This window comes from Ammospiza caudacuta, chromosome 9 (assembly GCF_027887145.1).
Source record: "Ammospiza caudacuta isolate bAmmCau1 chromosome 9, bAmmCau1.pri, whole genome shotgun sequence".
NCBI lineage: Eukaryota > Metazoa > Chordata > Aves > Passeriformes > Passerellidae > Ammospiza > Ammospiza caudacuta.
In genome coordinates this window covers 33,171,129-33,242,837 of record NC_080601.1, presented here as the reverse complement: position 1 = coordinate 33,242,837, position 71,709 = coordinate 33,171,129, and the positions used below count along the sequence as shown (strand labels likewise).

The 71,709-nt window shown below is 41.5% G+C and overlaps 1 protein-coding gene across 1 annotated transcript; it reads left to right on the top strand.

The window, feature by feature from the left end:
* The first annotated feature begins 21,401 nt into the window (after window positions 1-21,401).
* On the top strand, window positions 21,402-65,083 carry CACUL1 (CDK2 associated cullin domain 1). Its single transcript, XM_058810144.1, has 9 exons — window positions 21,402-21,785; window positions 27,762-27,888; window positions 32,063-32,165; window positions 40,834-40,929; window positions 45,339-45,441; window positions 56,407-56,496; window positions 58,916-59,054; window positions 61,158-61,201; window positions 61,612-65,083. The coding sequence occupies exons 1-9, from the start codon at window positions 21,524-21,526 to the stop codon at window positions 61,650-61,652; spliced, it is 1,005 nt and encodes a 334-aa protein (XP_058666127.1). The 5' UTR covers window positions 21,402-21,523; the 3' UTR covers window positions 61,653-65,083.
* Window positions 65,084-71,709: the final 6,626 nt, after the last annotated feature.

Sequence of the window (71,709 nt, the reverse complement as noted above, 5' to 3'; positions counted from 1 at the left end):
CCCACCATGCTGACAGGTGCTGTGTAGAGGCTCAGAATTTTACATTGCAGAGACATTCTGGGAATTGGGTAGCTGCAGAGAGGAAAATGTTAGATCAGCAAGGAATCTGCTCACTCTGCTGCCTCCTCCTCTCTCTGCATGAATACAAGAGCCCCTTCTGTGAAAAGAGGATTTAAAGAAAATTGGACATCAAAAGCAGAGCCATTCACCTGCTATCATTTGTTTATTAAACAACCTCATAATGGTGATGATTAGGAAAATATTTCATTGAAATTCATCCAATACCTTTCTCTGCAAAGAAATTGCTATAGTAAAATGCTACTTATGCTGAACAAATAATAAAAACCATCACAGGACCTATTGAACAATTTACCCCACACATCCACAAGCTCCTAGAAAACAATTCCCGTTCAATATCTGCCATTTATAGGGAGAAAGAAATGCTGGACACTGGTTTAATTTCAGTTTGTATATCTCCAGATCTATAGAAAAGGCATTTGCCCACTGAGTTTTGTGCCTTTTATTAGGAATTACTTACTGAAAAAGAATGTGTCTCACTTTGAGTGATCCTGAGCACTAGGAATGGATGAAGAATTGATTTTTTGGTTTGCTGAGTGAACCAGGAATTTGTGAGGAAAATGCTTGTGGGTTGATCGCCCCCAACTTTTTTCATCTTCCCACAGAAGTGTAAAATAAAAAAAGCTAAAAAGGATTGCGTTGGCCCAAGCACTTCTTTGACACAGAACACAATATGTTGTTCAGAAAATGTGAAAGGCCTGGAATGCTTTTAGCAGAAAAAAAAACCCCAAAAACCATGCCAGCTTCTAGTGCTGGGAATGAGTAAGGTCAGATCCCCTGTTCTCTTCATTCTGAACCTCTTGTGTTGGAGCAAACCAGCAGCACCTTCAAACAAAACAAGAAACTACTTTATAGTGCAATAAAGAGAGTTGCTTGTGCCTGTCTGTAGTGATCCACCTGAATTTTACAAAGGAGCAGTAGTGTCAGCAACAACAAAACCCCTTTGCCAGAATTTTCAGTGGCAAAAGCTTTGACAAAAATGGAAATTGCACCAATAATACCTTTTATTTTCAGATTGCTTCAGTTTTTATTTGAGAAAAAATATGGAAAAAGTGTCTTGCAGCTACTAAACCCTAGGCTTTTGTGCTTTAAATTAAGGGAAAAAAGAGCAATCTTTGAGTTTTTCAGTGCAACTTCAAAAATGCTCAAACATTTTTAAACAGAGAAGGGAAAAACCTTTGACTTGTTCTCAAGATCTTCTCTAAACCAAGTCACATCTCTGCAGCTTCTTAAATGCACTGTGGTCACAGACCCCAGCTTCTTGTGGGCTTGTACTCACAGAATTAATCACCAGGCTTTTATTTGCTTTCAGCTTAGAAAGGGTGATATAACTGCACATGAAGCTTTTGTACCCACTCTCAGATGAGCTGGAACGTTTTATAACACTTTCTGGTCTATTTTCCAGCCCTGCAACAAATAAATAAACTCTTTGATGTTACCAGCTGAAAGCCTAATTGTTCCTGTAATGATTCTTTGTTAAGTTACCTCTTTGCTCCTTGCCTGTGAAGATGTTTTCCACTGCCTGGGTTCAGGATGTTCTCTGAAAGGCCATTACGTGATGCAATTATGTGACACATTACAGGAGATTTTTCATGAAAGACTTTGGAAACTTTGAATCTTGGTTATTAAAAGATGAGGTGTTGCAAAGGAGTATCTTGAAAGCCAAGCAAGATGGATTTGGGAGTTTCAGTGGAATTAAGCTGCTCTATTTTAAGAGCTGTCCATTCTGGTAATTTTGGGGAGGGGGATGCTGTTAATTGGAGAGGCATGAATAGAGAATGGCTTTCTTTAAAGAGCAAACCACCCAAAAGGGGAAGTTTTCTGCAGGGAAATGATCTTTTACATAGTCCAAGACGTTTCTGGATGGGTCCAACCTGGGCCCCACTCAGCTCCTGAACCTTGGAGAATCAGACAGCCCTAAAAGCTCTGGCTTGCTTAGCATCAAGACATGACCTCTCCATGTCCATTTTCCCTCTGCAGAGCACAGGAGGTGTAATTTCCCCCCTCTAATTCACAGGGACTGCTCACTGAGTTCTGCCATGTTATTCCAACAACAGCAGATTTGCCACCTCGGCTCTTTCCAACAATTTAATTTCTTTTTCTCAGGTCTTCCTTCTTCCCCAAAGCTGGTTCCTCAAAGCTGTGTTTGTTTAGCCCAATTAATACACCTCTGACACAGAAGTGGCCATTTTATGATCTTATTAATGCTGTTCCATTTGCAGAGAGAATCTTGTTTCATTTCAAACTCATAGGTCAAATTTTCTAGTTCCTCTTTATTTATTTGTTTATTATGTGGAAAACTGCAATATTCAGCTCTGGGCTATTCTCTACCTTTTGTCCCACCCTTTCATAATTGATTAAAGCTATGTGATTCTTCCTATTGCTCCTTGATGTGTTCTCCTGTGTTTGCACTTCCTTTGTTAGTGTTGGAACATGAAGGAACACAATGAAACACTAAATAATATGAGGTCAATGGAATTGTTAGAAGGTAAGCAGAGAAAATGAGTGTAAAGGATCAGAGCCTGGGAACTGACAGAGCTTTTAGGCATTGGGGGAGTGTGGCCTTGTGACAGACTTAATTAGTTTAAGGAAAGAGTTTGATCAATTTATGTGCCATTTTTCGCAGAAGAGCTGCATGTGATGGCAGGAGTGAGCCTTAGCAAGCTGGAAGGTCTCTTCCAGCCCTAACAGTTCTTCCTTAGGGAGGAAACATCCAGTTCCCTGTCTGACCCACTCCTGCTTGCTTTCCTTGCCTCAAAAAGCTCTGTTTCCATGCTGGGGGAGCAGGGGGTCAGCAGCATAGGTGGACATGTCCCTCTTTGAGGAGGCATTTTTGGGCCAGGGAGAGGTGGAAGCTTGGCAGGATGGTCTGTGGAGCTGCTTGAAGTACCAAGAGGTTCCTGTTCTGGGGGGAAGTGCCAGAAAATGCTGGCTGTTCTGGAGAAAAGTCTCTAAATAGGAATCAGAGTGGGCAGGTTGAGTTACAACCTTTTCAGGTTTAGGATCTGTGCTGAACAATAGACCAGGCTGCTAATGAAAATGAGCCGTTCCCTCCAGGTTAGGCTTTGCAAGCAAACATTCAGCTTGGTTTGTTAACAGCTCACAGTGCCTCAGGGAGTGCAGAGCAGCTCAGTTCTCTGAAGGCAAGGAAGAGCAGGACGGAGTACAGGACATTTATCTTACAGCTTAGAACAGAGCATCATGAGTGAGAAGGGAATAAAAGCCAAGGGGTTAGTAAATTCTGGGGAGGCAATCTCCAGGCTGTTCAGCTGCCTGAGGTATATCAAATAAAGGTCTGATAGCACTTGCTCCTCCTGAACACAGCAGCTTCTCTGGCTGTTGGGAGAGCTGAGCTGATTCCAGAGTGTCACCAGAGTTGTTGTGCCTCTTGGCCCCTTCTGGCATCCCCACTCATGTTCTCATGCCTTGGCTTTGTGCTGGCTGTGCCATTGAAACCTTCTCTTGGTTTTGCCCCCAGATTTGATATCTGCCTGCTTAGAGCATGGAATCAGCTGGAGGGAGATTGGGGGTCAATCTAAGGGCCAGCCCCAAGAAAAAGGGGCAGAGTATATAGCTCTAAACTGGGGAGGAGAGGTGGAAGGAGGAGCAGGGCAGCCTGGATTTGCAGGCAGCCAATTGCTGGATCAGCTCAGCTGGCTGTGCCCTCAGCCCATGCACAGCAATTGCACCTCAGGTTTGTGGGGGTCATGCTGGAAAGGGAGCTGAGCTGGCACTGGGTGCCAGATACCCCTGGCGCTGCCCAGCTGTGCCTGTTGTTAGGATGCTAAAAGCATTTCAGCTGAAGAAGGAGGTGGTGAGGCAAGACAAAGATGTAATCCGTCGCGAAGGAGAGACCCTGCCATCTCATAGAGCATCCCTGGCATCACATGCTCTGCCAGAGACTTCAGGCTGGCCTAATTTAATCAAATATTCATGTTGTGGTTCTCCCAGCTCCGACTGTGAGAGCAGCTGACATCGATCACCAAAAGCCTTTGACAGACATAATTGCCCTTGTTGAGCTTTGCTTCTATTTCAACACCCCCTTGGCAGCATCTTTTCACACCTTCATGGATGTGCACTTTTACTGCCTTTATTTGGCTCCAGGAGCTGCTGGATTCAGGCGTCTCTCAAGAAGCCTGTGCAGGCACATGTGGATCTGGACACAGAGCACATCCCCACGGAGCCAGCATCCTTTGACAATTTGGATATGACATGCATTAACATATCATGGCATCCTTAGCACAGCTGACAAGTCTGTGGCACTTTTTAAGAGCTAAAAAAGGCATTCATGAAATCCTGCATCATATTGCTGGCTCTCTGCTATCCTGTCAGTATTGTCCTCCCTTGTTATGCAGAATCAAATTGTGTGCCTGCAGAATTTGATAAAGTCTAGCACTTCACACATCTGCAACAGGCTAACCTGATTACAATAGTTTAATTCTTCTTGATATCAATGAACTCCATACAGAGTAAGATTAATTATTGCTGTCACTTTGTCAGCTCTGTAATAAGAAAACACAGATTCTAAATGACAGATGCAAATCTGTTGGGAAGAGTCAGTTTGCCTCACCTGCTCCCCAGGGAGGGAAAAATCTGCAAGAGGTGAGCTGACCTGGCAAGGGCTGTGCAGGCTGGAGCTGGGATTATCACCTGCTCTTGGATGTGCCATGGATGTGCTTGTCAGTACCTAAACCATCCCCTGTCAGCCCACCAGAGCATCTCACAATTACATTTGCCCAGACAGCCTAATTTTATGTTCAAGTGTGTGATGGTGAGGATGGAAACTAGGTGCTGCCAAATGTTTGTCTTCAGGAGACTGTGCTATCTATTTGCCTCTCCTTATAGTGATCTTGTCTGGTCAGAGTGGGTATAAAATGCCTCCAGACAGAGCAGCAATGATTCCCACCTGCTCTGTGCTGCTATAAATGAGTGCCCAGGAAAGCTGGACTGAAAAGCTGCCTGCTGCTGCAGAGGTGACAGACATAGCTATTATTTTTGCTTTGTTATTGTGCACTGGCAGTCTCTTGCAGAAGTTATGTTGAGTTATAGATTGGTATTTAATACACCACACTCACACTGGTATGAGGGACTTCAGTTCTCTTACTGGAAGGGTAATGCTGGATGTTGGAGCATCCAAAAGCTGCTCCAACCACTCCAGGGTGTGGAAGGCTCTGAATCAGGGGGCAGTGGCCATCTCTTTACTCTCCCAGCTTCATCCTTGGGATAGGGAATGGAGCAGAGCTGGGAACAGGGAGGAAATGTGCTTGTTTTGGGGGGTGAGTTTGGTAAAGGGAAACTTCGGGGAGCACAGCTGGGAAAGGCACAGGCTAGCATTTCACAACATGAAGTGTGGCTTTCTGAATGGATCTGGTCTCTAGGCTGGTGTCTCCTCATTTGCTGGGTCTGCTGCACCTGCACAGATTTGGAGCAGATGATCCTTGCAGGTCCCTTCCAACTGAAATGTTCTATTCCATATCAATGAAGCACTAAGGATCCTTTTTTATCTTGAAGCAACAGGATGCTGCAGTCTTCCTGCCCAATGACAGCAGCAGGAGAGATGATGCATTGTGCATAATTCCTGTTTCATTTCCTCAATACACAGTGCATACATCACTGTGCTGGCAGCTGGGCCATTAAGAACTACCCAAGAGCTGCCTCCAATATATCACATACATGAAAGGATGATATTAGGAGGACTTTAATGTCATATGATGATGCCCTGGATTTGTTTGTCAGACTCCTGTTTTGGATTGGTCTGAGGTTAAAGTCTGGCTGCCACACAATGTAATTCACACTTTCTCTTCAGAGTTTACTACCTGAAGTCATGCATTTAGGGAAAGTGAATGATGATAAAGTACAGGAATATATTTAACCTTAACTGTTATTAAATGATAGCTCTTCTCACTGCTTCAGCTGTCAGTGATCAAATAGATACTTGCTAATGACTTCTGCTTTTAAATTATGTGTTGAAACTTCTGAAATTCATCAGAGGCAGTCATGCTAACATTTTTATAGCAGTAAAAAAGGACAGCCTAGGGTTGGAGAAGGGGAATAGGCACTTGCAAATCATTTAGCAGAACAAGTCACTAAAACCCCCACATTCCTGCTCAAGAGCTGTGCTTTGGGCCATGGGCCCCAGAGCTCAAGGAGGGGGTTTTAGTGAGGTGTGCCATTAGAACGAGCAGGAAGGACTGTCCTGTCACAGGATCAGTGCCAGCCAGGGTAACCTGAGCTGTTCCTTGGGTTTACAAGGGTTTTTTCTCCTCCTGTACCCATGCAGCCTTTGAGCAGCGCACTCAGGGCACGGGGATTGGGTCAGCAATGTCTCTCTGCTGCCTCCACTTCAAAGACAAATTATCTTGTGTGGGGGACAGGCAGGACTTGAACTGGCAGCACTGCTCTGCTCAAGACACCAAGGCATTAGGTGTGCTGAAGGACAGGGGTTAAATCTTTCTTGGTATTCCTCAATTGTTTCATTTTATTCTGGCATTGATGACTCTCCTGTAATCCTGTTTGTCTGCGAGCCCCAAAGCAAGTTGTCTGTCCCTGGAGCTGGCACAGGAGAGCAGGAGATGTCACTTCTGCTGGTGGCTGACAATCCTGTGCAGCTGAGACCCTCACCATGGGGTTTTTTGGAAGCTCACAGCTCTCAGACATTGCCTGAGCTTTGGCTTTACTCCTATTCATTCATAAACCAGGAGCTAACAAAACACCATTTGCACATTTTTGTTTCCTGTGTTTTTATGGTGAGGTGGAGAAAAAAAGTTCTTCTGGTGGTGGTGTTTATTCAAAAAATAGCATAATATTTTTGTTTTAAATAATTGGAATTACCCAAACCTACAAGCTTGCTCTGTCCTTTGCTAAAACTGACAGCAGCTGATTTTGTAATGAGGCTGTCTTTCAAATGTAAACCCAGTAGAGAGACCACTCATCTCATTTCTCCAAAGCTACAGAAGACTCATTTTCACTTTTGATTCAGGCTGGACTTGAATAGGTGACCTGTCTGAATGGGAAGGACTTTTCCAGTTGCTTCAATTGCTCACTTTACAGTAATTTTGATCTTGCTTCCTTTGATGTATTTCTACTGCTAACCTTTTTTTTAATGACACACAATTCAGTGTTTTTCTCAAATGCCTTGCCTTTACTGAGCAGCTCCTTGACACAAATCAGCCATTGTTGTATTAGGGAGAGGTTCAAAGCTATGCTTGATACTGCAGGGCAAGCTAATGGCTCAAAACCAGAATCACTACAAAGTGTAGGTGTCTTTATCTTTTTTCATCCTTTTATTTTTTTCCTCTCTGCTCAAAAAAAAAAAAAAAAAAAGGCACAAAATGTATGCTCAGTAGTCAAGCATGCAGGAGGGGGAGAAGGTATTTATCACAGCAGCCTGAGTGCTGGAAAGGGACCATTTCAAAAGGACAGAGGATAAAAAGCCATGAATCAATATTGCTATGTGCCTTCTGCTGCTGTTTATTTGAATCCATTTGTTTTGCTGACATATTTCCCATGTGGCTGGCAATGCTATTTCCTTTGATAGCATCAGCAATTGATGTGTTGCGTTCGCTGTACAGCGAGGTGCATCACAGGCAAAGGGATGTCACTTTGCTAAAAGGGCACGTTTCAATTCACCTTTATCTCCCAGCCCTGCCTGGTGGGCACTGGGTCCTTGCAGGGAATGAGCTGACAGACAGAGAACAAATTGCTGCTGACCAAGGGCACACTGTTATCTTTGTCACACGAGAGTGCTGGGTTTCCACGAGATACAAGTTCTCCTGGGATGAACCCACTGAGGTCTGGCAGGTCTGCTGGTGACACTGGGCGCCAGGCAGTGGTGGGGAGGTGATCCCTGGAGAGAACTCCTGTGAGGTTTTAAAGCTGGGAAGGACACCTGCGTAGGCAGCCAGGCTGCTTCACTGGGTGGTGATGCTCCCTTCACTGGCCACATCTCCTTCCTATTGAAACAAATCCCTTAAATCTAATACAGCTTTCCATTTGCTGATGGAAGTGCTGTAACAAATGGTGTATGTTAATTCAAAAGTTGTCTAAACCCACAAACTTAGAATGCAAAGTATCGCAGGCATGTTTTATGAAAAATCCTTTTGCTAGGATTTTTTTCTCCTGAGTAGCTGAGAAGCCTCAGAGGAAAAGAAAAACAAAAATTATCTGCTGCTGTGGAATGCAACAGGTGCATCTTTGATTGGTCTTATGTGGTTGTTTCTAATTAATGGACAATCACAGTCAGCTGGCTTGGACTATCTGAGAGTCACGAGCTTTTGTTATCATTCCATTCCTTTCCTTTCAAGCATTCTGATGGAATCCTTTCTTCTATTCTTTTAGTGTAGTTTTAATATAATACATATCATAAAATAATAAATCAGCCTTCTGAAACATGGAGTCAAGATTCCCATCTCCTCTCTCATCCTGGGCCCCCTGTGAATTCCACCACATCAAAGAACTATAAAAGATGAAAATTTCACTAGGAACAGATTTGGTCACACTTTGAATAACAGAGAATTAATTTTTTAACATCAGCTTTGGGCTGGTGTTTTAACAAACCCACAGCTCCTATGAGAACATGCAGACAAGGTTTTTTTAAGCTGCAAACTAGGCTGGTGTGTTGTGCAAAAGTAAGAGGAGAGAACTTCTGTTTGTCTGATTTCCTTTCAATGCATGTTCTGAGAAGATGACACTTCTGCTGAAAACTTCCCACTCAGGCATTAGTAATTTTAATGAATGACATACCATTTCATGTCAAAAAGGCATCTTGGTCCCTGTCATCATTACTGGTGTATGGAAAAAGCAATTACAGTCTCTTTCAAATTCAGCAAGGGAAGAACAGCTTTGCAATGAATCACAGAACTATTTATGTTTGTGGGGAGCACAGGGGAGAGTGGAGTGGCAATAGAAAACACTTTCTGTGTTCTGCCTGCTTTCAGTGACCTAGAAAAACGTTGGGGTTTTTTTTTGGCTCTCCATAGTTACCAGAATATCCATTTTTCTCTTTTTGTTTTGTTTTGTTCTCAAAGCCTGGCACCTGCAGGAGGTGTTTTCTGAGCTCTTTGAGCATTGGATCAGTAAATGGGGAAGAGCACATCCTCTCTCTGTAAAAATGTGCAGTCTCCTATAGTTTTTTCCTATTCAGGAGCTGCTCAAAGGGACATACCTTTCAAACATAATTCTTGCTATTCAGTGAACAAAGCTGAGGTTGAATATTGACCTCTTAAAGGGAATTATTCCCTTTTCAACACAAAGCTGGTTGCATTCCAGCTCAGAATGGCTGCTGCTTCTGCTTTTTAAAGATGAAGAAGCAGACACCAACACAAAGGGACTTGAACTGCCACATGCTATTTGCCCTTTACTTGAGTCTTGCTGTGCACACTCATAGAGGAATTGTGAATCTCTGTTTTCAGAGCAGTGAGGGTGTGCAATCACACAAATAAACTGGCACGGTGAGGTTCAGCTTCAGGAGACTCCTCTTGTGGTCTGGATTGTTCTTTCCATTCTGTCCAACATCTGCTCAGTAAATTGTGCAGAGCAGAGATTTGTGCAGAGCAGAGCTGCCAGATTGCTGTCTTCTCTGGTGCTTGGTACAGCAGGGCCCTGGGACTGGGCATGTGTTTCCAACAGACTCCTGCAGCAGATGATAAATGGCCTGAGTGTTGTGGTCCCTTCCACCAGTGTTGTTCCTGCTGGATCAGGCTGAATTCCATCAGGGCAATGTGGAGAGCCAGGGAGACTTTCTGGCAAGTTGCAGAGAAGGAAGAGCTTGTGCACAGCAGCCTGGGCACACTGGGACCTCGTAGCCAGCTTTCCTGAAAGGAAGGATGTGCTGAATGGCAAACACAAGCTGTGGCACATCCCTCTCCTGACTGCCCAGAGCTGCCCAAAGTGCCTTTGCTTTTATCTGTGCAGCCAGGTTTTACTTCTGGTCAAAGCAGAGCACCAAGGGCAAGGTGGAGAGGGAAAAGGGCTTGTCATGGCTGAGCCTGATCTCCACAGAGCCAGCACGTGGAGGGGTTCCACAGCCTGACCTGTGAACCAAGAAAAGCTCCAGGAGCTCCTGACTTATCTGGGGCGAGTGTCCCAGTCTGCTCACAATGCAAAGTGTTTGGGAAAAGAATACAGAAGCTTTCAGCATTTATTTAGGTGGAAATTTTGACTGAGTCCAAGGCAGCTTCCAGTTTTATAAATTTAAAAATCACCAGCCAATTTGTCTCTGGCATCCAGCCCACAAGTTAGCAGCTTTAGTTCATTGCAATGAGTTGAAGTTCCTAAGCTTTTCAAGAGTTCACAAACACTGAATTCTGAGCTCTGAGGCTTGTGGATGTAGCATTTCTTAGCAGGATCTGAAGCCTGTTCTCCTAAACCACATTTGACAGGTGAATGCAAGAGAGAAAATGTGGTTCCAGTGTGTATATTGAAAGCAGATGCAGCAAACTGAGTTCAGTGGCTCAGAAGGGGGTAGCTGCTGCAAAGCTTGACACAGAAGATAAATTATGAGGTGCTATTTCTGGCCTCTGGCAAAAAGAAAGGTGGGTGATAGAAGATTGACTTGAAAACAATCACTCTAAATGATTTTGGAATTGTATGAGCTGGAGATGTGCTGCATTTCACTGATGGATGAGTTCAGAAGCTGACCTAATTCCCCTTATTTTTGTCATATGGGCTTTTCTTTACCTGTTTCACTTACAGAAGAAACATTTAAAGAGAACTTAAAGTAATTTCTGTCTTTGAAAATAACACATATGACAGGCTATTTGCAACCTCTTTTATTTAAGCTAGTTATTTAAGATTTCTAAGCATTTAATTTGCTTTGTCTGATTCTGTTAGCTCCTCTACAGTGATTTATTTATTTAGGTTTTGTGGGTTTTATTTTCTTTGTTTTATTTTTTTCACATAGATGTTAACTTCTTCCATAAAGTAGTAGATAAATGTCCACCTATAATGTGTTAATTCTCATTGTACCTCATCAGAGAATGCATGAAGGAAAAGTCTATGAAAGGTGCTTAGATTCAGCTGAGACTTTTTCTGTAACAGTGGAGCAGCCCCTTTTCTACTTTCATTAATTATGCACTGCAGCAGTGAGTTTTGCAGTGAAATTTCCACATGCCTTAAGCCACACTAATGAACACAGATAAAAAGAAGTGATATTGTTTTCCCCCCTCCCTTTTATTTACTGTAAACAAAGCTGATTTTGTTTCTATTTCCCTCTGCATTGCTTTCCATTCACTGTGTTGCTTTGCAGCACCTCCACGATGGTTTTGATCCTGCATGACATTTTCAGCTGATATTTATTAAAGAAATTGCAGCAATGAATTAAGCTATTTAAAAGCTTAGCCCCTCTGTTCTAGACTTAAGCATATGTCAAACTGGTGGTGTTTGGAATTAGGAATGCTATGCTGGCTCTGCTGCCACTATAATTCTGCCAGCAAAAGTTCTCCTGGTAAAGATTTATGGCTTAGAAATTGTGGTCTAACAGCAAAACAGAACGGTTCTGACCACATGAATATAAAAGAGTATTTTCTTTGAATTCTGCTTTCACTTCTAGGAGACATGGATGAAGCCAAGTGGATAGGTCTTTGATTTAGGGATAAAATCTGTCCTGGTGAATCAGGCTTGAAGCAGAAAAGGAGCAGCTTGCAAGAGGGCGTGGCAAGAGCAGAGAAACTGATTGACCTGAGGCAGAATCTGTTAATGCTATTTATTACCATAAAAAAAACAAAAAAAAACCAGGATTGGAGTAGATATTTATTTGTAACATCAGAAGATGGCAATTAAAAGGTGCTTTAGTCCCAGATTCCTTTAAAAGCCCTCTCATTGTATTCTTATTTCCTGATAAGTTCTACTAGTTCTACAAATAGTTGATAGAAGAAAAGGTGTGAATTTAAAGCATGGCACAAAGAAAAAAGCTCCTAGGAATGCTTCTGCCTTTTCTTATCTTTTCTGCTGATATGCTGCCAGGAACTCCACATTTATTTTTTTCTTTCATTCTGGCATGAAGTCAGAATTAGTCTTCAATAATGCTCATCTATGATCTTGCTAGTTCATTGCTTTCTGTTATTACGTAGTGTTATATGTGTAATTTGCATCTAAATTTCTCCAGTCTGTGGTGAATTTGGGACAAATCTGCTACTAGAAATAAAAAATAAAAATAAATTGAAGCATAATTTTGATGGGAAAAGGCTGTGAATTGATTAATTCCATTACTGCTGTAATCCAGCAGCTGGTCAGGGATCAGGACCTCACGGTGGAAGAGAAAGGAGATGAGTGTCCTTCCCAGACCTCACTATCAGACAATTAATGAATGGATACAGACAGGGAGAGAGGCAGAAGGACACATGAGCCGCTCTGAGTCAGAGGGCTGCAGCAAACCCACAGCCGAACACTTAGGGATGTTATTGACGTAATGCCACGGGAGAATTAGGAGGATAATGAGGATAGTTTCACAGATACTTAGGGCTGCCTGGGAAAAAGCACAAAGGTGCCTAAGTGAGTGTTTTAACAAGTGGGAGATAAGGGCTTTTATCCTGAATGGATTAGAGGACGGAGTTGGTTTCCTGACACTTAATGAAAGACAAGAACTGCATCATAAAGAACCTTGAAAGTGAAGCTTCTGTGTGATGCAATGGAGAAGAGGGTCCAGAAACCCAAGAGGGGTCTGAGATGGTTTAGGTTTGATGGATAAGGGGGGAACATAACCATGTCTTTTAGGGGAAGTGAAAAAAAAAAAAAATAGGGCACTGTAAGAGAGGAAAGAACCTGCACCTTTGGGGGATGAAGAGAGGGTGGATGCCAAAATGTCTCCTAAAGCACTTCCCAAGAAGGGCCAGGCCAGGGCAGCAGCCAGCTGGGGTGATGGGACTGTGCCTGAGGAAGAGGAGGGATGGAGATAAGGCTGTGAGTCCAGAGGGAGAGTTAAAGATGTCTTTGAGGTTTTTGATGTGCTGAGGTTGTACTGCTGCCAGGAAGGAAGGGAGGAGAGAAAGTTGAGGCAGGGACACAAACACGACATGGGCGGCGGAGGAGAGGCTGAAGGGAAGAAATAACTGAAGAAGTAGGAAGAAAATTAGAGAGTACTGAGCAAGGAAGCCAGACAAGACAAGATTGTGGGTGGTGGATGATGCCAGAGCTCTGGGCAGACTGAAGAGGATGAGGCTGAAGCGCTGATAGAGAAGTTTGATTAAGATAAGGCCACTTGCTGTGCTAGGAAGAGCAGTAATCATGAGGGCTAGAGGCTGGCATTTGTCTGCCTTTGATCCTTGAATAACAACACATGAAAACCCCTTGCATTTTTTATTTCTGTGTTTAACCTTGTCTCTAAAACCTCTTGCATTTGTGTAATTCCTTTCACCCTGAAGTATTTTACAGAGGGGACATTAGTTTGGCCAGCAGAGATTTTGGATTGAACCAGAGCAGGTGTAAATCTGGACAATGCAGAATGGAAAGTGGGAAGCAGCAGCAGGTACCACAGAATACATGGGTGAACCTTCCTTTGAGAGTATTAAATTGAAAGCAGACAAAAAAACTGCTTTAAAAAAATTTTTAAAAAAATTCTCTTTAAAGCCTTCTCCACCGTGACAACTTACATGGAAAAAAGTTTTAATGGACCAGTATCTCCTCTCTTACAGCCCTGGAAATAAAACAGTCAGGTTTAAAACTGAAGGCATGATGAATTCATGCATTATCTTCCAGCAGGAGGAACTATGGATGCTCTTTTTCCATTTCCTGAGAAAATACAAATAATGAGGAAGTCGATACCCAGTATCTGATAAAAAACAAAGACTGGGCACCCACTCTTTTGTTGCTGCACAATGGTAGCTTATGCCAGCCCAGATAAGTGCTGTGCAAATTATTTTCCAGAGTGCCTTAGATGTGAAAGCCAGTGAAAGATGTAATGAAGAAAGCTTCCCTACTATCTGATTAAACAGTCCTAGAAAGGCCTGTTCTTGAAATAGCAAGAGAATTGCTGCTTGACACCTAAAGATTGTGCAAGACAGTAATCAGCAGCAGGGCTCTGCATGGCAGGGCAGCAAAACATTGCTCTGTGAGGAAGGTGCTGCTTGTTCTCTTCTCCTTTATGTGTGGTTTTCATTTGTGCAGAGATTCTTTTTTCCCCCAGGCTCCCTTCCCACATTTTCCCCTGAGAAATTCCATTGTGGCTATCACAGCTATATCCTAAACCTTCCAGTAATCTGCTGCTCACTATTGGTGAGGATGTATCACACCCACAGAGCCATTACTGAAGCAAATCCCTGACTTACATTATTACTATTTCTGTTTTCCTGTGTTATTGCTCAGAAAACGTCTGCTGCTCAGACGTTGAGCCCTGCAGATGACTGGCTCCACCTCTAGGCCAGTTACAGCTGGCTCTGCAGGGTGAGAGCTGTTCATGCTCAGGTTTTTATTTTCATTTAGGAGAAATCAGACCAGAATGTTTTGTTGCATAGATGGCTCTCAGTTACAGGCATATTTCTACTTTTATACTTACCTGCCTGAAGTCTAGGAGGAAGGAAAGTTTTCACTCTATTCACTCTCATAATGAAAAACTCACAAATACTTCCTAAACTTCATACATAAATATGTTGATAACATCCCTTTAATAAAAGGTTCCTGACTACTAAGAGAATCCTATTGATATCAGATAATATCAAAATATTTTTCTTTTTTTCAAATGACCACAGTTCTCGTGCTTTTTTACCCAACACATCCTTATATTTGCATTCTCAGCGAAAAAAACTGGAAAGGAAAAAAAGAGTTTAAGATTAAAGCTCAAAAACTTTGTGAGATTGTCTGAAAATGTCACTTAATGACTTAATGCATGCACTAATGCACCTTATTTTACTGAAACCAAAGTTTTCACAGACTCTCACATACTCTCTGAATACATTCTGAGAAAGAAATTAAATGCTTAATGACAAAATAAACAAAATCTACACTGGGAAGTCTAGAGTTTGCTTTTTGCTTTTGATAAATGGGTCGCTTTTAGAGATCTTGCAAGAGATTGCACACCCGAGTAGAGGCAGAGGCTCAGTAGAAGATTATTGGGAGATAATGGAGCAAGTCAGATGAGAAAACATGATGAAACAGCAGAAAATTTACATGCTGTTTTGCTTCTTCCCTTTGCATTAATAAAGCTGAAGCTTTTGTGTTTATTTCCAAATGCTGCCTGTTGCTGGATGTACCCGTATGCTGGATGACCTTCCCATTCCTGTGGTGCCAGCTGTGGGGAGCTAATGCCAGGCTGGGAAACAGCACTGAGCACATTTTCAGAGTCCTTTCTGTTGCTTGCACTGACTCAGTGTCATCCAGATTCACAGAATTCACAGAATCACAGAATTTCTGGGTTGGAAGGGACCTTCAAGATCATCGAGTCCAACCCAGCCCCAACCCCTCAACTCAACCCTGGCCCCCAGTGCCACATCCAGGCTTTGTTAAACACACCCAGGGATGGGGACTCCATTCCAGAACTTTATCCCCTTGCTGTGAAATCTTTTCCCTGCTATCCAGCCTGTGTTTCCCTTGAGGCTGTGTGCTCTGGTTGTGTCAGTGCTGCTGCAGACAGAGCCCAGCCCCAGCTGAGCACAGGCACCTTTCAGGAGCTGTGAGAGTGATGGGGGCAGCCCTGAGTCTCCTTTTCTCCAGGCTGAGCAGCCCCAGCTCCCTCAGGGGCTCCTCTCAGGGTTTGTGTTCCCAGCCCCTCACCAGCCTTGCTGCCCTTGTTGATAAATGAGACTGGCTGACCAAAGGCCCAGAAAATAGCCAAAATGAGGTCATTAATGAATAGCAGGCAATATATTTTATTATTTAACACAAGACTCTTTGATATTGGCTTATGGGACAGAATAGTCTGGTCATGCCTGTAGTTAGAAGGATTAACACAAATGTGCTTGTAGTGCAATTACACTAAAAGAATTGTGCTTTGTCTTGGTGCAAGAGCAAAATATAGTCCTGTTTTACAGGGTACACACACCTCCCACTCTGCAGCCCTCGGGGCTGGGCTCAGGACACTGATTTATGTGCCTGACTGATGTGACAGAGCATCCAGAGGTGCTGAGGGTGGCTGTGCCCTGGGGACACGGCTGGGCAGGGCTCTCCTGTCCTCTGCTCCCATGGGCCAAACACTGAGCTCTTCTCATATGCAGGAACAGGTGACAGAGACCTTGAGATAATCCTGTTAAATAATTTATGAGGGAGGAACATGTCTGGACTTGGCAGAGAAAGGTGACGGGGCATACACAGCATAGGGCAGGTATGGAGTGAACCTTAAGCTCGGAGCTTAAACAGGACACTGGTTTTATGGGAATCTAAGAGAGGCTGGTCTTGTAAATTAGGGTAAATTAGTGTACTCAGGGCCCTCACACCAGGCACAGATGGTGCAGGGAATGGGACCACTAGTGGGGAAACTGGAAAAATTTCAGTGCACATTCTCCTGTAGTCATTGTGCTCTTAATATCTTGCTGGTGAGAGAACTCAGACAGAGAGAGGAGAGCTGGTTTGAATATACATTTTCATTTTAAACATTTTCACACAGCTCTGAGTCCTATCCTCTTTGTAAGGCTGAGAAGCAGGAATACAGCTGAAGGACAGAAGCAGGGACGTACTTGAGCCTTATTTAAAACTATCCCATATAGCCCAAGTGCAAATTATCAAGCTGAGTTTTTGCACCCAGGGTACCAGGAGCAGACCATGGAGTGACCCTTTAGCTCATCTCAGGAGAATATGATCTGATTTGACTCTGTATTTATGTTCTGCCCTGCAAAGCAGCTGTGCGGGACAGCACAGGGAAAGGACAGACATCCCTGGAGTACCTGTGTTCGGCCTTGATCAGAGCTCACATCTACCCTGCTGTTCCCTGCTGTTCCCTGGCTGCTCCCTGGCTGTGTGCTTCTCTTCTCCACCAAAGGCACTCTGCTGGCACCTGGCATGAGCACACTCCTGCTGTCTTGGCGGGAATTAGCTGGAATTTCCTTTGTTCACAATACATTTTTTGCCTGTGGAAGATGGCAAGGATTATTTCTCTTCAGGCAGGTGATTTCTGCTTGTGCTCTGACACTTTCCATCGAGCTCAGAAATTGATAGTGCTGGTCAAACATGTTAACAACCTTTACTTCCCAAAGACTTATCATATAAACTGTGTTTTTCCATTTTTTCCCCCTGCTTAGGCAGAGACCAACTGAGACATCATGAAAATAGAGACTGTATGTAGCCAGTGTTCACAAATTACATGTAGGCAAGAAACACTAAGGATGGTCTCTCCATCCCATAACTGGCACATTTTCAGGAAAACTTTACACTGATCAGCTTGCCCAAAGTGGGAGTTGCTGTTGAAAGAGGTATGTCACAAATTGCCAGTCTGCCATGGGACTTGCAGTCCCCTGTGCCTGAGAAAATCATCAGTTGTCAAAATATGTCTCAAAAATAACGAGCACCTAAACTTCCTTGTAGGTTTATCTGCTCTCTGCCAGCACTCAGCAAGGGGCTGTCTTATTAAGCATTGAAAGAGCTGTGTTGTATGCTCTTCCTGACACATTGCTATTTAGGGCTCTGCCTAGTGATAATTTTTCTTTCTGGTTGGAATTATTTTCTTTTTTTTTAATTTGGTTTTTAGAACCAGAGCTATAAATCTGAAAAGCATTTTGCACGCTGTGTTAGGGCTTGATTGAAAACCCATTGAAATCAATGAAAGCTTTCCTACTGACTGCAGTGGGATTGGTGCTTGGGAAATCAGGAAGAAATGTCTTTTGAAATAGGAATTGTATCCATGTCATAATGTTTATTACCAGTAGCAGGAAATAAACCAAAACACACACATCTTTTCCCAACATGCCTCATATATCATTTAACTGCTACCTATATATCATTTAACTGCTACCTATATATACCCAGCTGGGACACAGAGTGCAGAAACAGCTCTTCTGGGCTACCTAATAATTCTGCTTTATAAACACAAATCGATGAGAAAAACAAAATTCCCTTCTCTGATTGATACAAATGTTCATAAAATTACACAAGAGGAAACATCCAGCAAGTGTCCCAGTCTGCTTCTGAGAACCTGGAAGGAAAAGCTTCCTTGTAGTCTCATTTCTGTGAAGTTCTGTGTAGAAAATATTTCTTTAATGCCTCACACTTTCCATGGACAGGTACAGGTTAGGAAATTTAAATTTGTAGCAAAGCTTGTGGCTGTGACCTGGTTATCAGAAGTTGTGAGCCAGAAAAAAAAAAAAAATTAAAAAAAAAAGAGAAAAAAGATATGATGAAGATGTAAGAACCACTTGTGATACTTGTCTGGGTAATTACATGCAGATCCTGGAGACTGAAATGAAAGTGTGACATCTGCATGTTACTTTGTCATCAAAATTGCTGCAGTCTACTGACGAGCTCGTTACAATAGAGACAAGCCTCAAGTCTCTGGGGATGTTACAGAGACGTGAGGATCCTCAGGTCTTGTCAGAACTGAATTTTTATGTGGTATTCTCAGCTAACAGCGAAAATAATTATAGTTATGGTATTTCAAAACCCTAACTTTGCCAAGGCAGTATTTAAAGCCTGAGTAGAATTTTCACATGCTGACGAGGAAAAAAGGAAGCGGTGCAGAGAAGTCTCTGTGCAAAAACAAGTGCTGCTGCAGTGATGAGCCCTTTGATAGTGCCTTTATCAGCGTGCAGGCGTGTTTGGAATAGTGTGAGAGCCATGGATGGCTGTTGCAGCTTGTTCTTTGCCTTATGGGAGGCAAGAAAGGGCTTCTTGTTTGGTTGGTAAGATGAGCTGCCTGCTTGCACAAGGCAGTGAAGTATTTCCTAAGCTTTCCTGGATTCCTGCCACAAGGAAGTGCAGTGAGTGTAGTCACAGTGAATGGAACGTTGTGAGAGGGAATTAGAAGGGCAAAGTACCTTTAAAGATTGTGGCAAAAACCCTCAGCCAGCAAACCAAACCAAACTAAAACAAACCAAACTAAAACAAACCAAACCAACCCAAACTGAACCAAACCAAACCAAACCAAACCAAACCAACCCAAACCAACCCAAACCAAACCAAACCAAACCAACCCGACCCAAACCAACCCAACCCAAACCAAACCAACCTGACCCAAACCAAACCAAACCAAAACAACCCAACCCAACCCAACTCAAACCAAACCAATCCAACCCAACCCAAACCAATTCAACCCAAACCCACCCAAATCAACCCAAACCAACCCAACCCAAACCAAAACAAACCAAACCTCAGCTGTTCAGTAAATTACAGAGATGGCTGCAGAAATAGGTGCAGGCAGTGAGAGAGTATGAAAGAGAAAAGAAGACATTTTAGAACCGAACATGAAAAGCAGTAATTCTAGAACTGAAAAATGCTGTGTTTGTCCACTGCTCTTAGATGTTAGCATAAGCACTTTTGAAATGAGTAAAACAAAGATAAAACTCTACTGATAAGAGTAAGTTTCTGATTCCTCCTCAGCTCGTGATGTTTTTAAACACTGGCAAGCAATCAGAGCCCCACTCCTGAGATCAGCAAGAGCAGATGAGTGGGAGGCTACAGTGAAGTTGCTCTGAGGGCTGAGAACACAAACATGCCTTCCTCGAAGCAGTGAAGATATGCAAACTCCATTTACTTTTCTGTGTGGTTATCAGAGTTGTGGTTATCCTCACTTAGCTGAGCTGGAAATGGTTTGCTGCTTTAGCTTTCCAAGTTTAACATCCATTATAAATGACTCTACTGATACCTGCATCACCCTGCACATCCAAGTCACTAAACACAGGTTGCAGCAGAGTGAACAAAAATGTCCTGTCTGTTCTCTTTCCAGGTGTGGGAAAGGTGTGGATAGAAACAAACCAGCAGCCAGAGCAGGCCTGTGCATTTGCTGAAGCTGTAATCTGAGATCTATGTATGATGTGCCAAATCAGCTTGTGGACTCTGAGACCAAATTGTGACTGGTTGGGATTTACCAAGATGGAAAATGGAGAGAAATATCTGCTGGTTTGAACAGAGCATTGATGTTCAAGGTGTGATGTTACATCTAAGGAAAACACTCTTAGCTCAAAAATGTTCTAAGAACTATGTTCTTAGTTCAAAAATGTACACCCCATGCAGTAGGGACAAACTGTTTTCATCACCTGCCTTTATCAAAGCAACTTGAGTTGGTTCCACACTGCTGTGAAATCAGCAGCATCTTCTGCTTTTATAAAACAAAACAACTTTGTTTCATGCTAAAATAGAACCTGGTGTTTCTACTCGGAAGAAATATGATGTGCTTTTCACTTTTTATGAGACATTTTGGAAAGAAGGCCCACCTTTGATTTTATCTACATTTTTCACTTAGTTTTTGTTTTGTTTGCCAAGCAAGATCAAAACCCCACACAGTGGGAATCTATTTTCAGTAAAAGCCCACTGCTCATTTCCATTCTTCCATCACGGTGCCCAGGTGAAAATGAAAATAAAACTTAAAGTAAGTGTATTTGAAGGCAAGTAGGCAATATTATCACAGGATCATGGAATGTGAAGGGGTTGGGAGGGACCTTAAGGACCATCTAGTCCCAACCATAGTGCCAGGGACAGGGACATCTGCTAGACCAGGCTGCTCAAGGATCTTCCAAAGTGTCCCTGGACACTGCCAGGGATGGGGAAATCCATGACTTCACTGGGCAACCTGTTCCAGTGTCTCACCACACTCACAGTAATGAATTTCTTCCTAATATCTGACCTAAATTTTCCCTCTTTCAATTTTTATCCTTACTCCTTGTCCTATAACTACAGTTTTGGCGAAGAGCATAATAAAAAATACTTTTTAATTGTTATATTGTTTATTGCAAGACGAACGGGTTTATACGTTATTTGTGCAGGTATTCCCCTTACTAACAGGAGAATGGAAGGGAGCAGTGCTGTGCAGGAACTTCACAGGAACAGGCTGGGCTGGAAGGGACTTTAAGGATGGTTTGTTTCCAAGCCCCTCATGGGCAGGGACACCTCGCAGGGTGGCGGTGGTGCCGAGGAGCGGGGACAGGGTGACAAGCGACATCCCGACTGCGCTCCGTCCCTTTTCCTGAGCGGGCCCCTCACGGCCGCCGCGCTCCCGCCAGGAGGCGCTGTGGGCACGGGGCCCGATCTCAGCGCGGGCCCTGCCGGAGCCTCCCCGCTGCAGACGAACCCTCCCTGCCCTCGGGGAACCGCGAAGAGCGAACTGCGGGCGCGGCCGGGGACGGACTCCGAGCCGGCCGCGCCTCTTTCCGCGCCCCGGCAGTCGCTCCGCCCCGCAGGACTACATCCCCCAGCATGCCCCGCGGCGGTGCCGCCCGGCGCGGCTGCCGCCTTCCGCCCGGCGCGAAGTGTCGCGCGGCGCGGCCGGAGCTGGGCTGGGGCCCGGGCCGAGCCCGCCGAGCCCCGCCGGGCCTGAGGCGGCGGCGATGGGCGGCGGGCGCTGATCCCGCCCCGCTCCCGCAGCCAGGCGCCCGCCATGGAGGAGGAGAGCATGGAAGAGGAAGGCGGCGGCGAGGCCATGATGGACGACCAGAACCACAACAACTGGGGCGCGGGCGGTTACGGGCGGCACCTGCTCGGCGAGCGGCTGCTGCCGCCGGCCGGGCCGCCGCGCCCCGCGGGGCCCGAGCACAACGGAGCGGGGCTGCGGGGCTGCGAGCCGGGGGCTGCCGCCGGCAGGGTGGGGGCGGCCGGGGCCATCGCCGCCATCAACATCAGCGCCTCGACCTCCAAGTTCCGTGAGTGAGCCGGGCCTGGGCACGGGGGGGCCCCGCCTGCTGCTGTGCTGAACCCGCTGTGCTGAACCCGCTGGCCCCGCTCCCCTCTGCGGCTCCGCTCGTTCCCACCCAGACCCGGAGCTCGCCTCGAGAGGCTCTCGAAGCGAGGTCAGACGGGTTAAGGCGCCTTGGAAGGCGAAAACAGCCTTTGCTCGCACAGCGCCCCAACTTCTGCTTTGCTGTCACGGTGGCTGTGGCTGTAGTGCTGGGAGAGTGAGCGTGGGCAGGGCTCTGGGCCGCTGCTGGTTCTGAAGCCCTTTAGCTCAGACCTTTCCTATACACTTTGCCTCTCAGCCTAGAAAAAGCTAGAGATGAATTGGAAGCCTGTTTGGGATTGCTGCTGGCAGCTGTGGGTAGAGCCCCTGCAAGGATTGTGCTGTCCCGGAAGGGATGAGTGTCTGCAAAGGGTTAATTTACCCAAGTTAGCCCCAAAAATAGAGTGATAACATCAGAGAATGGTTTGGGTTGGAAGGGACCTTAAAGACCATATTGTTCAAAGCCCCCTGCTTGAGTAGAACACCTTCCTCTAGACCAGGTTGTTCAGAGCTCCATCCATCCTGGCCTTGGCATTTCCAAAATGACCTTTGTGTGTAGCTTCTAACAAAAATGGCATTTTCTCCCTATTTTTTCTATGTTAAGATCTAGGCAATGGAAGATTTTTTGCTGTACATTTCAGTTCTACTTTTTTTCCAAAAGTCACCTTTCTGGGCAAAATAGGCCTTTTTTTTTTCTCATGGACTGTTGGAAAACTTGGGTTTGGGTAGTTAAAAGCATTCCTGGAAGTGCAACTGTGTGATTGCCGCGACAAAATTGAGATGGGAAATGCACTTTGTGTGTCCTCCCTGCTTTCCCCCGTGCTCTCTCACCTGTCCATGTCCAGGGGTGATCAAAAGCTCAAAGTTCAGGCTCCTGGATTCCTGCTTCTTGGGTAAGCCTGGCTTTTGTGGCACATGGCCAGGGCTGGCTGCTTTGAAGTTAAGACTCCCAGGCTCTGTGAGCTCCCTGGCACTTTTCCTGCCTTGCTTGTCAGGTCTCCAGGTACCTTGGGGTGGCTTCTAAGCCCTGGAGACAGCTGAAATGAGATGTCGTTCGACCTTGCTAAACTAGGCTCTTGGAGTCCTGCTCCAGACATTCAGAATCTCAGTTTTTCTCTGTGTTTCAGAATTAAAATGGTTTTCAAGCTGTTTCCAGCAAGTGGGAAGGTGATTTTCCAGCTAATCCACAATTTATGACTGAGGGGGAGAAGCAGCAGCAGAGCATGATTTTGCTTAGGGTGTGGTTTTGGAGTTCTTGTTTTCACTTCTCCAGCACTGGTATCCCAACGCAGTGTTTTACTGATCTTTTTTTAAATAATTATTTTCCTGGAAAACAGAAAATTGTCTGAGTGAAGTTCATTAGCACTTTTCCACATCCTTGTGTAGTGGACAGCTGTGGTGGTACATGGAAGTGAACAGAACAAGTCCAGTGAAGTGGGATTGACTGAGAACCTCAAGGAGCTGAGGTGGGCTCCTGCCTGTTCTTCTCCTGGTTCTGACAGAGGATCCCTTGATCACCTTGGTTTAATTTTCACCCATAGAAAAAGGGAGAGGGGTCTCTTTGGATATAAGTGTTTCCTAGGAGGGAATCTGTGTGTGCTGGATCCCTCCTGCCTGCTCTGTCCCACTAATGGCAGAGCATGTGTGGAGAAGTTTGCCAGTCCCAAGCTGGATGGAAAAGTTGTCTGTTCTCTGCTGCATGAGGCAGCTGGATGAACAACAGCTCCTGCCTTGCTTCCTGATGCAGAGGCTGTCCTGGACAGAGTATCCTTCCTGTCCTTCAAAGAGGCTAAATCCAGTTCTCCTACCTTGAGATTTTGGTGAGAGTGAGAGCTAAAAGTGGATTAGTGCATAGTTAATTTAATAGTTTTTTTTTTTTTTTTTTGGTAGCCTTTCTTGTACTTTAAAGCAACTTAAGAAAAACTTCTGTGTTATAGTAAAATTAAAACTAAATATTTACAGTTGATCAGCTTTAAATTACAGCATAACCTGATTGAGGTGAGCAATGAAGAGTTTCCATTTTGTTTCTTTTCTCCTTTTCAAGGAGGGGTGGTTATAAATGTTGCTGGGACAGGCACATGTGGCTGTGTGCACTGGCACATCCACTGGGTCTGCTGCCTTCCCTGTTGCATAACCTTGCTCAGTGCAGTGTGTGTGCATGGCTGTGTGGGCACATGGTCTGATGGAGGAAAAGTTACTGTTACTAACCAGCCTTCATGCGGCCTGAGAAACAGGTTATAAAAATAGAATAGAATTGGAAGCCAACCACGGGGCAAACTCATAAACTTGCTAATGTGTGCTGGGATGTGTCAGGCAGGGGGGCAGAGCAAAATCTCTTGTGAAAACATGCACGTGGGGGCTGAGAAACAGGAAAGCACAGGGCCACAGTCTGTACATGACTCTTGGACAGCTGCCTGAAGAGTTTGTGCACTTCAGCAAAATACTGAGCATTGTAGGGTGCACTGCTAATTGAGCAGTAAAGTTTCATGTATCTCACTTGCTGAGATGAAATGCAGCTTCTGGAAGATGCTTAGTTGCTTTCTTTTTATTGCCAGAATAAATGACAGATAATTGTCAGAGTGCTGTCTGCATTCTTGGCAGTAGGTTGGATCAGCCATCCTGCTCTGTCTCTTGCTTTTTAGCTACAGATTTGAGAAAGTGAGTGTGTGTAAGGTTTTATTACCAGTTTCATGGGGGATGTGTACCTACTCTTGATGGGCTATATTTTGTGGTTTTTTTTAGTCTTAGTGGGTTTTGCCATTCTTTTCATTGAAGTTGATATCAAAGAATTTTGTAGTTGAAGCAGTTCCATTATGACTATAATACTGATATATCTAGGTTATGATAGCTCATGCATATTGTTTTTTAATGAAATAGTTTCACTGCTGCATTTCACCTAAAGCTTTCCTTTTGAACTTTTTTTTTGTATGGAAAAGCAGCAGTTGTTGCTCAAGATTTACTTGTGAAGTCTTTAATAATTTTCTAGAAAATGCTGAATTCTCTGGAAAATACTGACTTCTTTCGATTCTGTTGGACTGATTTGTCTCCCAGCCCCACCCCCAGCCTTGCTGGGGTTGGATAAAATCCAGCATTCTAGCATGCTTTCTTACAAAATATCACTGTCACTTCCCAGAAACCAACTAAATTGCAGTTTGGGGATGGAAGCTCTTGGGCAAATTCTTTTAAATCTTGGACACATAATGTAAGGATAAGCATTTAAGCATGACATCCTAAAAAGAGAGAAAAATAAAAAATTAAAGGGCAATCTGTCTTTCCTTGCTAAGGGTCTGATTCCTTCCTTGCTGGTCTCAGCCCTGTTCTTGCAGAGTTTGTAGTTGGGGGGTCTTCAGGCCACCCTTCACTTGTGTGTGTGTAAGAGCTGCCAGGAGAAAAAGGACCTTACTAACTTGTGATAGTTATTAAAATTTTAAAGTACTTTGTTTACTGGATTAGAAGAATAAAAATAGTGATTGTTCTGTTTGTAGTCTTGGACTTTTAGCTATGTAAATATTGTGGTTGGCTTAGTTTCAGAACTGAAGTGTGGAAATCAAATTACATAGTACTTGTAAGAGACTTTTGAATGAGAATGAAGCTTTTCTGGAATGTTACTGTGAAATTATCAGTACATTTTCTATGCAGACTTTTCTGTGCAAGTCTCACGGGGCTTTTTGTGAAAGTGTTTTGTCCTTTACCTGTGCAGCATGTCTAATGGGCAGACCTTCCTGTCTGCTGCTGCTTTCTTTTTCCATATTGTAAAAAATTAATATCTCAACAGACTGTTAAAATTATTTTAACAGCCTGTTAAAATTATCTTACTTGACTATTTTCTTTCAAATTAATAGGGCTCATTTAATATGTTAAACCAGATGTGGGTGTGATTATACATTGAAATCTTAAAAGCAAGACTTGGTCTAATGTTTATGCTGACTTCAGCTTAATATTTTCTGTGGAGCAGAGTGGTTCTGTGGAGGCCCATCTTTTTTGGGGTAGCAAAGTAAAACAAGCTCAGGTTTTGCTGCAGAGTATAAACAGGAATAGTAAAGGTGCTGCTGCTGAGAACACCTGCCTGGAGTGTGGCTCTGTAAGGGATGAGAGCTCCAACACGGCGCTGCAGGGCAGGGAACAGGGGCTGAGTTCACTGCCAGGGAGGTGCTCTGCTGTTGCTGACTGCATGGCTGCTCCTTCCTGGGGCAGCTGACTTGCTGGACTTGCTAACTGAACTCCTGGTGGCTGTGTAGCTGCCCTGTGACCTCGGCTCTCTCGTTGGCAAGCAGTGATGGCCTTTCAGATTGCAGCCTGGGCTCCTGGTGCAGTGTCCTGCAGCCCAGGTAGAGGGGACCTGGTCACTGCTCAGACACTTTTGGGATAACTAGAACTGATTCTGGGATAACTAGAAGTGATTCTGGGATAACTAGATCTGATTCTGTAACAGCTGTGAAACAAGAGGGCACCAATGGCTGCAGCTGGATGAAGAGGAGCAGGAGTGCTGCACTAACATCCTCCTCTAAGCAGAGTTTCTGGCTGAAATACCCTAACATGGCACACAAATCTGTAATACTTGCTCCTACAGTTAGAGTTCCAACACCTCCTTGTCTCACACCTCTCTCTATTCCATGTTCACTTTACAATCTTTTATTTTCCTCATGATACTCATAACTGTTTTGCCAATTTCCTTACAGTTGTTCCTTATAATGCTGCCAGAAGTGACTCACTCACTCAGCTCCTTTCAATCCCTTTGAAAATACCTTTCAAAAATATTGCTTCTCAAACTCATCAGTGAATCTACATTTAAATGCATATTTAAAATTCATTGCTAACCAAAATATTTCTTTCCAGCGTTGTGTCTAAAATGGTCTGTGTGGGGTGAGAAGTATCTTTATTCTCTGTTCCATTTAGTGGAGTTCAAATGAAGAAGTTATTCTAGATTTCCTAGGCTGGATAGTTTTGATCCATTTTTGTTTCGATAGATTTGCTTTGATTTCATTGCTTGGATTCAAATCAGATTTGACTGAGGTGCTGGTGGTTGCTGAGGGCTTTTTGAGTGGGTGCTGTGAAGCTGTGGTGGTGTGACAAGGCAGTGAGCAAGTGCTGCAAGTAAGGCCCTGAAGGGAGGGTGTGAACCTGTGGGAACTGAGCCACGAGTGGATGGTTCAGAAATCCTCCCTGAAAAGAGAGAAATCCAAACCCTCCCGTGGCTGGGAGGGTGCCCTGAGTCACTGGTGCAGGAGGGGCAGTTGGGAAGCTCAGGAGGAAGGTCAGGGAGCAGTGGGAACCCTAATTTAAACACCTCCTGTTCTTCCCTCCCGTGATCTTTATCTGCAGTAATTGTCCCTGCTAGGGGGGAACTGTAATGCAGATTCAGAAAAGTTGCCTGGAAGCCTAACTGCACTTGAAGGCAGAAGGAATTGCATCATCTTTTAGACCAAGGAAGCTGCTGGTCCCACCTGGGACTTGTGAAATTAATACATCTCCTGGGAAGGAATATTCAAAACCTACCAGTCTTGGCCAGAGCTTGTCCTCATGAATGTGAAGATGCCAGGTTAATGATTGGTTCTGAACTGCCACAAAGTTTCATAATTTATTAGTCTGAACTAATCTTTTTATGATTTTTTATTATTATATTTTCATGTTACATCTCCCAGGAGTTTGCTTTTCCATGTTACTTAGGCCCCAAGGAAATAGCAAAGCACTGATTTGGCAGGTTTTCTGATTTTATTTTTGTAAATACAGAGGTACAAATTCAAGTCTGGGCTTTAGTTTTAGATGAGGTTGTTTTGGTGGAAGTGAGGTGTTCCCAGGTTTTTTGGCCATGATCTTGGTGTGATCTGAAATCACAGAGTGTTCATTTGTTTCTGGGCTTTTAGGTGAAGTTACTACATCTATTCTTGTCTTTTTCTTGCAGTAATGAATGTTATAACAATTGAAGACTATAAGAGCACATATTGGCCAAAGTTGGACAGTGCCATAGATCAGCTTTTAACTCAGAGTCCTGGTGACTACATCCCTATCTCCTATGAACAAATATACAGGTAAGGAAATACTTTAAATGCTGCATAACTTATTTTGTCTTTAAAAGGAAATGTTTATTTGATTTTGTTGTTTATGCATATGTCATATTTTGGGGAGACAAATTGGAAAGTTATATGAAATACAGTACTGTTTAAATGGTTAGAGTGAATAATAGATATCTATCTCCATGTTAATAGGAATAAATGCTAAAGAATTAAAATGCTGAAAACACTAACATTAAACTAAACCCCATCACAGTTGCTTAGTATAATGTCCTAGGAAATGTAGTAAAGACTCAACATCCTTTTCTCCAAAAAAATTGGCATGGTGAGCAGTTGATTTAATGTATCAAAAAGCTTCTTTATGGTAGCTAATAGGAACCAATTTGGTGTGGTTGATGTGCAGAAGGAAATAGAAGCACCTGGTGCCAAGGTCCTTTGATGTAAATTGACATTTGTGTGTTTTGCCTCAGGTGTTTTGGTGTGTTCTCCCCTTGCCAGGTGCCAGGCAGTTTGAAGGACACTCCTTTGGATCTCCATTCTTGTCTGGAGAAGCTTGGGCTGTCTTGGAGCTGCAGTTTGGTTTGAAAGGGATCTAATCACACAGCAGAACTGCCTTCAGGCTAAAGCAGTGCTCAGTGCTGGGGATGGTGGAGGGTTTGCTTCCCCATCACACTGCTGCTCCAAACCAAAGTGCTAAATGCTCTGGAGACCTGGCAGTTCCTTAAGAGATGAACTGAAATGGAGATGCTTGTCTGTAGGTGGCAGATATTCAGGGTGTTGGTGAACAGGATGGCAAGGGGTGACTGCTCTGGATTTACTGCCCAGGAGTAAATCAGTAAAACCCCTGGCCCTTGCACAGCTGTGCCACTGCTGTCTTGCTTTTCTTCACCAGAGTGTTGCCCTGTGTGGAATAATGCTGCCAGTCACTGATGGCTGGTTTTAGAGACTTTCAGCTCTGTTATCTCATGGCCACTTCCTTTTAGCCACTCTGCAGTTTAAAACTTTGGATTAAGGCAACTGTTCAGTTTTGCCCCTTAGTTCACATTGAAAACTCAAGAAACTTCTTCTTTCCCCTGTAAACTTTTGGAACTGCTTTGATCAGGACTCAGAGATCAATCATCATGTGTATAAATAATTGAGATGGCTGTTTGAATTAAGAGAGCCAGCTTTAGTGTAAGTAATCAGAATCCTTTCCCAGCTTGAAATCCCCAATGTGCAAACAGTCTGCAGTAAGAGATCTCTCAAAAGTGATCTCTGATCATGAGTAGGTGTGCAAAGTTAATTGTTTAATTATACCTAGTTATGGTTTGCAGATAACTGGACTTCATCCTTGTCATCTTTCTACTCCTCAAAAGTTTTATTTACTGAAGGAATACTGGGTTTTGAGTTTCTCCTGGATAACCCCCCTTTACATCTGAGGCACTTGGTGCAGGACTGTAATGATGCATGGATATCTGTTGGATATATTTTATTATTACCAAAGCTAAAGATTTTCCATAGTTTAGTGTTAATGGTAAAGCTGGTGTGTCAGTTTTCCTTTAAAAATTATGTCTGGAGTTGTAATTACTCTGCCACAGCCTCTTCCAACCAGGAGATTGATTTTGGTGTTTTTTTAAATATTTTTAGACTGTTTCTTTGATTGAGAATCTAGACAAGATAGATTGACAAGGGAAGGATAATTGATATTTAAAAATAATTGAATTTAATAAGGATGCTTGCTTGGAGTATTTTTGAGAATCTGTAGCAGACTTGGAGTATAGATCTTCTCTGTTTCTAAGCCAGTTCTTTTGTCTGAAAAGTGGAATGTTTCTTGAAGTGGTTCAAACAGCTACATGTATATATTTTTTCTTTACAACAAAACTGACATAAAATCCAGTAGTATTCTTGGTCATCTTTGTGCTGACTAAAGGAATCAAGCTTTCCATAATGCAAACTCAAATACATTATTAGATCCCCAAATATTTGGGTATTTCCTGTATTTGACATGGTCAGTGATTGCTGTAGGTGTTTACTCCCCAGCAGTGAGAGCTGGGAGATAAATTCCAAGGTGTGTATGCAGATACTTACCATGGAGCACTTTGTCTCTAAGGCATTAGTGTCTGTTTTCAACTGAGTCCAAAGCCTGCCTGTGCATTGTCACTTCCACTCATAAAAGGGTTGGATAAATTGGCAGAGAGGTGTGAAGGAAGGTTTGAGATGAGGAAAACATGAGCAGCTAAGTTGTATTTCTGGAAGCCTCCACTGCCTCCCAGGTGCAGTGCAGTTTTCTGTTCCTCAGGAGAGCTTGGATATTCATCCACTGCTTGCCCTCTTAAAGTTCATTTGGGATTTCCTTTTCCTAAGGTGTTTGGTTATGTTAAAGAACTAACAAGCTTGAGACTTCTTTTGGGTAACATCAGGGCAAGGATGATTCACAGAATTAGCCCACAATCAGGAACTGAAAACAGGATCTCAGAAGGAAAAGGAACCTCTAAGTAGAAGTGTTCAAATCAAATGTAAACACACCCTGTGTGTACATGGGAAGACTGGTGTTTGACTACTGAACAAGTTGCAGAAATAGAGGCAGCAATAGTGTGTGTAACACTAAGGAGAAGTGTTCTTTAAATATCATTTTAGTTGCATACAAATAAAGCAGTCAGCTTGTGGAAGTGGCTGTGTACTGGTTAGCTGTGCAGCAAACAAATGTGTGGCCATCTGCTGGAGTTACCCAGCTGGCTGATTTTGTAAGAGATCACAAAAATCAATCTCACTTTTCTTATCAGTGTTTCTCTCTTTGATCCAAACCAAACTGATATTTGTGCTCTTAGCTAAAAACATTATACCAAAATATCTTTTGCATTGGCATGTTTCAATAAAGGATCTGCTATTGGTAGACTTGATATGAAAGAAAAGGAATGACCTTGACTGATAACATATAAATAATTGCAAACTAGAGATGCTCAGTATTTTTAAAATATAATAATATAAGAAGTGTAGGTTGTCTTTTGGTTTTTAACAAATAACATAGTTCACCAAATAAGCAGACTTTTGCCATCTTTGTAGTTTGCCTGTTTTTGTGCCACCTTGTCAGTAGAGAATTGGAGAGCCATAGTTCCCCTACAGAGATACAGTGTAACTGTCCCATAGCCCTATTTTGGCTTTTGGGGCCCTTTAAAATCTGCAGAATTCAAGGCTGGGGTCAGGACCTTCCTGGAAATCATTTGTTTGCACATGTCCTAAGAGCAGTCTCTGCCTAAATTGCTTGTTCTTGGTGCAGAGGAGCGGAGAGGGGAGCAGAACAGAACAGAAATGTGACTTGCCCAGGGTAGCAGGTGAAGTCTCCTTGGGTCTCTTGCATTTGGCAGACACATTTTGAAATGCTGACTGAGGAGTAAAAGCTGCTTGGTACAGATGAATGTTGGTGTTAGTCCTGACAGTGAGGACTACTCCGATAACATCTTGCTGAAAATAATAAATGTATTTCTTTTACAACTTGTGTAAATATATCTTCAATGAATAGCCTTGTTTTGCAGATGTTATATTGCAATATGAAAGCAATAAAGTGTTCTTAGGAATCAAAGGTGGTACTGAAGACCAGACATAACACAGCAAAGCCATAGAACGCAGAATTAGTTTTATAGTCCTTCTTCTGCACCTTTCTTCATTATGAAATTGTAGAATTTTCTTAGAATTTAAGAAAGAAATGAAGAAAGAATGGAGAAGCCTGGTTGGGTCTGTAACTGTAGAACTTTTGCCATTTCTTTTTAACACTTACCATGGTTTTCATGCTACTTCTATGATACTTGTCAGCATTCCCCTTCTTTTAGTGAGGGTTTTGCCCTAGAATATTCACAGAATTGTTAAACCTGCTTATTTTAATGGAGACTTTACTCACAAAGGAGAGACAAAAGCAGAAGTAGGAGTGTGCTGTTGACAGAAATGTCCTGGCTGTTTGGAAGTGCCCTGTAAGAGAACTCATTGTAAGTTAAAATGAAGTTGGGGAGGGGGAATGGGATGGACACCCTGGAGCCTCCAGGGAGCCCCAAGAGCCTGCTGGAGCTCATTCCAACCTTAGAACTGTATTTAAAAGTTCCACAATCATTCAATTAACTCTATAATCCTCTAAATTAAAACTTGAACAAAATGTTTTGGTGTTACCTTTCATTGCAAACTGTTGTAAGTTCATTGTTTGTTCCTATATTTGTTTCTGCAGTTGTGTGTATAAGTGTGTATGCCAGCAGCATTCGGAACAGATGTATAGTGACCTAATAAAAAAGATAACTAACCACTTAGAGAGAGTCTCAAAGGAGCTGCAGGTAAGAAACTGCACAATCTACTTCTCTCTTTCCTGGGATCTGTGATTTTATCAGAGCAGTATGTAGGTGGCCCATGGAGGGGATTGTTATTATGACTGATTTACATTAAGTTACAAAATTGTCAACTGAAAACCAACTACTAGATCCAAAGCTTTGGCACTACCAGACCTTGGAGATCTCAACCACGTGGAGAGCACTGACTAAACCTAAATATATGATATAGAATGAAAAAATGGAGAATGGGAAATCTTAAGTATCATCTGGGATGTAAATACCTCAGTCAAAGTGATTTGAGCACATGTGATAAATGTCTGCCATTCCTGTGTAAATGTGTATGAACTGTTTATGGTTCTTGTGCAACCAAAAGCAGCACAAAAGGGAAAATCTAAAGGAAAAAATCTAAGTGAATTAAATATAGATTGTGAAGTATAAGTTAAGAGTTAATGCATACAGAGCTCTGTTACAGCTTATTCTGCGTTTTTCTTGCCTATCTGTAGATGTCAGTGGTTTACAGCAGTCCTAATATGTACAGTTTGTCTACCCCTATCCTTCTCTGCATCTTACCTGTGCATCCATGGTTGTTTTCATGTGTGTACCTTGTTGAACATTCTTTTTAGACTAGAATCTCCAGATATGTACTTGAAATTGTCATTGTTGTAGCAGCAGCAGCACTGCTTGATTTTTTTTTTCCCCTGAAGCTTTTTTCACTTCCATAGCTGATGTTTGAGTTTTGTACTGATTTGCAGTGCATGAGGTAGAGAAGCCAGATACCAAGAAACCCTAAACTACAGCAGCTTCTACAGTGCTTCTAACACATTGGTAACTAATTTAGGTCAGCTCAAAACAGTCTTAATACTTTAACTGCATGAGATATTTCTGGCTAAATGTGCATTCCCAAAATATATAGCACTGTGATCTCTCTGATGTCCTTTTTGTTGCACTGCTTTCCTCTTGTGGCTTTCCTTACAAGAAATTTAATAGGCATGGTATTTGCTAGGTTCTTTCTTCTTTTCTCTTTTATGGTCTCTTTATTCCTCATGGAGTGACAGCCTCAGTGTTCTGTAAAAATTGCTTGGAGCTGGTGAATGTAGTATTTAAAATAAAGCCTTCCCTTGGTTCTGCTGAGCTGGTGCAGCCTTTTTTCTTCTGTTTGTGAGAACTATGAATCATTTCAGCTATACAGGTTTGGCCAGTTCTTCTCATAGATATATCTCATAGTAATCCTTGGCTTTAGTTTGATTTGAATTTGGGAATACCCCAGATTCTTTACTTGCTAATCCTTGACTCTTCTCTTTTAAGTCCTAAAACTGAGGCAGCTGATTTTAAAGTTTGCTTTAGCACATATAAGCTTAAATATCTCTGTGTAAAAACAAGGCTGCCTTCTGAAAATCAGCTTGTTAAAAGAATAATTAAGACAACTGTTTAATGCAATCTTAGCCATGCAAAAGCTTCCTTATGTGGGTTAGACACACCTGTGATATAACACAATACCATCCTTGAGTGCATCATGTGGGTTTTGTCTGATGTGTGAGCATGACTTGGCTTTTGGATGACAAATGGATCTTTTTGAGCTGCTGCAGGTAAAACGCTCATGTGCCTCAAAAAATTATTCTATAAATAAACTGTTTTAGCTGTGGGTTGTGAAATTAACTCTTAAGAAATTACTACAATATGTTTTATTACTCTGATACTTCTTTGATCTTAGTACATTTTGGTGACATTCAGTCACCTGAAATTTATGTTGAAAATGCAGTTCTAGATCTTTACTCTAGCAACAATAGCAGATTACTTTATAAATGTTGGTTGCTTAGAAGTTTCTGGTTCCCACAGCCAACAATGAAAAAACCCATATATGTGAATCCTTTATATATATGTGAATCCTTTTAATGCACAATTTGTGGTTTTTTGCTTTTTGACATAATCTCATTCACCTGCCAACAACATTTAAGAGTTTTGTTTATTTGGCAAGCTATGACTTGATGCAGGTTGTTGGTTTTTAATGTTCAGAGGTGCAAAGGTAGGAGAAGAAGAAGTAGAAGAAGGAATGTTGGTGTGTGTCAGGAAACAGATGGTTATAGAAACTGAAATGGCAGAAAATGCAATGTCTTTCCCTGGACAGGGCAGCACTTTCTTTGCATAGCAGTGTAACAGTTAAATGGCAAGTGGGCTGCAGAGTGTCTGCATGTAACCAACATGCCAGAGCAAGCTGTCTCCCACAGGAGCCACTCATCGACAGCCAAACCAGTAAAACCCAGATACCAAACAGTAAAAGTGGGAGCACCTCAGGGGACTGGTCAGACTTGCTCTTGCATGGATTTAGTCTTAATGGAGTTTGGTTTCTCTCTTTGGGGCATTCACTGCAGAAACTCCCTGTATATATATTTATTGCCCCCCTCCCTGTGTGTGTAGCCCTGTGCTTGCCTGGCCACAGCTGGAGTCAGCAGTGATGGACACTCCTGTGTCCTGAGCTGGGTGCCCTGGTCATCCTGTGTGACTTGTGCTTTTCCACACTGCAGCACAGCTTGTGTGGTGTTGGTGTTTGTTGCCCTGCGTGTTCCTGAGGGATTGTTTCACAGCTTTTCAGCTCGAGAGAGTTACTGTCAGTGGTGGCAGAGGCCACAGGGAGATGTGGCTGGGCTGGTGCATTTCTGCCTGTTGGACATTGGGTGAAGAGCACTGAGCAGTGCCTGCTGAGTAATGGTACGTTTAGAGGAGATGAATTGCTTGTCACCAGGCTGATCTGGGGCCTCCTGGATGCAAAGCCATTTGCAGCTCCCTCATTACTGTATCAGTCAGTTAATGATCCCCTTTCAGGCTGCTATGGAGAGACTCACAGCAAGGATTGCTTTCCTTTTCTGCAGCTGATGTCTGACTAGCTTCTCTGCATTAGTTAAGACAGAGTTTTACCATGTGGACTTTCAGTCATTGAGAATTCAGTCTCTATAATTCCTGAGCTGATTGGAATTTTGGATTTTTTCAGCTTAAAAAAAATAACGTGTCGCTGCAGAAAACACAAATTAACTTGTTTCCTGTTTTCTTGAGGTCTCTGAAGCCTGTGGCATGCAGGTGATTTTTCTAAGATGCTTTATTTGGAAACATTCCACTGGTAATGGACATGGTTCATTATGTTGTGGTTTAAAATAATGTCATCTGTTTTTGTGGGTAATTGCTGAGTCATTCAGATGTATGAGGTAGGGTGGATACACAAACATATGCTTTCAAATTAAATACATCTCTTTAAAATGAGTAAAACTCTATTTGCATTAGGCACTGGTGTTTCTGGCTTAATTTATTCTTATGCACTCTGATAAAGTAATTTAAAATCAAGCACTTTACCCTTTAGCACTTCAGCAAAAGATGCTGGAAAGTACTCAAAGCATTGACAATCAGAATGTGCTGTGGCTTTGAGCCTGCTTGTTACAAATGTAGCTTTTTTGTGCAGTGCAATATTTTCCTTTTCGTTAGAATAAATTCAGTGCTTCCTTTTTGAAATGATTGAAGGCTGAAAACCATTTATTTGTCATGTTCCACCTTTTATTTATCTAGAGGAGAGAGAAAAGGGGATCTGTTGTTTTCTGTTTGTGGTGGGGTTTTTATGATGATGAATTATATTTTTTTTAATAATGAACATGACTGCACTGAGGAGTCACTGGTGTTGTAGATGATTTGCATGTCTGCTGTTTGGCCCCCAGGACCTGCAGGTTTATAGTCTTTGTTGTGCAATGCCAGAAAGGTTTCCTGCCTGATATTAATCCTTACAACTTCTCAGCCTTTTGTCTTGGCTCTCAAACCAGTCAGTGCAGTGTATGAAAGTATTGTCCCACTTGCTGTTTCCTTGGGAGTCAGGTGTCCTGAGTGAGGGCTTTAAGGTGCTCAAAGAACCCTGGTAAAGGTATCAGCAAAGCAGATTTAATATTAAAGTGAATTTATTGCTGTGAGATTCACTGACCTGAATCAGCTCATATGGATGTTTTTCAGATGGTAGAAACCAAAAGTGTTATAAATGTTTGTATCTCTGTGTGTGGACATCAAAAAGATGGCTTTTGACTTGAAGTAGTAGGGGGTGACCATATTGCCAGAATTGCCATTAAAAGTGACAAACCATCAGCAGGTTAAGCTGAGAGGAGCATTCTTGTCTGCAGCTTTTTGGAAAGGCTTGTTTATCTCTGCAGCTCTGTTTATCTGTTTTGTCACACTACACTGGGGCTGCAGACCTTGATGCAACTACAGAAAGATACAAGTACAGCACAAATGAATCTGTATTTAATAGATAGAAAAGCTTCTGAAGGTTTCTTAGTGCTGCACAGTTTTGATGGTCCTTAGATACAATGTCTTTTTGTTTTACTAGCATGCAGAATGGAAGTGCAACATGGCCCACAGCTGCTAACCTGCTGTGAGACAGTTACATGAGAAAATGTCATGAGGCTTTGATCAGCTTTGAGTGCAGGCTTGGCTGGGAAGGCACAGTCTTTGAATCAGTTGTGCTTTGGTTTGATGTCTGTTTTTTGGAAAAGGTTTTAATAATACCAATGTCTAGTGAGGTAGACTTGGGCATCACGTACATTGTGAGGCAAGGTAAACAAATGATATTTTCTTGAGAAAGAACAAAGAGTGGTTTAGAAGATTCAGACCACTTACATGAATAACAGGTTAATTTGTGTAGTCATAGCCATTCTCCCTTTTCACTTGGCAGGCGTGGGAGGGATGCTGCAGCATATGTACTGGCATTTTGGCAGGGAGCATATTCCCAGGAAAATGGAGCTGCCCATTCACCATAGGAATGTAAGCTCCACTACACATACTGCTGGTTGTGCCAGACAACTCTTCAGAAACAGATTAACTTTGTGTTCCTCAAGCACAGAACTGCTTCTCTCTTTCTTTCTTGTGAGCTGTTTGGGAGTTGTTTTGACCCAGCAGCTGCCTTCTGATTTCATATGTTCAGTTTAAGAATGATATTGAGACTGGTTTTCAAGCTCAAAAAATCCGTATCTTTTTGAGATGCATAGTTTCTTGCCCACAAGTGCCTTAAAATGCCTGGATATTAGATTTCAGATAAGGACAGGGTAATTTAGTGCACAGGATCTCCAGCTGCTCGTTTTGTTTGACTGTGTCTTGTATGTAATCCTTTCCCAAATGTGCTTTCTTATTTCTCATTTCTATTGGTGCTGAGATGTCCACTGTGGTGTGTAAGGAGATGAAATTGTGTCTTGAACATCAGCTTTTACACAGCAGCCATAGTATTTTATTCTAAGAAGCAGTTGACTCACAACCAAGCTGAAGATATTAAGCAAATGCAACTGCATCACAGTTTAAGAAATCCAGCCAAACATTCAGTGCTCCTGTGAACAGACACACAATACAATTGTTACTGGAAAACTGTTCTTAACCCTACAAGTGGTAGATAAGAGCAAATGTAGCAGAGGATTTAAACTGTATGCCTGTGTTGAGTGTTTTAAAAAAACCCCAAACAATCCAAAAACCCAACAAATTAAAAAAAAAATACCGTCCCCAACCCCCTGAATTGACAGTTTGATGGGATTCAGGATGAGGAGTGAAGGAATGAGGGATTCTCTTCTTTCCTGGAAAACCTTAAGCTAGGAGTGTGCATTTTGTATATTTGAATACCTTCTGTAATACATCCCTCAGGTAAGGTAGGAGTAGGTTTAAACACTTAATAGTTGCTGGGGAGTTGTAAGAAGTAAATGTCAGGCTTAATTCTGCCCTATCCCTTGTAATTTAAACAGCTGAATGTATGCATTCTCTTTTTTTGGACTAGGACCAGGAGTAAAAAGTGTCAGCCAAAGCAGTTTTTTTGGTTTTTTTTTCTTGTAATAGCTATATCTGAATAAATATAGATTTTAAATGCAAGTTGGGCTGTTTAATGGCCACTTAATACAAAAATCTTACCAACTTCTATTTACTCATGAATTTGTTACCATGTGCTGCTTTTTAGTTTACAAAACTCAAATAGTTTATATAAAACTATTCCAGCTCCAGTTTCTGTCCTATAAATGTCAGTGTAGAGATGTGGAGAAAGATCCTGTGCTGAAGCAAATAATTGATTTCAGCCTGGCAGTTTGGTGCAGCTGTACAGTAACACTGTGATGAACAGAAAACAGATGGTTCTGTTTTCCCCACACAGATTACAGTAATTCATAGATGAACTGTGAAAATACCATTATTGATTTCTCTTTGGCTTGGGTATTTTGGTAGTTTACAAGTCAAGCTTTAGTTGAGCAGGGTTTGATTGTCAATCTTGCTTTTTTTTTTTTGTTGTCCATTGCTGTTACTGTCTTGGCTATTTGGGCTTGACATGAAACACTGTCAGGAGAATAAAACTGAAAAGTGACATGCCATGCTGATAAAGCAGACACCACCATAATTTCTGCATTGCAGAGGTTAAAACCAAGGCCTGGTACTTGCCTGACACTAGTGAGACACTTCTCTGAAGCCATCAGCCTCTCTTAGCTTTGTCTTTATCCAGAGCAGTTGTTTTCCACTTGATTGCAAGGCAAAGGGTTGACAGCTCCCAGGTATCCTTCCCTGAGAGGCTCCTGAGGTCATTCTCATGAACAGCCTCCCTTCCTGTGGCACCTCTGGGAGCTGAGCTAGCAGAGTTCCCATCTGCAGAGGGGAAAAAAGATATCAGTGCTTATATCCCCTGTCAGAAGTGTGCCAGGCTGGCTGCACACATTGCCTGGGATCAAATCTCCACTGCCCAGACAGCTTCTGACTGTAGTTTTTCTTGTTGGCTTTATTATTGTTTTTTTTTTTTTAATGAAAATGGCAATCTATCAGGGAGAGAAGAGTGGTGCCCTGTGTCAGCCTATGGTCTCCTTTTGTCTGATGTGTTCTTTCAAGTAGAATTTTCCTTTTTCTTTAATCTTAGAAGCTGTATACAAATCAGAGGGTAAAACCATATTTAAAGTTGAAGTTGAAAAGGAGTGAAGCAGGAATACATACTGCTTAGAATGCAGATTTCATTGCATGTTATTTGCAACAAATTGTATATGCAGCTATATATGAAAGGGAGTCCTTGGAGCTCATTGCCACTTTTATATGTTGTTGGCATTTTTGAACTAAAATTTGTTTGGCCACCCCTGAGAACTGCATTTGCAATAAGATTAAAACCTTATGATCAAAATGAGGAATAACCATAAATAGCCTTTGGCAACAGCATATGGAATAACACTCTTTCTTCCTTTGCCAGTTTTGCTTTCCTTTCTGAACTGTCTGCTCTGTTGGTGTTTGCTGTGAAAATTATCCACGTGTTCATTAAGCATATTAAGAAGGGAAGCAAAAGAAGCTATTTTAAGGTGGGAAAAAAAGTCATAAATTTAGAATACTTCATAGACCAAAATATCAACATAAATTTTAACTTTTCTCTTAGGGCTGCTGGTGAATGTCCATACAAAAGTTGAAAAATGTGAAGATAGCTTTAAGTTCTGGGGAGGTGGTCAAGGTGCAGCTAAGCCTTGAGTGTTTCTAGTGCCACAGATGCTTTGGCTTTAGGGAAATCTTTGAACTTGTTTTCTTGCAAGGTCCCAGTTACTGCTGTATTCTGCATCTTCTCTTGGCTTGGTGCTGTCAGAGGAGAAAACAGTGCAGGGGAAGAGAAGTTTTGCTTCTCATTGGCAAGCAACACTTTGCCCTTGGGTTTGTGTAGGTGTATCTGTATATGTGAGCAGTAAGAACTCAGGCAGCCACCCAGCCCCTCTGGAAAGACCAAAGAGGGGTTGGGCCAGAGGTAGGGCAGTGTGAGGGGGAGGATTGGGGTGGAGAAGTGGATAGTGGAGAAAGACATTGCTGTAGCTCCACTTCCAGCTGTGGGTATCTAAGTGCACTTCTGAATGCTCCAGTGCAGCTCCTCTGCAGGCCTCCAAATGGATATTGTACCAGAATTCTCTCAATTTAACTTCACCTGCTGATCCTTTAAGTTCCTTTCCCCCTTCTTTGGGAAATAGGGTATTGTAGCCATAAAATAGCACTTGCAGGTTTTGTGTAGCCAGGTTTAGGCTGGGACTCCAGGGGATGCTGTGTGCTGGAGCACGGCTGGATTTCCACAGGCCTAACCTGAAGCATGAGACCTGAATGCAGAATTCTCTCTGAAGATGTTGCTTCTTTGTGAAGCTGAACCTGAGATAACCCAGCAGTGACTTAGAAAGGTTTTCTGTGGAGGGCAGCATTCCCTGGAGCAGGAGGATGTGCCACTTGCCAGCTCAGCTGCAAAGCTTAATGCCACCCTGCTCTGGTGGAATGAAAGCTCAGGGGGGTGGGAGCACACACTGCAGCACTTGTGCACATTTGGTTATGGATTCTAGGCATGACAGCTGGTGCTTTCAAAACAAACCTCTGGTCTTTAAAAAGCAGTGTTTTTATTTGCATATGCTAACTGTCAGCTTGTTACAGGCTCACTGGATTTCTTGTTGAATGGACCTTGTGCTGGGCACTGATGTATAGCCCTAGGAAAATCTAGTTACTGAAGGGAGATTGGTTTTGCTGGAGGGAGTTAGAGCAGAAACTCTGGAATGATGTGTGGCTTGCTTTGTGTGATCCTAGTGTATCAAATCCTTTGTAGTTGTTTGAGTTTGCTATGAAAGCATAGCCCATGCTGTTCCAGATCTTTCTCTTTTTCAAATTCCAACCTGACTTTTACGGTTTCTTGCAGGCCAGCCCTCCAGATCTCTATATTGAAAGATTTAACGTAGCTCTTGGACAGTATATGGGAGCATTGCAGAGCATTGTGCCTCTTTTCATATATATGGTAAGTTTTAGAAAATTCTTTTCAAATAAATATGTCCATACACGAGATACTGACTGAAAATGAAAAGAATAAAATGCAGCTATAATAACTTCTGACATGTAAAACTTAAGATTTGTGCCTAGTTTTGGTGCCTGCCTAACAATACTGATCAAATTGTATGGGGGGAGAAAGGGGAAGCCATGCTTTTTAAATGCAGAGTTTTGCAGTTTGAGATTTGCCCTAATACTTCTTTCCTGGAAGTGGGGAGAATGGTTTTGATTTTAAATGGAAAAAAGCCATCTCAAATAGTTCATTATGGATATCTTTTTGTACAGACATCACTTATTAACTTGTTAAATTTTGGCTTCTTAGTTTGAGCAGGTAGTGGAGATTATTATTTTTTGCTTTCAAATAGTACAGATTCAAAAAAGACAGGAAGAAAAGTGGCTTGGAAATGTCTTCATCATTTGATAAAGCAATTCAGAGTGTTGGATCGAGGAAGCCAAAATAATGTTCATAGCACTGTCAGGTGTACTTGGAATGGTTCAGAAACCAGTAATTTGCATCCTTTTTGTCAAAGTACCAAAACTTTTTTTTTGTGGTAATTAATAACTTAGGCTTGAAATTTGTCCTTCTCCCAGAAACTGTCCTTGTTTTGGCATCACTTAGAAATGAAAAAAAGAAAAATAAAAAAGATTAAATAAATCTCAAACTCTTCAAAGTTTTTCTCATTGGTAATTTCACAGAGTTTGGGAAGCCTTTAGGAGGTTCTCCTGTGTCTCAGTGAATTTCAGTAACTTGCTACAGTATTTTGGCATTGTTACCATACAGATTTGTTGCATTAAAAGAGGAATTTGCCTTTCTTGAGCTTGGTGTCTTCTAGTCTGCTCTTTTATCTGGTTCTGTTACCTGGCAGTTCCTCCTGCTGCCAAAAGCAGTGCTGACTTGGCTCAGCCGGTTTAGAAGGCTGATGGCAAATTAGCTGTCACACTTTTTCACTGAAATAATTTCAGTGTTGTGCACGATGTGGGAAATGTGTCTAGAGAAGTCAGGGTGAAAAATGTGTTTCTTAGTTTTTTCTTTGTGCACTTGGAAGTGCTTTTATGTACAGGTACTCTTGGAAATCTTACATTGTAGTGTCTAACCAAGTTTTCTCATACAGTAACAACAGTTTCCTCTCTTTAGTCCAAAAGTACAATTGAAAAACAACTGCAGGAGGTGAAAGCCTAATTACAGTCTAAATTACAGCTCTGCAGTTCCTTTAATAGATACTTTTCAAAGCATTTTGAAGTGGACCAAGTTGTTAAACTCTGCCTTTATGTCAGAGGTGAGGAGAGGCTTTCCATTTCTGTGATTGCTTTAATCAGGGGTTTCCAAGGCTGTTGAGTTGCTCTTGAGGACTTTGTTCTGAAAGGATAATTACATTGCTGCTTAGGAAAACTTTTAATATGCATTTAAATATTTTTAAAATCTATGAAGCTGAGGAAAAACTAAAGTTTTTTATGTAGAACCGGAATATGGCATAATACTTTGTCTTAGTCTTGTGTGTCTTAAAAGCAGCAGCAGCACTTTTCTTTCCTGATATGTACTAAAGCAGGAAAGGTGATTTCTTACCTTGGGTGTGTATGGTGACCAAGGGGTGGTTCCAAGCTTATCAGGAGGGGTGGCTGAGAGAACTGACCTTGCAACTGAGGGAGTTTTCTTTTTCCTTCTTTTCCTGGCAGCATTTTGGGTTTTTTTCACACGGTGATGGATTTTTTCAGTCTTAGGCTGCTGCAGCAGATTTGTCAGAAAAGCACAGAGACCAAATGACCCTCTGAGATTCTGTGGGTTAGGCTCCTTCAGAAGTTCAGGGATGTAACTGAAGGTGAAGCAAACAAAACTGGAAGTCATCTTCATACACAGTGCTTTGTTCCTTGCAGAAAACTGTTTTGTAAATTTAAGTGAGATTTTTCTAGGTGCTTACAGATTGTACATATCACAGTCTGCTACACACATGAATGAAAACATATTTCCACTTGAATAAAGAATAAAATTTAGAGGATATATTTTTCTTATAGAATCTCATTTTTTCATTTTACTTTGAGATATAGCTGTAAATCTGTTATCATGTTATATGAGCCTAACATTTGTGAGCACTGTGCTTTTGGGATGGTTAAAATTTTTTCATTGCCTCTAAAATATTGTTATCCTTACTGAGTGGTATTGCATTTTGTTGCCTATCAGCTAGAGGGCATTTTGTGTGTGTCTATACACAAATATATGTGAGCATGATGTGATAAGCACACCTATGTTCTGTGTTTTCTTCTTTCAAGTACTTACTGATCTCCTCTTAATATTAACTGAGCTTTATCTTGTCAGATTTGCCAGATTGCTTTATCATAAGGTCTTTTGTAGAATTAATGTTCGTATCATATCTGACTTTCTCAGTTACTCACATCTGCTTACCTTTTTACATGTCAGTTAGACCTTTATGTGACTTTTTTTTCAAGAAATACTGGCATAGTGTAAAACTTATCACTGGTAGTGACAAGTTACACAGAAAATCTTCCTGATTTACCCCTAACAAGAGTGAGGGAGGTGCCAGCTCTTCTGCTCTCTTCTTACAGCACTGTGGGCTGGAAATGAAGTACTTCAGTTAGATGCTTTTTCACTGTCTATTTAAGCTCACAAAAGTGGTACCTCTTTTTGGAAAGGTGTTTCCAAGTAAGCAAATGTGAAGAGTATTTTACATTTCTTCTGGGTTTGTACTGTCTTGTAACTGCTGGGTTGTGGGGTTTTTTTGTTGCTTTTCTAGTAATGAAATTACTAGAATTAAAAGTTTAGGCTTTCCAGCCCCTGAGCAAAACAGAGCATCATAATTTGCACATCTTGTGCAAACTGGTTTAGGAAAATGTTCTGGTGAAAGGCTGTAGTGTGATGTGTAGCTTAACATTTCCTTGAAGTGTATCTCTAGTTACTGTGGGTTTCTGTTGCAATGGAAATTCACCATTGACCAAAAGCATTACCAATAAGTGAGTCTGTTTCTAATTAGGATGTTCTGTCTGCAGAGCCTTTCCCTCAATCTCTGTTCACAGGCCCAGGTGAGGGGAAACAACTGAGTCCTAGTCCTTGATTAAACTTCTACAGGCAGGATAAATTCAGGGTAGCAGAGGCAACCACCAGCAGCAAGTTTTGTAAATTTAATAAAAACATCTTTTTAAGACTGTTGTCTATCACTGCAACAAACTTAAACTACAATAGGGACATATATTCAGCCCTCAGTTTGCCTTTGTTCTACCAGGCAATCTTTATTAAAGGTAAATAACTGCTGGTGAATGTTCTCTGACAGGTTTAAAGGGTTTCTGTCTGGACAGATTGCTGTGGTGTGTTTGTAGTTTTGGTGATGGCTCAGAAAATGGGTTTCACACAAAAACATGAAGATTGCTCTGTGTTCTGAGAGTTCTGGTTTTGCTAAATCCTTTAGTGAATAGGAGAAAAACTTGATCTAAAAGCATGGGAAAACCTTCTCCCTTAAGATATCACTTCTTCTAGTAAATCTCTCAGATAAGAGAGATTCCTGTGGAATATTTTTGAATTGATTTTCTGTTTAACTCTTTTACACCATTTGTCCAAATTAGTTAATTCAATTGCTCTACTTCCAAGTTAGCTTTGTAATGTTAGGAGATTTATCTTGAAGCAAATTTTTCCCCTCAGCTTTTAAAACACCTCTATGAATAAGACACACAGAAGAAATCTTGCTATTAATTGCAGGAAATGGAACATTGATGCCAAATAGACCATTTGGTATTGGGGCCCTGGAGGAACTCATGAATAGAATTATCTTTGAATTTCCCTCAAAGAGATGAATTCTTTATTAATGCTGAATTGGTCAAAGTAATGGAATCTTAAAAATTTTAATTTAGTTCACTTTTGTGTAGTTTTGTATGTATTACTTATTTCCACAGCTGATTCATTCTGAGTAGCTATTCTCTGAGATTGTCAATCAACCACAGAAGTGGATAGTTGTGCTGATGTTTTATTATTGTAACCCATCTATTTTAATGGTTAGTCACTGGAAAAAAATATTTTCTTTTGTTGCAACATGATGTCCAGCTGTATTTTGGTGCTACGAGAATTTTAAAAATTTCTTGAAGTTCTAAAATGAAGTGTTCTGTATACAAGTTCTCCAGTCTGGATCAGTATGGGGTATAGCTGTAGATACAGAAAATAAAATACATATGTATGGCTGTATGTAAGTTGGTTTGTCACCCATTTTTTTTTGTTGTGTAGGAATGTTCTATTTAAATGCAGTCACCAAGGAAACACTTTACAGGTGAAATATTCTACAGCTTTAATGTTCTCAACTGGTTTTATCAGGGAGAAAAAATAAGTTTCCTTTATTTGCTGTTATGAGAAACAAACTTGAAAACTTGTGTCTTGTTTTCCAGAATAAATTTTACATAGAAACCAAGCTAAACAGAGACTTAAAAGATGACCTTATAAAGCTGTTTACGGAACACGTTGCAGAAAAGCACATTTACAACCTAATGCGTAAGTACAGCTGCTGAATTTGTCTTAAAATGGAAAGAGACAGGCTTCAGATACTGTGGAGATCCACAGCAAAAGATACCAATGCTTTCAGATACTGTGGAGATCCACAGCAAAAGATACCAATGCTTTCAGATACTGTGGAGATCCACAGCAAAAAGGGATAAAATGCCAAATATTAGTGAACCTCAATACTTTGAGGTATAAGGAAATGTGACACACCTCAGCTTACTTATTTCAGAAATCTGACTTTGTATGAAGTAATATTTTGCTTGAGATCTGGGAGATCCAATATTTATTTTCCCTTGTGACTTGTGATTATGGCAAAGCGAGTGTTTTATTGTTCTGTTGTTTATGCTGCTACTTTTCAACTTCATTACCAAAATACTGACAGGTGTCATTAAGAAGGTGGTGTGATCTGTGCCACCTCTGTGGTTATTGCCATGGTGTGCTGGAGTGCTGCTGTGTGTGGTGAGCTGCAGAATGCTGCCAGCAGTTTGTCTCTTGGGTTAATGGGTTAATGCAAGTGTAATGTGCTGCAAGTGACAGCCGCAGGAGCACTGAAGGGGAAGTGTGACTCCTGTGGTGAGCCACAGTGTTTGTGTGAAACCTGGCACCCCTGGCAGGGTTTGTGTGGGCACAGGGAGCTGCTGCTGGCCTGCCTGGCCCCTCAGAAGGGCAGCTGGCCAAGCACAGGAGCAGTGGGAATGGAGTTTACTGCTCCTTTTGTCTTTGCTTGGTAGCAATGCTCTGCTCTTTCCAGGCAAAGGCTGGGGAAAGGAGCTGGGCTGTTGTTTCAGGCTCACTGAGAGGTGAATTCCTGGCTGAGGGATGGGTGACCAGAGTGGTTACAAGGTCAGGGAGCCTGGCACCCTACAGGGATGGGAGATCATCAGCTCTGATGAAGTCTTGCCATCTGGAAAAGCAACACTAGGAGCAGATCACATCACCTTAAAAATAGCAGGACAATGAGAAATGCCCAGCCATGGGCCTGATGCTTTATTTTGTGCTAAAGAGAATTACTGGTATGAAACCTGGTAAGATGATTGCTGCAACAAGGTCATGGAAAATTTAGCTGATAATTGCCTTAAAACGTTGGCATTTTTCAGGCAAAGAATTTTTTTTTTTCCAGTGGCAAGGCAAAGGTGTAACAGTGGATAAACCTCTGACAAAGGTGATGTCAGATGTGTTGTTGCTAAGTAATTAACTTTCTGCAGTGATAATAGCAGAATCAAATAGAAATTGCAGATGAACTGTTGAAAGGAAAATACCTGTGGTGCTGTGTGTGTGTGTAATCAGAAATACTTTTCTCCAGCTCTGTTAAATGCAGAAGTAAAATGAAAAAAAAAGAAAAATAAAGGTAAGCTGTTTGTGTTGCTGTATATGAAGTCATTTGTTTAATGGGCAAGAGGTTCATTTCCTTGGGTTCAATTGAGTCTGACCATCAGTTTATTAAAGTTATTTGTGTTTTATCTCCCTCCTAAGATGATCAATACTGACAGGCATGAACTCCTAGCTGTGATCTGATTTAATTAAATCTTGGATAAGAGGATCTATAAATTGAGTTAAAGTATGCCTAAATAAAATTTTAAATTTGCTAACAGGTTCTTGGCAAATAATTGAAGATACATTGCACATGATGTAGTACTGTAGATGTGCTGAAAAACTTCTAGTATTGTATTTTTTTCTGTCTTTCTCAGCTGTTTTTTCTAGCTTCCTGAAATTCAAACCAAAATAGATGAGTAGTATCTTGCTCTTTGGAAATGTAAGGGCTCTATGAAAATAGAATGCAAGTCAGTATTTGTTACTTTGCTTCTCAATGTCAGTGTGTGGTGCTCTTTGCTGGTATTTGATACAGATTTGGTTCAGCAAAAAAATGTTTCTCTATTGTGAGGGGAAAAAAGTACAAATGTGGAGGGGGATACTTTGGAAATTAAAGTAAAGGAAATTGTGATTGGTATGGAGAAATGGAATCCTGGGGCTGTTTTTTAAAGAGATGCTGCAACTGCAGCTTCAGTGAGAGGAAGCATGCCTTCCCTCTGTTTGAAAGTAAAATCAAATTACAAAATTGGTTTAATCCGTTTGTGATCTAGACTTGGAGGGTCAGAGTAACATCTGCTCTCTCTCCTGAAATTTGTTGCTATGTTTGTACAAAGTGGGTTTTGTTTATAGTACCTTGTCATTCTCTCAGAGCCTGGAAGCTGACATTTCTATTTGAAGCTGTGTTCAGGAAGGACTGTAAGTACATTTCAGGTTCATTTGATTTTTGAAAAAAATCCGGCTCTACTCCAGAAAGAGAGGGGGGAGAAGCCAGAAGAGCAGTGCAGGCCCAGTCTCTTCCTTGGCATTGGGTCTCACTCAGATTCCCCTAGGCTGCCCCCTCATTCCTGCTCTGTCTGCTGGGGGGCAGGAAGGTGCAAGATCAATGCCTGTCCCTGTGCTGGGAGCACTTTTCTGAGCACTTGGTTGCAAAAATTAGAGTGATCAAGGTGTGGGAATATTCCCTAAGTGAACATTACTTTGGCAAATTTTTCCTGTACCACTTTGGCTCCATTTGGGGTTTGATAGATGATTTTTTTTTAAAGCACTTGACTATCTGGAAGACTTCTCATTAGTTAAACTAAATACATAATAAAACCCCACAATGCACAGATCCATGAACACAGCTGTTTGTGAAACACTTTTACACTCACACATTTATCAAGTCAGTGCTCTTCAAATTAAAGTGGGTACATTTGAACTAAGTGAATATAACCTGATTGTTTTCTTTACAAAGCCAAAGCTGGCTCTTGCTGATAAGACTGCTGCATTCAATGGCCTGGGAGAAGTTGCTGTGTGCAGAACTGCTTAACTGAATGTAACAAGCAAAGATACAGCATCTTATTTACAGGCAGCTTCAGAAATGAGTGTGGGAGGGGGAGAAGGTGCAGATAATATCCCCATGTCACCAGGGAAAGGGGTGGTGGAGAATGTAGTTTTTGTTCCTGCTACAGTCCTGCATGAGGTGACTTGTAAGCAGAAAAGCACAGAAATAGGTTTATTTTCTCCTTATGCAGCCATTGTCTCTTCTGATAGTGCTGCAATGTAATGTCTGTGCCCTGGAAACATCCTGCCTGTTTATTCTTGTCTAGAAAAATGGCAATTACTATGTGAAAGTGGATAGCAACTCCTGAAACTCTCTACTGCTGGTACTTGCAGTAGGCAAAATTCAATGGCAGAGTATTTGTTAGCAACTGCAATTCTTCTCCTTGTGGATATTGGCAGTTTAGTGCCCAAACCAAGCTTGCTTTTGAATCTAACAAAAGAGGAAAAGCCTTTAAGAGCACAGTGTTGGGTCTCCTTGGTGGAGAGATCACTTGGGTTTAAATTACAAGAGTTTGCAAGCATTCCTGTTCTCTTCCTGAAAACTGAGGAAAGGAAGAATGCTAGACTGTAATCCTGCTCTGGGAGGTCGATGATGTTCCCATACTAAAAAAAAGCAACAGAAAGTTAAGCTGGTCATGGAGGTGAAAGCTGTTTCAGAGGACAGTCCTTCCTCTCCTTCCTTCTGCTAATTCCTTGCTGTAGTACTTCAGCCATTTATATTTCTGTGTGTAGGGCTGTTTCTTGCCTTACATGTTCCTGTTTTGAGTTCAGTAAATATTTTTAATCTTGAAAGAGCAATGTGCTGGTACAGATCATTCAGTACAAGTTGGGTCTTCCAAAAAAGCCATCTGCCTGCACTTTTATACAGTAGTTATTCAACTGGGAAGGCAGGTGAATTTTATCAGAGGGAAAATAACTTTGTGCAGCCCTTCTGATTTTGTTCTTGTTGCCTGGGGTAATTACAGAATTAGCCACTGAAGCCTGAGCACACAGAGTGGTTACTGTGTGTGGGCAGTTGCAGAATGTAAGTCTTTATGTCAGTGCCTGTGTGAGTTCAGAGATAAAACCCAGTGTAAAAATACATATGTTTGTTAAAGTATAAGCTTTTCTCATGGTCTCCAAGAAAAAGTTCTTTGAAAGAAGTCAGGAGGAGAGAGACCACTCACAGCCCTTTTCATCATGTTTTCAGTTTCTCATTAGTTACAGAGGAAGTCTTTTTCTCTGAACATTTTACATATGACAGCTTTGTTTCTTTCTAGTTAGGTCACTTGGAGTCAGATGAGGGGAAGAGATCTTGTTGTTCCATTTTCTTTATTTTTTTTTGTTGGAGTTGTATTAAAGTTCAATAGAAGGGCTGTTTATGTTGGAAAAGCTTTTTTCTTTATAAAAGCAGGAAAGATATTTCCAATGCATTACTACTTTCTACAAAGTACCAGAAAAGTTAAGTCAAACATTAACAGCTATTTAACAATGAAATAATTCAGCTTTTTGATTCAGCAGGTAGAAATGCAATGCAGAATTATAGAGAATGGATCTATTTATATCTGTTAGAAGCTGATGAATGCAGCAGGGAGTATGCTGCCTGAGCAGGGATTCTCCTCTTGCTGTGCAGTGCCTCAGCAGGGGTGTTTGTTGCTCTGTGGGCACCCAGCCCTGTGTGTTTAGCAGCTGTGTTTTGCTGTGCTGACCTCCCAAAGAAAGCCTGTTGATGTCAGTGCAGCAAAGGATCCTCCTCATCTCTTAGGCTGTGTGCTGCTTTGACAGAATGCCTTTCATTAATAAGTGCCATGTCCAGCTTTTGTTTGTGAATACAGAGCTCTGTTTGCGAGGAGCAGTGCAAAAGGCTGAGGGAAGGATTGTGATTGATGCCAAGTTCATGGCCTGACTCTACAGCTACAACAGAGACCACAGGGTTTGTTTTGATGTGTGCTTTTATTCACTCCCCTTGCCTCACCCTCTGGCACAGATAGACAAGAAAAAGATGGATTGAATTGACATTCACCCTCCTTGAGGTGGCATTTCTTCCCTCCTCCTCAATTTTGTCACCTGTCTCAAACAATCTGCACATGAGAAGCAACCTGTTACTGCCTTGATGCACAAACTGCAGAGAAATGCCTGACAAGGGGAATAAACACTCTCATCGTGTCTCAGCTTCTTGCATTGCCCCCAGCCTTTCTGTATGCTGCTGACATTGACAAAGTTGTTCTTGGTGCTTCTCATTTCCTTGTCACATTTAATGACTGTTTCAGAAGGAAAATGATCTTGTTCTTGAATGTCTGTCCTGAGCTGCTTTTGACAGCAGTGCCTGGAGCATCATTATAGGTTTGGTGCAGCAGAACCACGAGCTTTTATCTGAAAGGTTTGGGCTCTGTAGGAAGAGCTGGGGTTTCATTGCATGGTTTAGGCTCTGTCTGCATCAATAAGTGGGGTGGTGTAAGGGGACCAGATATGCATTGCCTCCCTGTTGGTGTTGAGGACCCAGTGCTGACCTCTCCCTGCTTTTTTGAGAGTTTTATTTCCTCCTTGTTCATGTCTGCTCCTTTGGATAGAGTGCCAGGGAGTAGCAGTTTGAGCACATCTGGTTTAATCTTGCCCAAAAGGAATTAAAGTAATATGCTGCAAGACAGCTCTGTCATACCGGCCAAGGAGCAGCGGTGTGGGGATGATCAGTGAATTTGCTTCAAAATCACATTTCTAATCTGAACTAAAGCTTTAATATAGAACCTGCCCTCAGGAGTTTGAAATCATTATTCTTTTTGGTTTGGGATTCGGGGTGACTACTGTGATGACAGAAGCAATGTGTTTTAAAAATGTCTTTTTTGATTACTGAGGCCCTTTCCTTCTGCAATATATTAGATGTTAGCCTCTAGACACTGCTTTGCTTTGTCCTTAAACTCTGAAAAGTTAGTATACAGAAGAAAATCTGCACAACTCTATTCTGCCGTGTTCATAAACTGTATTTCTTGCTTTTATGTTTAAGAATGAGACCCAAAAAAGGGAGATTGCTTTGAAAAAGAAATAGTAACAAAGGCAGAATGACTGGCCTGTGGAGTAGCTTTGTCCTTAGAATTAGCATGTGTCATGGTAGGTTAAAATGAAATCAGGTTTCTTCCTCAGGACCTTAAAAATGAAGAAAGATAGTGGAAGACTAGGAGAAAATACCAGTTAATACCAGTGGCTTGTGCCAGACTAAACCAGGGTGATTTCTGTTAGAATTCCTCTGAAACTAAAAGCTAATGTACTCTTTGCCTCAGCTATGAAGGTGTTGAGGTTCCAGCTTCTGACAGTAATTGATTTGGGGGCAGGAGGGTTCTGTAGTATAAAAAGTCCTTTTTTGAGATGTAGGGAAAGGATGCAATTATTCTGAAGTTCTTCATTAAAAATAATGATAAAAATTTTATTTTACAGGGTTGTGAATTTCAGTATTTCATTTCTAACTTACTTTATGTTAGCAAATAGTTCAATCACTTCAAGTTTTCAATTCTAACCTTCAATGTTCTCCTTCCTTCTTTTCTTCCAAATACTGATAGACACAGATAAGGGATAGTGAAAATCAGCTGCAGTATTGTTCCACTTCTTTTCCAGCCACGGGGAGTGTGCTGGGATGCTGCTGCTGCAGGAAACTCCTTCAAAACTTCTGTCACATGAATGTCACCCTTTTCTTAGACCTCAGCAGACACCTTTACACTCTGCAGGGATAACTGAGAGAGCTTTTGTAGCTGTTAATGTGTTATACCCTCTGTGCTCTGTAGATCTGATGGAATAATATTTACATGCTCAGCAGTTCAAGGGGCCCATCACTAATAGTGAAGTCACAGCTGTAATTTGACATCTAAAGACTAAGTAATTGTGTTTAACAATACTGAAAGCAGTCTGGGTTGTTACCAAGTATTGTAGAACACGTTCAAATTCTTTAAATAACAATCTACATGCAAATATTGTCTCTGAACTAAACCTTTCATGAAAGAACTCTAGGCCATTTTAAAAACTTACAGCTACATTTCTTATTTTCCTTGTTTCATGTTGATTGAGTTGCAGCACCTCAAATTAAGTTGGAAAATACAGTCTCAGGTAATGACCCCCATGGTTAATCTAGCTCCTTGGCAAAGAAATAGGAATAATATTCCAATTTCAATAAGACCTCATAAAGTTATTAATGTGAAAATACCACCCTATTTTCCAATTACACAAGTCCAAAAGCATATATGTCTACATTTATAGCTTTGTTTTTCATATTTATTCTTTTTACAGCACTGAATATTTTCCACGTGATTAAGATTCAAAATTTTTATTTTGTAGCATTTTTACTACGTACTCAATAAAGCTTTTGGTGTGTATAATGAATATTTTTAAAGTAAGCTGTGGCTTTATTAAATGCCTAGTGGAAAATGCATAGTAATAATTTTTTTTTCTGATCTACATTTTAACTCATTACAAACTTACAACAAATTTAAGTTGGTAAAAATTTAGTTTTAGTTCTGTTTAAAGGAAGATAAAACCCCTAGATCATGAGGAGTTTGATATTACTGCACATGTGAGGGTTAAGCCAAAGAAAAAGTCAGCTTTCATTCAAAAGGCTTTTGAAGTTCTAGATCAGTAATTAACATGGAGGAACTGAAGAAGTGAAAAGGTAATATATGATCAAGTTACATCAGACAGTTTAATAATAAAATAGGCAGCAGGTAAAAAACAAACAAACAAAAAACAAACACAAAAACCTGACCAACCTGCAGAAAACCACAGCCCAAAATGGCAACAACAAAACCTATCAGCTGCATTTTGGCTGCCAGCTGTGGCAGTTCCCTCCCTGTTTAATTGCTGTTGGCATTCGGGTTCAGTCCAGTGCTTTGCATGGGGATAAAGGAACCATCTTCAGGGTGAATGGGATTTTATCACAGTGAAGTGGAAGTGTTTGTGTGGTCAGATAGACCCTGAATTATTTGGCTGAGGGAAAGAAAGATAATTTATCCTACTATAGATTTGACTCCATGGGACCTGCAGATCTTCCCAAGAAAGCAGAAATGCTCTGCACTTTTGTAAGGACTCAGTTCCCTGGGAGTGCTGAAGTTGTCACTCTGCACAATAATACAGACATTGCATACACAGTGGAATTAAGTCCTGAAAAGCCCAGTTTGTGCAGCAGGACAAAGATCTCCAGTATCTGTTTGTGTTAAGCAATGGGTTCTGCTGCTGTTGGAGACTGGAGAGCACAGCTGACCAATGCCTTGGTGTCGAAGCTGCTGGGGTGTTTTAGTGGGAATATGGTTTCTAATTTTTTTAGATTGCATGGTTGAGTAGTTACGACTTTGAACACATCTACCTAAGTCACATTTAGGTATGATTTGTTAAAATAGCTTACTTAAAAATTCTGTTAGATTACCACAGAGGGAGGAAAAAAGCCCTTATTGCAGAAGTTTCACTGTTCTGCCTGAAAAGTTACATCTTCAGAAGTAAAATAGATTTATTTTCAAGGGAATGTTGAAGGATAGAAAAAACTTTTTAGAACAGCTAAACCTTAGTTTCTGCAAGTCAGTCTTGAGGTGTGAAGAAGTGAATTTCTGCTTGTTGAGATATCATCTGCTACTCCTGGAATTACTGGGCTGCTGGATCTTGCCCCAAGTGCCTCAGTGTAATTAGGAGTGGCTTAAATGTTCATCAAGGGCCGTGGTTCCCCAGTGCTGCTGTGCAGCTTTGGGGCCACTTGGTTACTGCAGAGTACCTGAAGTGCTGCAGCTTCACACCTCACTTATTCCAATACTGTTCATTCACTGGTTCTTAAGAATCCTTGAGGCCATTTGGGGTATTGTGTTCAAGAATATTTCAAAGCATTTTGTATCTTTCTGCGTTTAATTTTTCTCATCATGGGAACCCACACTTCTCTTCTTTGGTTCTGCCAGGAGGTATTTTCCAGACTCTTTCCAGGTTAATTAACTTGTTTGCATGTCAGTCTGTAGAACGTGGTGTTAATTTGTGAGCACTGTGGAGGTGGTCAGATGGTATCAGGGTGCCATTACCACCCTCATTCAGCTGAGGTTCGCCTTTATTTTGCCTCTCCCTCCTCTATCTTTGTAAATGCTGCAGGTGCAGTTCTGGGAGTGGGTACAAGGAGTCTGTGCAATTTCTGTGCAGACTCTGACTAATTATTTAATAAAGCAAGAGCCAAAGCCTTAGTATTTGTTAGTGTTTTGTAAGATTGTGAAATAACAACAGAGTTAATTTCAGCATGTCTGGCAGAGCTGTTTCTGTTCCTTGAGTGAGCCTCTCAAGAAGTAATACAGGATTGAATGAATGTCTACATTTGTTTCATTGCAAAACTGAGGAGGATTTCATATGCAAAAAAGTTTTGCATCTTTGCATCTTAGTTTACAACTTTGTCTTTAAATTTACATTGAGATCTTTTGCTTCTATCCAGCGAGGAGTATTGTTTGCTCTTATGGAAATAATTCTGAAAACACAAATCCTACAGCAGCCATTCATCATTTGAGTCTTGATGTTCAGCTTTGGACAAGCTGGGTTAGTTCATACTGTATTAGTTATTTCATACTGTTCATGCTGCTTATTGAACTGGATATTCTTTAATTTTCTTTATTGAGAATCAGGAAATACATGCCATTACTTTGTTATCTTGTTGAATTTAATACTATCATGGTTGTATTTATTGACTGTAAATCAGGAGTGAGTGATTTAAATCTGCATTGTAGCAGGTGATGTGTGCATTTGCAGAAAGCAAGATAAAAAATATTAATATCTGAAGCTGCAGCAATGAAGATTTTTTTGTTTTAATTAATTTGTTTTGCATAATTTGATGTCTGCATATGAAGAACAAATTCACCGTTCTTTGGATATTCTGCAAATCTTTTGGTGATGCTTAGGCTGAAGTGGCCACAGTCTAATTAAAGATAGAAATATTTGTATATGCACACACATTGTTTGGTTTGTTCATTACTGTCACATAAAGCACTATGCCCATTTTAATTCTGTGATTTCTAGCTTTCTTGGCTGCCAGGAAGTTGTTTGACAAACCTTTAGGAGAGGGGCTGCAAATATGTCATTACAGAACAAATCACAGGCTCTCATACCCTCAAGGCTTCTGCTGAAATGAGCAAGAACTTTTAATATATCTCTTTGTAAAACAAATTCATCCATAATAGTTAAATATAACAACTTTGATTACTTGAAGGCTAAAAAGAAGTACTTTGTTTTCATTTCCCTATGACACGAGCCACTTAAATAGTTTCAGAAAGAGAAGAAAAAACATGCTACTGAAGATTTTTCTTTCTATTTAAGTGTTTTAGAGGCAGATGCTGAAACCAGAACTGGAGATGCTCTGAACCTTAAAAAGCAGAGCTTCTCCAATGGAAGCCCAAGAGACATGTCCCTTGGTAGGATTGTAAGAGTCATTTCTCGTCCTGAGGTGGGCACAGAAAGGTACTCACCTACTTGGTAGAGAAATAAAAATCAAGATGTAGCAGTTGGTTAACACTTTCTTAATTTCCTTCTTTTTTGTGTGTGTGTTTCTGTAATTCAGATTACAAAGCTCATGTAAATACAAATAAGGATAAAAACCTGCACATCACAACAGAAACAGTGAATGTGCTATTGGCAGGTTTTCCCTCAAGAGGAAGGTGCAGATATTAACTTGTATTTAAAACAACTTTTCTTTTTGGATGTTTATAATTTTTGTACTACAAGTGCATAGACTTTCAATACATCTTAGTTTTGTGTGCAGGATTCTAAATGCTGTAAAGATTTGTGGATCTACAGGTATTTGACACACTTGGTATGAGTTTGCTTCAGTTCTGTGTGTGAATACTCAAAGCCATCACCTGCTTGTTTTTGCTGAACCTCTGCTAATTCTGATGAAAAAAGAAGTTATAACACATTTTCACTATTCATAATTTGAGCAGGATATTTCTGTCTAGAAGTGATGTTTTATTACTCTTGAGAATAAGTTGAATTCAGATATTTGTCTGTTTTCTTTGTGAGGACATCAGGTGCCAAAAAAAGCACAATTACTATATTTTTTTGATTAAAAGAATCTATGTGTAAGAGCCTGTATTTCTTGGTTGGACAAGTTGATGATTGTGTTAAATTTTTTTTCAGCTTTACTTTTGGAAGCTCAGTCAACACCGTTTCAGATAACTCCTTCAACCATGGCAAATATTGTGAAAGGCCTGTATACACTACGACCAGGTAAAATGGAAAAATGTTTGTGCTGATCTCATCCTGTGCTTGTCATTTGTTTGCCAAAACGTGCCTGCTCTCTAGCTAATGCACAGTTAACAATCAGAGTTTGTTAACAATCAGTTAACAATCAGATTTGTGCATCATAATGCTCATTCCACCCTGGTTCTTATTGCCTGTCTGTCACCTGGGCAAGGTACTGTGTGAATACCAAATACTTAAAAAAAAACAACGCAGCCCTCTGTTCTGTAAACAAAGGGAAGATCCATTCCTTTTCTGTAGAAATAAGGAAAGAAGGATGTTAATGGGTCAATCATGGTATTGATATGGTGAAAGTTGTATTGAGAGTCACTCTTCAAACAACCAGATCTTTGGCATGAGGTGAATGATTCACTATTTCTTTTATGAAGCCATTGATTTGTTGGTATTATTTCATAGAAGAGCTTAATTTAACTTTTGAATACATTGTGGCATCTTATGCTATAACAATTATATTGAAAGGAAAATGGTGTTGCAGACTTTAATCAATTTTGTACAAGAATCTTCCAAGTTTTGGAGAACTGAGGAGAGCCTCACCCTGTATTTGAGAAGTTATTAGAATCAGGAAGTGTTCACAATATCCATAAATAAATGGTACCTGTTTCCCTTCCTTTTACAGTACTGACAGTTTCTTACTGTGGCGTGCCTGAGAGGATTGTGTCTATTTTTGCAGTCCCCATTTATGGAAATAGAAATGAGAATGGAAATCCCTTAAAAAAAGCTTTAGTGCAATATTTACCATGTGTACAAACCAGGAATATAGTGGACTCTACATGTACAAAATGCACTTTCTGTAAACAAAGATTATTTTTACATCAGCAAAGTGGACAGAGTTCATCAATTTTAAGGCAATGCTAATTTCAATTTTAGAAAATGTTCAGGACCAAAGATAGGAAGGGTGTATATATAATTATAAAAGTATTGCTCTTTTAAAAGCAATTCAGGGTGGTTGTTCTTTGACCACACTTCATATTGTAGGTGATGGACTTGTGATTTCACAGTTCTCCATTTCAGATGGTCCCTGTCTTGCTGTCCACAGCACAGCAGGCACTGCTTTGGGGTGGTACCATGGGACTGACCAGATTTTGAGTAGTTGAAGAGCCCAGGATAGACTTCTTGGTGTATAAGTCTGTTCTTTGGTGGTCCTAGTTGGTGTTGGGGGATTAATTCTGAATCAGAGCAGGGGTTCCTCTGAGGCAGTGCTGCTCACTTTCCCTGTGGGGTTGCTCCATTGGTGTCTGGTGGGACTGGTGAGCAGGTAACTGGGGCCAGGGGAAGGTGCTGTGGGATTGGAGCAGCCTGGGGGTGTCTGAGTGCCCTGCATGGCACCCAGGGGCTTCCCTTCTCACTCTCTTCCTTTGTTTCCTCCTCACGTTGAAAGTCCCTAACAGCTGTCACACTTCCAAACTCTCTTTTAATCCCAGCTCAGTACCGAGTCCTTTTTAAAGGACTTACTGACTCAGTACTCTGTCCTTTTGAAAGTCTCTGTCACTGCTCTGGATGAGGGGATCAAGTGCTCCCTCAGTTGGTTTGCAGGACTGTGGGAATTGTATAAAAACCTGTTATGTTCCTCAGTGAATTTAAAAATGTCCCTTTTTTCTAAGTAAAAATCAAATTTCAGGTAACTTCTACAGCCTGTGGAAAATCTGGCTGCAGAAATAGTTGAGAGCTGTTTATTTTTCTCAGAACTTGGTATATAGTTGCTGTAAACCCAATTCTCATCCCTTGCTTAGTCTTAAAGCCTTGAAGCAACTTCAAGATAAATTGTCTTGCTCCTGTAAAACAGTGTTCAGGGTAGTGAAATTAAATCACATTTCTGTCCTGAAGCTGAAATAGTACAGGTTAGACTTATATTATCAACATAAAAAAAGTGTTTGTCTAAGCTTTGGAAGATCAGTGAGAGAAATGCATGAATTCCTTTGAAATGGACGTGGAGGAATAGGGCTGTATGATGATACTACTGTGATTTTTAGAAGTAAGGCTCAGGAGAGAGAAGGGTACATTTTAGAGATAGATTTCCTGGAGTACAGTGTTACAGTCATTATCTAATTATCCAAGTGAGTTTGCTGATCATCACTTGCCTGTCCTTAAGAGTGTCCAGGGACTCAGCAGGTCCTGTGAGATGCAGCAAGAACTGAATTTCAGTTTGATGATGAGGTTGAGAAAAGCAGTAATTCTATCTACATGTAAACATCTGATTTCAACAGTCTCATTATTTGTTCTGCTTTAAGGCATGGTTTCTGTGGATTTGGGGGGGGTTTTCTTTTTCCTTTTTTTAAAATTCAAGATCCTAATATCTATTCAAAATAAAGTTACATTTGTCAAACAGTAAAAATGTCACAAAATATCTCTTCCATGTATTTTGTTATTGCTTTCTCTCTTCTTACAGAATGGGTACAGATGGCACCAGCTTTATTTTCTAAATTCATCCCAAATATTCTACCCCCTGCTGTGGAATCTGAGCTTCAGGAATATGCTGCTCAAGACCAGAAACTTCAAAGAGAGCTTATTCAGAATGGATTTACTAGGTAATAATTATTAATCTTTAGTAGTGATTGTGCAAGATAGATAACAATGGATACACCTAAAAATACTGACAAAATAATTTAAGAGTTAATGGACAACCTTCACAATTCAATATCTGAAATATGGCCTTATTTTCAATGTCTTTTGAGCACTAACAGCCCTGCAGATGGTACCTAAAAAGTAGATAATTGTAAGGCTTGACATTTTTTGATCAGGTTGCTTGCAGTTCATGCATCCCTGGGTTTTGGTTGTGCTTCTACTGCATGATCATGGTTCTGTTCAACTTTAACCTTTACTTTGGCTGTTTATTTTCTATAAGCTCTCTTTTATTCATGGTGCTTCTGGAAATGTCAGTTTTCTCCTTACTCCACTTTCAGAGTTATTTATACAGGCAAGGTGTTTATTTTAAATAGACATTCCCCATCTGAGTATTGAATCAGGGAGGGGGAAAAGGGGGAGGAACAAACAGTAAAAAACACAGCAGAAATGTTCAAATGTAAATTGTTCCCTCTGGGCAGTGCCTGTTGCTCTGTGCTCTTCTATTTTTCTGCCCAGACAAAGGCACAGCACTTTCACCATTTCTGCAGTACTCTCAAATATAAGTTCAGGCTGGGGAAGCCTCATGCTCTACTCCCAAGAGGTTCATTTCTTCATAAAGAGAAAACATCTTCATTTTCCCTTATTACCTGGGCAATGCTGAGAGTCTGGCCCTGTAGTTTGAACATCCCCTAGATGTGGGTATGTTTAGTGCTGGGTGTATTTCTTGATTTCATACCCCAAGGTTTTCCTCAAAGGTCATCTCTCTCTTCACAGTTTGGTAAATTATTGAGCTGCAGAGCTGTACCGTTGACCCAAATGCAAATGATGTGGTGCAGACTCTTTCCTTATAAAGGCTGGCTGTTGACAAAAAGAATGGTTTGTGAGATAAGCATCATAATAAAAGCATCAGACTCTGGGCTGAGAAAAGCAGTGCATTTGGCCCAAGAAATAGAAGTGTGAGACTCTGTAACTGAATAGGCATGTAATGCTGACAAAAGAATGTAATGTACAGAACAAAACAGAAAAGGGAACAATTTGGTGTTGTCAGACTTTCAGTCTTACTAATTCTGTAGGTGGCTGATAATAGTTCTGCTTACAAGTGCATTTCACCAGTTTCACATTGCTTAGAGAACTGAATGTGACATTTCAATACTAACAGTCTATATCCACAAAACCAACTGGTTTTCTGAAATGCATTTTGCCTTGCAATGGTCAGTGTCCCTTACTGCCCTTCCCAGCCTTTCCCACAGTCTCTCATCCTTCCAGAACCAGCCAAAGAACTTGACAGCCAAGTCTCTCATTTCCAGGTAACTAAAGAAAAATATTTTTCAAACCAGTTGTTTTTGTGGATATAGACTGTTTGTACTCGAAATGTCACGTTTAGTTCTCTAAGCAGTGTGAGACTGGTGAAATGCACTTGTAAGCAGAACTATTATCAGCCACCTACAGAATTAGTAAGATTGAAAGCAATAACCATGAGGAACACAGCACAGTGAGGTGTATTCAGCAGCAGTAATTGCACATCAGCTTCTAGTTGAAGAACAACAGCTTATCAACACCATTAAGTGCTAAAATCTTCTGCTTAAAGAGCAAGTGTTGTCAGCTCAGAGTTGCTTAGAATCTGTAAGATTCAGGAGCATTTTTTCAGACTGACAGATGCAGAGTTTTTTCACATAGTTCTATAAAGTTTGGTTGAGCAGTTCAAAGCGAGGAAAACAATTTTATGCATGTTTTAAGTTCCAACTGTATATGAACATTTTCTCCTCATTTTCATTTTGTAAAAAATTATCCTCTGAGATCAAGCTTACTGTCTGTAGCAAAAGTAATGAGCTGATTAAATCTGTGAAATATGGCTTATACTTTCAGTAAATTGAGTAGTAGTAGTAGTAGTATGTTTGCAATTTTTTTTTTAATCTCTTAGAGCTGCTGATTGTGCTGAGGTGTTTCACTGTTGTTTTGAGGAGCACAGGGTGGTTGGGGTCCCTGAACCTTTGAAGGTTCAAAGGATCAGGGAGATCTTTAATTAAAGTTATCCTGAAGACACTTTTCTTTGCCTTCTCCCACAGAGGTGACCAGTCACGCAAGAGAGCTGGAGAAGAGTTAACTTACAGTAAGTACAGACCCAGCCCTGCCCTCACAGCTTGGGCAGACAGCTCCTGGTGGAATTCTGGGTTCTCAGGGTGGGGAGAGGTGTCAGAGGCTGCATCTCCACATGGAGAAGTAATACAAACTGCTTGGATATGGAGCCATTGGAGAATGGAATCTGTTCTGGTACTGTTGTTAACTTCTGCTCATTTTATGGCCCTCTTACCACCAAGTTTCCTCATGTGCTTTCAGCTGAGTATGTTCACTTTATTCCCTGCCATAAAATGTCACTGGTTTATCATGAACTCTTATTGCAGGCTGAAATGACTGAGTGGACATTTCTGTGTGAATGTTTTGCAGACACTGCTGTGTTTTGGAGGATGTAATGTGGAAGTTTAACATGAGAGAATTTCTTAACTTCTTCTATAATTTCAGATGGCTCATCAGCTTGTGCAAGCTCCAGGGGATACAGATAGTGAATATACTGGATCAGCTTCTATTCCTAGCCAGAACAGACACTGGAGGAGCACAGGTGATATCTGGAGCCTCCTTTGTGGCAACTGCTGATACTCAAGCTCTGACACAAACCATGCCTCAAAGAAGAGTTTTGGACTTTCTTCTTTATATATTAAAATGTCAGTTGCTGCTACAGTTGGAATGACTTTGAAAGACAAATTCCTTGGTCTGGTCTATCAACAAGCTCTTCTTCTGTGACCTTTGTGAGGAATGCACCTTGAAAAACAATCCTTTCAAAGTGGGAATGGGCAGCCAAAATCAGCAGCTTCCAAAAGCATTAGAATGGAAGAATCCTTTTTGCACTCTTTTCTTAATATTAAGGACATTCTTAAAACTAGTTAACATGTCAGTGTATTAGATTTTAAACTTCAAGTTATTTTCTGGAGCTTCTACTTAAATAATAAGAATAAAGTTTCATTATTTTGCAGTATTTGTTTGTTAGTTTAAAAACCTGTCACCTTTCAAGAGTTGGTCCCATATAAATGTATCTTCTGTCAGGGAGTTTTGAATTCCAGATTTTGCTTTTATCTCTTTTTTTGTTACTTGGTATTTTGAAATCTGTTTTCCTATGTGTTTGTACTCTGTGCCTTCAGCTTGTGCACTTTGCGACTTTATAGACCATATTTTGTTACTGCAAAATGTGTTCTTGAGGAAAAACTTGATGTGAACAAACATGCTGCAAAGTTGCACTTTTCTCTTGCATTAATAGGAAGTGAAAATGAGGAGGAAGGAAAGTAAGTTGAACCCATCACCATCACTAATAGTGACTTGGAAGATTGTCCCCAGTTCTTTTTCACGTGTATTAAGTGTTTAATGCAGGGACCAACTCTTGTAGAATCTCCCTCACTGATATTTCATTGGCCTCAGGAGTTGGACTGGATGATCATTGTCCCTTCCAACTCAGACTATTCTGTGATTCTGTGATTCCATAATTGCAATAGATGAAGATGAGAGTTCCAGACTGAACAAAATACCAGGATGTGGTTTGTTTTGTGCTCTGTAAGAACATTGTGGGCAAAACTCTCCAGTCTGGTGGCTCTGCAAAGTGCATCTCCATCAGCACAAGATTTGCACTGGGCTGAGCAATGGTACCTGCCAACATCACTGTGTGGCTCCTGTGCCATTTCTCCTGCTGGGGGGATGTGATGGAGCTGGGACAGTGGGTGTAGTCAGAATCAGGGATTTCAGGAGTGATGTCAAGTGTGCATGTGCCCATCTGCTCCTGCCTCCAGTTTTGTGTCCTGGAGATCCAGCTGAGCCCATCTCCAGGGCATCTGGGCCTAGGGGCTAAGTCTGCTCATTGTCATGTGGGTTTTAATCAGCAGGATGGCTAATGCAGCTCTTTCATGAGGGGAGAAACATACTTGAAAAAGCAGTTTGATTACAGGGTTTGGGGTTTTTTTTTTTCATTACTATGGATTTATTTTTTATCACCTTTAATTATGAAGAGAAATAAGTTGGTAATATAAAAAAAATCTTTCTGAATGAAATAAAAGTTTGTTCAGTTTTGTCTGGCACAACTCTTATGCCTGTTTTAAAAAACAAGACAAAAATGCCAACACAACTCCTTTCATGCTTGTATGGGCCCATTACAAAATGCAAGAAAAAAAGAAAAAAATAGATGCGGCAGGGACAAAGTTTCTTTTTGTTTTGTATCCAGGCTTTATGTTAGAGGATTTAATTCCATCAGTGTCTCACCAGCCACTTTGGCAATGTGGTTTGATTGGAGGGTGGGGAGGAAGAATGAGTTTGACACTGCTGGGATTGAGAGATTCAAATATGATTTTCCTGTGTCTTTCTTTGCATATTTGCAAAGCCTGTTTAATTTTGAGGAACTGTTTCTTTTTTGAGTAAGACCTAAATGCTTCAGTGTTTTGTGTTCAGTGTAGAGCAATGCCAGCAATCTGAACTCATCCTCAGTGGTGTAAACCAAGCCTCTCTGAAAGGGATTTTCAGGTGTTGGTAGTGTCTGCTTCAACTTTGCTACCAGCTGCTTGAGTTGAAGCAGAATTAGATAAAATCAGGGGGTTTGAAAATTTTGTTGAAGTGTGCTGTGGAGAAGTTAATGAAGGCTAATAAGGAACAAAAATAATTTGCCATCTTCCAGGTTTTTAGTCTTGGCTTTAAACAAAAATAAAACCTCTGATAGTGTCCTTAGCTTTAAAAATCACTGTCTGCTGAAATGGCAATATTCTTGAGTTAAGAATAGATGCATTAACCTAATTTGGTTAAATTTGTTTACAACTTCATTACCATCCTGGTTCTCACAGTACAGTAACCAAGCTCTGCCATCTCTGTCAAGTGGTCACAGTTTTTCTCTGGTCTTAAAGTGGTTTTACTGCTTCAGGTTTGTAAATAACAGGTAGTGCCTTTGCTTCAAGTCTGAGGCAAAGGTTTAACATTCCTTTTCCATTGCATTATGTTTGGGACACAAACTCCTAGAGTGACAATTCCATCAAAAGGTAAAGCATTCCTGTCAGTGTGGTCCACTGTGTGTGCACTGAGTAGGGCTTGGATGCTTCTAGTCCTGTTTAGCATTGTCACCACTGCCCCCATGCCTGAGGAATCTGTTTGTTAAGCACTGTATTATGTTGTAAATTTGGCATTACAATTCCTGTATGTTTTGGCATTATTTACATAATGCTGAAATGTTGTTTATCTGTTGGAGACATTACCATTGTGACTGAGCATGGAACAGAATACAGGATACTATACTAAATTATTTTGTTTCTCTGTAAACTTGCATTTTACTTACAGTCAAACTAACTCAGCCAACTTGAGCATTGGTACTGTAAAACCAGAATTACCAACAGCATGATTCTAACTTCAGTATTTAATTTAACCAAATAACTTGTTGTGAATCTGTTGCATCTGTAGCTTACTCTGTTAAGCAGTGAAGTTGGTTATACAATGGGTGTCCTCTTTATGTTGCACTGGTTCTATAGCCAAGCTTGCTACATTAAAATATTTTTAGATTAATTTTATTTCTTTATTTGAGAAGTTGAAATATTTGAATTCAGCATGCTGACTAATGGTTGACAGTCTTTGATACATGGTAAGGATGGTCTTTGGTACAAATTATGGGGTTGGGGGTCTAACCAAGTAAGTACCCAACTCTTCTTCAGCTGCATCTCCTTCCTGCAGTTGTTGGGGAAACGTTTACAGATTAATGCATTGAAGTTTTTGACTCCTGTCAGTTGATGGAAATGTGATCAGCCAAACCCATCCCTTTTAATTTGTCCCTGACATGATTATTCACTTTCTAAAAATTACAAAAACCAAACAAAACCCTCAAGAACTACAAAGGGCATGTTTTGAGTGACTGAAAAATGTTTCTCATGTACACTGTGACAACCCTAGTGAAAGGAATATTCTGTAGAACTATGGAATAAAAAACAACCACTTGAATTTGACTCCTGTCATCAACCCAGCTCCAGCAGAGAGAAAACAAAGAATTTTGGTTTTGTTTTGTTTTTTATTTTTGTGTGATGCCTTGACATGCACAAGGTGCCCAGAGGGCACTTAGTGCAGCTCACGGTGTGGGCCTTTAGGGTCAGTTGACAGCAACCATCCTGGATTTCTTCTGGGATAAACAAGGATATTTTTGGTAGCTTACAAACTTCAGGTATGGGTAATCAGGGCAGGCATGAACCAGGTATGGATTTATTCTGGCAGGTGTCATTCCAGTAGTTACAACTATGGAAATTTACTTTGTAAATTTAGCACAAGTCAGTGTGATACTGGCCCAACAAGATACTTTAATGTCCCTAGTGCCTGTTCAAAGAAAAAGGCTGGAGAATCTAAATTTCACCCTTGTGGCTTCAAATGGGGCCCAGAGTCACCTGTGAAGGGAAGTTGTCCCTGTCCATCAGGAAGGACAGAAAATCAACATTACTGCATGAGCAAAACAGGGCAAACTTGCTGATTTGGCCTCAGCTGGAAACTCCTTGATGGAGTGCTGTGTGCTTTGCTAGAGAGAGTGAGGGAAAGGATTAAACCAATGTATCTTGATCTAACAGGAATGACTTGTTAAGGGGATTCCAGAATTCCATAGGCAATGAGTACTCAGAAATCCCTTCTGGCTGTCTCTGGAATGCTCCAGATACACTGGGTTAATGCTCATCTTTCTGAGCTCCTGCTATCTGACCTAATTAGCACAGAACAGGAATGTTGACTTGCCTAATGATGGCAACAGAGTGGATTTAGTCATGGCACTTATTGCCTCATTAGTATTGTTTTTCAATTAGTGTTCCTTACGAGGAGCTGTTCCAGTTTCAGTGATGACCTGGGCCTCTGTTATAGAGCAGTGGATAATTTATTTGTTATTACTCATGGTTTGCACCACTGGCCATTTATCAGTGAGCTGGATGGTTTTGTACAGAGATCAGTTCATTTGTTAATTAATATCTCAGGGTGGTTGGGAGGTGCTGCCCTGTGCATGAGGTGCATTGCCAGGATGAGAACTCCTGTTCCATTATGGGATAGGTCTGAAGGTTCTGCTGAGGTGATCCCTGGGGTGGGTGTCACACTGCTGTCCTGTGGGAACATCCAGTGACCATGGAGTGAGTTGCACTGCCAGCAAACACCCCACAGCCACCATGGGAGAGCTCATGGACTGTAAGCTCACCTCTTAGCTCTGCAGCTGCCTGTTCCTGTGGCAGGAGTGCCTGAGCAGTGACATTCAGGGCTTGAAATCTGACTCAAATTCCCTGTGTGGTCAAGGTGAAAATAAGACTTCTCCAGCAGGTACCACCCATCAGTAAATGGATGTGGTCCCAGATTTCTGGTTTGAGGTCTCAGTTATTGGCCATGGTACTTGAACCCACCTTGTGGAAGGAACTGGAAGCAGAACTTGGCAGCCAGGACCAGTGCTACCTGTGCAAGAGCAGAAGGAAAACAGGCCTGCTTGGTTCTTTTTCTTAATTGCTTCTGTATTAAGTCTTTATTGAGCAGGCACCTGCTGTTCCCAGTTGCTGAGGCAGCCTCAGTTGTTTCAGGTGCACAGTTTGGATGTCTGTTGGAATGAGTCTGAGGCAGAATTCCATCCAAGCTGTAAAATAATCATTGCCCTTAAAATGCAGAGATGCGTCATACCTGGTGATTATCCACTTGTTTTGGAAATAATCTCATTATCCTATTTGTTCCCTCAGTTACAACTTCTGAATACATATTCAAGTGAAATGTGCTTGCCAGCTATGGCTCTGATCTGCTTCAGAGAGTGCCATAGTTACAGATATGCAGGGGAGAGACACCCATAAAGTGAAATCCTGCTTCCATGCTTGTTTCCCTCTGGGAATGTGACATGGAATGAAAAACTGCACTTCAGTTTATTCATCCTCTGGCATAATTATGTTTTATTATTTCTTTCTTAATAATTCCCAGCATTGAATTTGCCTTTTCTGACTAGCTGCTGTATATCAAGCAAACCCTTCTTACAGCTGTTACAGTGCCAGGGGCAGCAGCAGCTCCTCCTTGTGAAAGCAGAATTAGGATCACATTTTCCCAGTGCCTCTCTCTGTAAGTCACTGCAATCAGATATTTTTGGAGCTCTCATCCCCCTTGCTGAATGAAATGAAGTCCTGTAGCTCTTCGTAGCCAATGTTCTGCACTTCCCTGGGTGATGATGGCACGTGAACTTCATGTCTCACTGTTCACCTCCTTGTCAGGTGCTGGGAATTATCAAGAAAGAAATAATAAAACATAATTATGCCAGAGGATGAATAAACTGAAGTGCAGTTTTTCATTCCATGTCACATTCCCAGAGGGAAACAAGCATGGAAGCAGGATTTCACTTTATGGGTGTCTCTCCCCTGCATATCTGTAACTATGGCACTCTCTGAAGCAGATCAGAGCCATAGCTGGCAAGCACATTTCACTTGAATATGTATTCAGAAGTTGTAACTGAGGGAACAAATAGGATAATGAGATTATTTCCAAAACAAGTGGAATGTGGTGCTGACCTCTTTCTGCTGGGAGCACAGTCAGTTCCTGCTGTGCAGCTTCCCATTTGTGTGGAAAAGCTTCTCCATTATAGGAATTGCTGGGCAGACCTAAGGGTCTGAACTCTCACATCACAGGTGACAAATTTCAGGTGGAAATTTGTGGTGTCACACTCTGCCCCTGCTGATGAATTGGGGTTTTCCTTGGGTAAAAGGAAACAAGAAAAAATTTACCATAACATTTCATCTGCTCTATTTAGCAAAGAGTATCTGCTGTAAACTCTCTGAACTTGGACTGATAAATTTATAACTTGCCAGGTCCTCTTGTCAGCTTGCCAGCACAGCTGCTCATCCTGGGAGGATCTCCTGGCACCTGAAGGTCCAAGCTGAGAGAAGGAGACTGAGCAGAGCAGTGCAGCAGCCCCAGTGCTTCTGGCTGAGGTCTCACATCCACGCTGCTGCTGTTTCATCTATAGGGCCTTCAGTGCTTCATTGTCACACTTGCTTCTCTGGTTGTCACTTTAAATAAGCCACAGTCAGTGATCTGCAAATGTCAGGAATCACCTTTGGGGCTCATTTACCAAGGCCCCTCCTGAGCTAAATCTGGGCTCTAAGAAATCAAACTTGTGGCTTCTTGTTTCCAAATCCTGGAAAAATCCAGATCCTGGGTGGGCTGGGCAGGGAGGGTCTGTGCTCAGCTGTGCAGGGCTGGGTGCACAGTGGTCCCTGGGCCACATGTGCTGCAGGAAGGTTTTTATTACAGGTGTAATGGCAGTGTGTGCATGCCCAGAGCTAACCCTCAGGGATGGGAGGTGGTTTGCCTAATAAAGGGGAAACAAAAGATTATCCTTTGCTCTGTATTTGTGTAAGTGAGCAGAAAATGGCTTTAAGCTGTGAGAGAGCAGGTTAGATATTAGAAAGAAATTCTAATACCCTGCTTTACTCAGGGTAGTAAAGCACTGGCACAGGGTGCCCAGAGCAGCTGTGGCTGCCCCTGGATCCCTGGCAGTGCCCAAGACCAGGCTGGGGCTGGGGACAGTGGAAGGTGTCCAAGCCATGGCAGGGGTGGCACTGGGTGGGTTTTCAGGTCCCTTCTAACCCAAAGCATTCTGTGATTCTACAAAAACACCACTCTCCCGTGAACTTTGGGGAAAAAAGGAGCAGAAAGCTGAATCAGCCTGGGCAAACTAGAAAACCTTGTCCTGCCAGAGCAGCAGGGACTGCCCCAGGCTGGTTGAGAGCATTTTCGATGTGTTCCAGAGTTTAGAGCTGTGTGCTGATAGAAGTGTTCTGGGGAGAGGGGGATTGCCCAGCCTGCTGGGAGCTGTGTGCTGGGAGGGCAGGGGGTCATTGTACCCCAATTTTGGTGCTTGTGCTCCTTTCAACCATTCCCAGGGCACGACAAACCACCCTTCAGCTGATTCAGCTGCTTTGCAGCCAGTTTTTGGTTGTATATAAAGTATTTCAAGAGCTCTATTCATTTTTAAAAGCATCCTGAAATCACAATACATTTGAAGTTTAGTTCCTAGAGGAGCTAATTTAACTTTCTGCTGGTTTGCATCCTCAGAGTGACTTAGCTCAAGATTGCTTTAGCCTGATGAATTCTTCTTCTGTTGAATACAAACAAATGCTTTGGCCATTATTATATTATTCTCTTTGTTTGTAGGCTACATATGCACAGGAAAAAGCCCAACATGTCTGGCTGCTTTTAATTGAACCACGTGACTTATTTGATTTTTCATCAGTCAAATTAAGGCTAATAAACTGAATTTAAAGCAAAAGAAGGATATTCATGCAGAAGAAATAATTCTTCTCTTGGCTAGATAAATTTCAAACAACAGCTTTGGCTCTCAATATTTATCTCTGAGAATTTTCAGTCATAAAGAGCTAATTTAAAAAGTCCTGGGTCATATTGGATATGTCAACTCATGAGCAGAATGGAGGAAGCACTTCACCACTTGGGACAGCTCATCTCTGACCAAAAACTGAGACTGTGCTAAACGTGTGTGTGCCCCAACAGGCACAATTTCAGCATTTTTTAGCTTTGCAGCGTGTTGCCTGAGTTGTGTTCTGAAATCTGTAACTTTTCATGTGGTTTTCAGCTATTGTCTCTATTTCATCTGTCCAGTGTCTTCTGGCTGGATCATGCTGGACACCTTCAAATCCCCATCTTCCCCCCTAGCCAGGGCACAGTCTGGGCTACTTTGTGTGTCTCCAAAATCAGAGGCTTGGAGGAGAAAGGCAGGACAGGACAGAACTGCTTAGTTCAGGAAGAACAGCAGTGCACCTAGACAGTCTCTGCCTTTTTCTGAGGAGAAACGTCATGACCTGAAATCCTCTGGATTTAGTAATCCTCATCTGTGCTTCTGGCTGTCCAGATGTGCTCTGGAGAGCCTTTACACCATGTTCTAGGTATCTGCACCCTTTCTCTCCACACTCCTGCCCCTGAGTGCTGCTCTGGGTGAGGCTGCGGCTGTCAAGGCAGCTTTAATCTCTCTCCTCTGTGCATGATGTACTGGCAATCCTTGAGCAATGTTGCATTTTAATTCCCCTTAATGGTTATTTGCAAAATGGATGAAAATATTGACAGCTTGATATTTCAAAACAGATTGAAATCTTAGGTACTTCTAGCGTCAACATAATTGCTTTCTTGGGAATGGGGGAATTAATTTAAATATATTTAAATTTTCTACCAGCAGTTCTAGTCTGTTATTCTCTAGTTGTTGCTGTGCTGTCAGTCAGGTTCTCCTGATTTGTAGGTTCCAACATTGTATGATTTTCTTTTGCTGTCACTTTTTTTGGTAGCCTACTTCAATATGTATGAAGCTGCAGATGTGTTCTCTCTGGTTTTATTCTCAAGTCATAGAAACCTGTCACTTTTTCTGCCTTTCACTCTGACTCAGAGCTGTCAGAAAGGCTTATTCCCACTTGGTGGAGAATTCCTGGAAGTTGAAGAGATAAAAACACCCAACTTTCAGTAATCTGCCTGATTACTGAAAAACACTGAGTGGTGCTCTTTGGGGACATCTGTGCTGAGGATGGATGTGTCTGGCCAGCCAACAGTGCTGGCCATTGCTTCAGCATGTCAGGGGTTAGTTTCTTATCCATATTTTAGTAAGAAAATATACTTTAAGTTCTTCTAAACCATAGAACAAACCTGGCACCACCAAATGAAGTGGTGGTTGTAAGGAAAACAGTGAAACGGGGTGACAAAAACCAGTGGTGAAGGATTCCAGGGGTACAGACGCAGAGTGAAGCTCTGCCCCGGCTAAACTGGGCAGAGACTTCCCTGCAAAACACCAAATTCTGCAGTTTAGAGCTGAGCTGTTTGTGGAGGGAAGTGCTCAGACATGTGGCTGCAGGAAACAGCACTCAGCTGCTCTTTAAATTATGCACAAAGCAAACAGGGATGTTCTGTAGAACTGGGACATGTGAAAGATCCATACAGAGCCTGCTTAGGCAATAAATTAAACAATTTATTAGAGTCTGCTGAGGCCTCAGAGAGTTCATTGCAGACCATTTCCTTCACCAAAGAATGGTAAAGGAGATGCTGTGGGCTCTGTTTGCCTGCAGAGTTGTCTGAGCCTTGGTGGTGGAGAGGTGGGAAGGCTTTCCCTGAGGAAATGGCTTTGCTCACAGCTCTTGAGGGATGGCAGCACCAAAACAGCTGAGGAAAACACACCAGTGGCCATGCAAGTGCTCAGGCTGCAATATCTGCCAAACACAGATTGCCTGGTGCTCTTTGGGCTGTTCCTTGGATGGATGGATGGATGGATGGATGGATAGATAGATAGATAGATAGATAGATAGATAGATAGATAGATAGATGATAGATAGATAGATAGATAGATAGATAGATAGATAGATAGATAGATAGATAGATAGATTTCTCCATCAGATACCAGAGCTGCCTGGCCTCTGGGTAAATATAAGGAAACCTGTGGGTTCTATGGGTAGCAACACAATGTTACACAAAATGCCATTACAAAGACCAGGACTTCCCTACTCGATCACCCCAGAAGGATTTGTTTTGCAAGGGACTGTCAGACCAGTAACTTGTGTGAGGGAAAGCAGGAAT

Bases quoted from the DNA above. Each gene is read 5' to 3' on its own strand.
- CACUL1 (XM_058810144.1), top strand. From the start codon at position 21,524: ATGGAGGAGGAGAGCATGGAAGAGGAAGGCGGCGGCGAGGCCATGATG. The intron at 21,786-27,761 runs GTGAGTGAGCCG...TTTTTCTTGCAG, and splicing joins CGCCTCGACCTCCAAGTTCC to TAATGAATGTTATAACAATT. The intron at 61,202-61,611 runs GTAAGTACAGAC...CTATAATTTCAG, and splicing joins TGGAGAAGAGTTAACTTACA to ATGGCTCATCAGCTTGTGCA.